Source organism: Nomascus leucogenys, chromosome 13 (genome assembly GCF_006542625.1).
Source record: "Nomascus leucogenys isolate Asia chromosome 13, Asia_NLE_v1, whole genome shotgun sequence".
Lineage (NCBI taxonomy): Eukaryota > Metazoa > Chordata > Mammalia > Primates > Hylobatidae > Nomascus > Nomascus leucogenys.
In genome coordinates, this window is record NC_044393.1 from 16,058,509 (window position 1) to 16,130,597 (window position 72,089).

The window sequence follows — 72,089 nt, forward strand, 5'->3', positions numbered from 1 at the left end:
AAGTGAATATATTAATCAAACTCAGCTCACAGACCTACTCCCTTCTTCAGTTAGAGCCTGTAATTTGGGTGCTGTGATTTTCGAAGTCAGTGAAATGCTAAATAGAAGCATGTCAGCTGGTATCAAATAGATCCTCAAAATAACATTGCTGGGAATGGATCCTTTGATAAAATACTCCTTAAAAGTTTCAAGATACATTTTTTTTTTACAAAAAAAATTGGCAGAATTTTCTTCTAGTTTCCAGCTTTACAAGGATGATTTTCATTCCAAAATGTTTTTAAGCTTGCAAAATATCTTACTTCTTTCACTCCCCCTATACTGAGTTGTCTCTTTTGCATTTTGCAGTTAATTTTAAATCTGAGATGGATGACTTCTTTGGTGCTGAGTCACTGGAACAGAAATGGCCTAATTTTCTATTACATGTGAGCAAAATGGGGAGTCTGAAGCTTGTATATGGGCAACATGAAATATCCCTTAAGAGACTGAAAACTACAAACTCTGCTAGCCAAAAGAATCTCTGATGTTCTCCAAGCATGATTTTTCTCTTGTAGGTTTTTCCTGGCAATAAAAAGGGAGGGTTTTTTTTAATTAAATACTTAACACAAAAATTAAGTACTTTTATCTTCCCAGCTAGACCATATGTCCTATGAATTTAGCATCTGATTTTTAATTGTCCTAGTGCCATTCACTATCCTTTGAATCTGAGAACAAGTCCTTGGTAAATTCTTACTGACAGCTTGATTAATGTCTCTGAGAATCAGGAGATGACAGATTTGGGTGTGAGCTGGGATCATTGAAAAAGAAGGAAAAGCCTTGCCTTCATTAAAAACAAAGTAGCTGTTATGGACCAGATTGGATTCCCCTCCAAATTCATATGTGAAGTCCTAACCCCCAGGACCTCAGAATGATGTATTTGGAGACAGGGTCTTCAAAGAGGTAATTAAGGTTAAGTGAGGTCATTTGTGCCAGCCCCAAATCCAACAGGACTAGTGATATGGTTTGGATCTTGCCCAAATTTCATGTTTAATTGTAGTCCCCAGTGTTGGAGGTGGGACTTGGTGGGAGGTGATTGGATTATGGAGGTGTTTCTCATGAATGGTTTAGCACAATCCCTGTGGTGCTGTTCTTGCGATAGTGAGCAAGTTCTTGTGAGATCTTGTCATTTAAAAGTGTGTAGCAACTGCCCCTTTTCTCTTGCTCCTGCTCCCATGTGAGGTGCCTGTTCTCCCTCTGCCTCCCACCATGACTGGAAGCTTCCTGAGGCCTCCCCAGAAGCCCAGCAGATGCCAGCATCGTGCTTCCTGTACAGCCTGCAGAACCGTGAGCCAATTAAACCTCTTTTCTTTATAAATTGCCCAGTCTTGGGTATTTCTTTACAGCAATGTGAGAACAGACTAATACAACCAGCGTCTCAAAGAAGAGAGGACACAGACACATGCAGAGGATGCAGGGAGCCGATGACCATCTCCAAGCCAAGGAGAAAGGCTTTGAAAGAAATCAACCCTTCTACCCTCCAGAATGCCAAGGAAATACGTTTCTTGTGTTTAAACCACCCAGTCTGTGGTAATTTGTTATGGCAACCCTTGAAAATGAACACAACCACTATCTTCCCTTCGCTGGGGTTCCATTCTCTGAGAGCTGATGTTGCTTATTCACATGCAATCCGCGAGTGAAATATGACATGTTTTTACATCAAAGTCAAGGATGAGAGACATTTGAACTTGAGCTTAAATGTTCAATTTGTACCTGGCCAGATAGAGTGTCTGTAAAATGCGTTGTCCCCAAAGAGTTTCAAATGATTTATAATCCCAACAGTGAAAAAAGGAAGTGGCCTTCTTATATTAGTATTTGAAATACTTTCCAACTCCCACCAAAAAGTAACAGGCAGTTAGATCATATCTCAAAAACTAATCTGAGCAGGAATGTCAAGCCCTGAACTGGCCAGCCTCTCTATTAGGAAGCAGATCTGGAGAGACCAGTGCTTGCCACCTGCTTCTCTCATGTTACCTAAACCTTATAATAAGAGTGTGGAACTTCGAAAAAAAAATGCATTAAAATAAGAAAAATAGAACAACCCATGTTGAGTTCATGCTGAGCACGGAGCCCACTCAATGCCCCTCAGTCATTGCTTCCCTCCCTCCACTTCAATGGTCACAAACCTTCAGCTCCCCTTAAAGCTCTTCCTCTCTGCTGGCTTTTCCAGATCTCCAAAGCTCCCTCTCTTCCCCTGGCTGGCACCCTGTGCTCCCAAAGCCTGGACTGGGCCTGGAAGGGACCTTCTCCTTTGTTCTCCTCCACTTTCCCCCTGCAGCCTGGGGCACAAGTGTCGGGAGAAGGTATAGATGCCTCAGTTTGTTGTTCCCCAACTCCTTCCCCAGTACTTGGATCCCTTCTCTGCCCGGGGCTCCCTGTTCCAGAACTGGCCCCTGAGAATCGCATCTCCAGGGCTCCCTGACCTCTGGCGTCCAGTTATGTTCAGCCAAGGGGACTCTCCCCTGGAGGTCAAGGGCAGGAGAGGAAAGGTCAGGGTGCCTCTTCCCTACTCTCCCTGTGGTGTGACCTTTCCTGCAGGGCTCTCCCTGGGCTACCCATGCACTGTCCTCCACCCACCCCTCCAGCCCTGGGCTCTGGGCAGCTCCCTCTCTTGCTGGTCCCCAGGTGCTTCCATCATTTAGCAGTTCCCTTAATTCTGCCCCAAACCCTCGCCGTGCATGCCTCTGTTTCCCATTGGAGCTGGGTCTGAAAAAAACTGCTAACCCAAGGCCAGGCACAGTGGCTCATGCCTTTAATCTCAGCACTTTGGGAGGCCGAGGAGGGCGAATCACTTGAGGTCAGGAGTTTGAGAACAGCCTGGCCAACATGGCGAAACCCTGTCTCTACTAAAAATACAAAATTAGCCAGACCTGGTGGTGCACGAGTGTAATCCCAGCTACTTGGGAGGCTGAGGTACGGAATCACTTGAACCTGACAGGCAGAGTTCGCACCGAGCTGAGATCATGCCACTGCACAAACCAGAGCCCAGGAAACAATCAGGAACCGAGTCCCTGACCCAAAGGAGGCTCAGCAGAGAGGAACCCGAGTCTGCAGCCCTGGGTGCCACAACTCTGGTTCCTGCCACAGAAACCAACGATGCCACACATGGCCACCCCCATCCCCAGTCCTGCACCTCATTGGCCCTGTGCACACAATGCCACAGGGTGCCCCAAACCACAACCTGCCCTGGGGCTTGGCTCCTGCAGCTGAGCCAGGCTAAGAGCAGCAGGGAGGGGTACAGGCTCTCCTTGGAACCCTGACTCGGCCCCTTCCAAGCTGTGTGACTGTGGGGAGGTTATTTGCCCTCTCTGGCCTCAGCCTCCTCCCCTGTAAAATGGGTGGCGTGATGGACCTGCCTCGTGGGGTGGGAGGAGCTTCAGTGAGATGCTGCATGCACAGTGTTCAGATCCAGGCCTGCACAGGACCGATTCAGTAAACCCGAGCTCTGGGGATTTTCCTGTGCCTGGGACGACCTGCCCGGCTTGCCTCCCGCAGCCCAGGCCTCTCTGTAGACTATGGACACTGCACAGGTTTCTTCCATGCATACATATTCCCCTCAACCCCCGCTCCAGCCCACATTCCTCCCTTTAAGGAAATTCTATGTCCTGCGGTCAGTGTCTACACCCCTGCCTCACCACCACTCACCCCGGCACTCCCACTGGGCTTCCCAACCCTGCTCCCCAAAGCCTCTCCTGTGGAGCTCCCTGTGCTCCCCCTAAGGACCCACCCAGTCCCTCCTGGGTGTCCACAGAGGGTGGTCCTGGGCCGTCGTTCCTCCTGGTCTACCCCTCTGCTACTGTCTGAAGGTGTCTCCCAAAATTCTTGTGTTAAAACCCAATTGCCAACGTGATAGTGTTAAGAGGCAGGGCCTTCAGGAGGTGATTCCAGCATGAGGCCAGAGCTCCTGGATGTGACTGGCACCCTTCTACCCATTTGGACGCAGACAGCAGCCTTCACCGGACACTGAACCTGTCAGTGCCTTTGTCTTGGACTTCCCAGCCTCCAGAACTGTGAGGAATAAAGTTCTATTATTTATAAACTACCCAGTCTGAGGTATTGTCATAGCGGCGAGAATGGATGAAGGCCCCCTTCTTGTTCCCATGCTCAGCCAGGCTTTCTCTGCTACCCTTGTCCTCTTCTTCTCCTGCCCCTAAATCCAAGGGTCCTTCCATTGAGTCTGCCTCTCGCTCACTCTGCTTCCCCTCCTGGGGGTCTCAGCCCCCCTTAGACCACAGACACATGGGGTCACAGACACACAGGGGACTCCTTAGCCACACCAGCCAACCACTCTCCTGGCTTCAGACCTTCAGGTCCACATGGGTGTCCCACGGCACCTTCAATTCAGCCCGATAAGTTCAACCCCAAATGTAGGCTCTTTGGGGGTCACCACCTCAGTGACTGGTGACCCCGTCCCTCCAGGCCCATCCAGAACCCTGGGCAGCTCTCTCATCCCCTGTCTCCTCCCTCTCCCTCTTGTCTCAAACCCAAGTCCTACTGAGTTGACTGCTAAATGGCTCTTGGCTCTGTTCTATTCCTTCCTCCTCTGCTAGCTTCCTCGTCACCCTGCCAGCTCAGGTGACTGTCCTTTCTCACCTACATGATGGCCTCACCCACCTCACAGACCACCCTGGCCCTGGGCAGCCCCTCCTCCTCATCCCCCATACCATGGACAGAGGGACCTTCTGTGGTCATGTCACATCCCTGCTAACCTCACTGAGGTCTCCCACTGCATTTAAAGGCACCCCCAGTGCCACATGTGGCTGGGAAGGCCCTACACTGTCTGCCCCTACAGCCCCAACCCCTGCCGTCTTCCCTTGTCATCCTCACCCAAACACTCTGCTTAAATCCCACTGAACTTCACTCAGGTTCTTCAACTTGCTGCACCATCTTGGCCTCCAGGCCTTTGCACATGCCATTCCCCTGCCTGGAACTCCTTTTCCTGCTCTTTTTGCCTGCCTGAGTCCTCATGATCATGAAGTCAGCACAGCCACAAGCCCTCCTGGAAGCCTGTCCTGGGTTTGCCGCTCCTGCCTGCTCCCATAACAGCTGAGATGCCCAAACACACAGACAAGTCACTCACTGCTGGGCACTTCTCATTTCCACAAGAAAAGGACAGTGACCTCATAGTAAACTACTGAAGGAGCAGCTGTTGTTTCTCCCTGCCCATCTTCCCATCTACCATCTACAACTTTTTTCCACGTAATTCTGTTTTTCCTTGAGAAAGCATCTCTTCCTTTGCCCAAATCCATGTGGCAGTTCCCAGGGCTGGTCCACTCCCGGTGGGCCTGTGACCCAGATCTGGCCCATCCGTGTACCACATCTTCCTAGCCACAACAATTGACTTAGGATGGAATGTGACCCAGCCTGGCCCAAGGATTACCCTGCCTCAGAACAGCTGGCAAGAAGACCCTCTTTCTGGTAGGGCTGAAAGGGCTGAAAGAAGATACACCTAGTGTTCCATTTACTGCATAACAAATTGTTCCAAAATCAAAGAGCTCAAAATAACTATTTCATTATTCCATGGGTCCTGTGGGTCAGGAATTCAGACAGAGCAGAGCAGAGTGGTTTGTCGCTACACCACAATGTCCAATGCCTCAGCTAGGAAAAATCAAACACAGGGAACCATCTAGAAGCCTCTTCACTCAATCTGGTAGTTGCTGCTGGCAATCAGCTAGGCCCTCAGTTGAGGCTGTCAACCTCAGCACCTCCATGTGGCCTCTTCACACAGTCTGGGTTTCCTCCCAGCATGGCGGCCTCAGGACTGTAGGACTTACATGCCAGCTCAGGCTTCCAAAGGCAAGTGTCCCCAAAAACAAAGCAAAAGCTGCACTGCTTTTTCTGACCTAGTCTCACAAGTTGTGCATCATTCTCACCTCTATATACTGGTTTCCAATGAGTCACAAGCCTGTCCAGCATGAAAGAGAGAGGACATAGACCGACTTCGCAGTAGGAGGAATGTCAAGGCCACATTGTAAATGAGTGCCTGAGACACGGGATATCATTGTAGCCATCTTTGAAAAATAGAAGCTATTGCCATAGCTGGTGCTTGCAAAAGGAAAGAGGCTTTCTCCTGATGAAGCCAACACAGAGGAAAGTAGAGGCATAAGAAGGGAGGGACCCAATGCTAATAATGTCATGTGAGCACCTGGATCCATCCATGCTTGAAGCCAGACATCCTGGATCTTGTACATGAACCAATAATTTATCTTTTTACCCTAAGAGCTATATTTCAATCATTCACAACCAAAGGAGTCCTGATTAGTAAAGAAGCAGCACAATGCAACAGGTAAGCGTGTGCTCTTTGGAACCAGAAAGCCCAGGTTTGAATCCCAGTGCTTCCTGTTCAAGCTGTTTAGCTTTGGAAACAGGTTCTCAGTGTTCTGGTTTGCACCACTTGCCTATCTTTTGAAACTAGCCCAAATTTCCCATAGAGCTGATGCTTATGGTTTTTCTGAATAAACATAAAAACTGATCCTCCCAGTCTGGTCTCAAAGCTTGAGAAAGTTACATTTGTGTTATCTGAGTTCCTTTCTCAGGAAACCAACCATCAGGACTCCCAGATAGTAACAAGGAATTGAAACTCACCAGATGACTATATTTAGACAATGAAACACCAGACCCCTCACCCATGTCTGCCTAAACCATCACTTGCTTCCTATTGAGAAACTCCTCTTCCTTACCCCTCCCTATTTCCTGTCTTCCCACACATGGTTACATTTTGTCCAAGCTATGTAAACCCCTAATTTTCCTCAGTCAAGGAGAGGGATTTGAGGCTGATCTCTCATCTCCTTGGCTGAAGCAGCTGATTAAAGTCTTCTTCTCTGACAATACTTCTGCAGCATCTGATTAAAGCCTTCTTCCCTGACAATACTTGTTGGATCAGCGCTTTCTGTGTAGCAAGCAGCAGGACCTAGCCTGAACCCCTGGTGTTTCAGCAACACTTTAACCACCTGATCTACAGAAATCATCAAACTGCATGCAGAGGCAGGCAAACAATTTCTTAATCTAATCATGAAAGAAAGGAATGATAAATCAAACTCACTAAAATTCAGAAGTTCTATTCATCAAAAGCATCATTAAGAAAGTGGAAGCGAGTAAAAAGGCAAATCTCAGATGGGAAGAAGACATTTGTAATATCATATGCTTGACAGTGACTTGTGTCTAGAAGATACAAAGAATTCCTAAAAATCAGTAAGAAAAAGGCAACCCAATTAGATAAGGAACAAAGGATTTCAACAAACCTTAACAAAAGAGGAGATCTGAACATCCAATAAACATGTAAAAATATTTTTCATATCATGACTCATAAGAAAAATGGAAATTAAAGCCATAATGAGATACTTCCACACGTCTCCCAAATAGCTACAATGTCAAAAGACAGACAATAACCAGTGTTAGCAAAGATGTAGGACAACTGTAACTCCCATGCTGTTGATGGGAATGCAAGTCACTGCAGCCACTGTGAAAAATGTCTGGAAACATCTATTAAAGCTAAATAAATATCCACCTCCCCTATTACCCAGTCCTTCCACCCTGGGAACTTATCTGAGAGTAATGAGTATGTATATTCACCAGAAGACATGTGTATGCATGTCCATGGCAGTTGTATGCCTAATAGAAAAAAATATTACGCCGGGCACGGTGGCTCACGCCTGTAATCCCAGCACTTTGGGGGGCCGAGGCAGGTGGATCACGAGGTCAGGAAATCGAGACCATCCTGGCTAACACAGTGAAACCCTGTCTCTACTAAAAATACAAAAAAATTAGCCGGGCATCGTGGTGGACGCCTGTAGTCCCAGCTACTCCGGAGGCTGAGGCAGGAAAATGGTGTGAGCCCAGGAGGCGGAGCTTGCAGTGAGCCAAGATCGCACCACTGCACTCCAGTCTGGGCGACAGAACGAGACTCCACCTCAAAAAATAAATAAATAAATATATTAAACAGATATCCATTAGCAATAGAATGGATAAGTAAATTGAGGTCTATGCATGCAGTGGAATGCTATGTAACAATGAAAAAAAAATGGACCACTGGTACAAGAAACAACATGGAGACATTTACTGATCCAGCAAGGAGCCAGGAAAGCCAGACACAGAGGACTAAATATGCTATGATGTTATTATACGAAGTCCAAGGACAAGCAGGGCGAATCTCAAGACTAACCTGTGGAAGTAGAAATCAGAGTAGTGGTTTATTGTGGGTGTGTGTATTAGTACTTTCTCACATGGCTATAAAGAAATACCTGAGTCTGGGCTGGGCGCTGCAGCTCATGCCTGTAATCCCATCACTTTGGGAGGCCAAGGTAGGCAGATCACCTGAGATCGGGAGTTCGAGACCACCCTGACCAATATGGAGAAACCCTGTCTCTATTAAAAATACAAAATTAGCCAGGTGTGGTAGCACATGCCTGTAATCCCAGCTACTCAGGAGGCTGAGGCAGGAGAATCGCTTGAACCCAGGAGGCAGAGATTGTGGTGAGCCAGAGATTGTGCCATTGCACTCCAGCCTGGGCAACAAGAGCAAAACTCCATCTCGAAAGAAAGAAGGAATGAAGGAAGGAGAGAGGGAGGGAGGGAAGGAAGGAAGGAAGGAAGGAGAGAGGGAGGGAGGGAGGGAAGGAAGGAAGGAAGGAAGGAGGGAGGGAGGGAGGGAAGGAAGGAAGGAGGGAGGAGAGAGGGAGGGAGGGGAGGAAGGAAGGAAGGAAAGGAGGGAGGGAGGGAGGGAGGAAGGAAGACCTGAAGCTGGGTAATTTATAAAGAAAAGAGGTTTAATTGGCTCATGGTTCTGCAGGCTATCCTGGAAACATAATAGCTTCTGCTTTTGGGGAGGCCTCAGGAATCTCACAATTATGGCAGAAGGCAAAGGGACAGCTGGCATGTCAAACAGCCGGAGCAGCAAGGGAGAGTGAGGGGAGCTGCCACACACTTTTAAACAACCAGATCTTGTGAGAACTCACTCAGGACCAAGGGGGGATGGTGCTAAACCATTCATAAAAACTCCACCCCATGATCCACTCATCTCCCACCAGGCCCCACCTCCAACACTGGGGATTACAATTCTACATGAGATTTGGTGGGGACACAGGTCCAAACCATATCAGTATGTGTTGAATCACAAGGGGTGTGAGGAAGCCTTCTGGCTGTTGGAAATGATCTGTATCTTCCCCTGAGGGTTGTCACATGTGTGTGTCCATAGAAAAGTGTACTGTGTTTACACTTAAGAAGTGATCGAACTTACCCTTAAATGCTCCCACTGAGATTCTTCTACTGAATCTGTGGTCTTTCAAGTTTAGCCATTTGGTGGATCTATATTTGTTCACAGTTACAGGTACTGTGACTCCTGTGACTATTACCATGTATAGTGTCAGTAGAATTGGCCTTAGGGCAGCATATTGATGATCTCCTCATAAAAAGACAATTATAGATGTCCCTCGGTATCCCTGGAGAATTGATTCTAGGACCCCCCCCCCCACAGATATCCACAGATGCTAAAGTCCTTTGTATAAAAAGACATAGTGTTTACATATAACCTATGCGTACCTTCCCATATACTTTAAATCATTTCTAGGTTACGATACCTAACACAATGTAAATACTATGTAAATAGTTTTTATACTATACTGACTTTTTGAATTTGTTTTTTTTTTTAACTTTTGTTTTTTTGTTTTAGTTTATTTACATCCAGATTCTGCACAACATATTGATTTTTTAATCTGTATTTTTAAATTGTTATTTTTTTCCAAATGTTTTTTATTCACAGTCAGTTGAATCCACAGATACAAAACCCATGGATAGAAACAGCTGACTATACATCTTACTCACATTCTATGGCTGAAGTCCAGCTACAGGGTGCCCTTCGATGGGGGTGAGAGAAAATTAGCAAAGATCATGTGACCCAAGGTGGGGAAATCCAGCCCTCTTTATTTGGCCTTCAGCAAGAGCTGACCAAATCATCTCTTTTTTCCAACAAGGGGCATTTTTAAGTTTCATGAAGCCAGAACAGAGGAACTGAACTAAATAATAATGTTGGGTGTTTTTTGTTTTTTGTTTTTTTAAATAAAGAATGCTTCCTAGTGAATGCCATGCTGCCAATTCATGCCAACATTGAGGCCTACAGCATGGATAATTTGGACCTGCTGCTGAGAGGAGTAAGACTTTGTGGTAGCTGCGGGCAAGATTGCATAGGCCTAGGATGCTCCTGGATCCTAAAAGGGAACTGCTGCAAACATGCGCCAGCCAGGCCAGACCCCACCCGTGGTGGTTGCCATGGTGACAACACCATGGATTCATCAGGGAGAATGTGGCAGCATTTCTGGTCTTAGGGATGTGCTTGTGGTAATGAATTCCACCCTGGTCTCTTCAAGGTCAAGCCTAAACACAGTTAGGCAGAGATATTGAAGCGTTTACTCTCCCTGCTCTGTCCCTTGGTCAAGTTGTTTCTTGGGTCAGCAGGAGGCCAGGAGCTTCCCTGTAGACCATGCATACCCTGTTCTGCAGAGAGAAGCCAAGCATCCTCCCTGGAAGTACTCAGACCCCACTCGGGCGCACAGAACCTTCAGTTCACAAAATGCGCCTGAGCTGCTCTTCCCACCAGCTTCGCCGAGGTTTGAAAGAGCCATATTAGCGTTCTTTCTTTATTGCTCTAAGACGTATTATTTTCCCACCTTTCACACACACACACACACACACACACACGCATGCATGTGTGCACATCTATTTTCCAGAGAACAAGTGTTATCTGTTATGTCATTCAGCTAGAAGGAAGTTCACACAGCTTTTCACAGATCTGTCTTCAACTCACAAAAAGAAATCCCTTTCGGAACATCCCTGACACCTTCTCAGCCCCCCTCTTCTTTTTTTTTAGAGGTTGCCCAGGCTGGAGTGCAGTGGCGCAATCTCGGCTCACTGCAAGCTCTGCCTCCCGGGTTCACGCCATTCTCCTGCCTCAGCCTCTCGAGTAGCTGGGACTGCAGGCACCTGCCACCACGCCCGGCTAACTTTCTGTATTTTTAGTAGAGATGGGGTTTCACTGTGTAAGCCAAGATGGTCTCGATTTCCTGACCTCGTGATCTGCCTGCCTTGGCCTCCCAAAGTGCTGGGATTGTAGGCGTGAGCCACCGTGCCCAGCCCCCCGCCGCCCTTCTTAAATACCTGAAGGGTAAGGCACATATCAGTTAGCATGTTTGGTATTGCAAACAACAACAACAAAAATCAAACTGAACTAAACATTAAAGGGAGCATTTAGGTTTCTCCAGTTGAGGTAGAGGGCCTCACATGGGTTTGATCAGTCTTGGCTCTGTTTCTTTGTGCATCTCTTGCTCTGACTCCAATGCCAGAGACTTCATTCCCTCGGAATTTCCTTGTGGTCACAGACTACTGTTTGCATCCTCACTTTCCAGAAAGGAAAAAGCTTCTGTTTCCCAGCTGCGAATCAAAAGTCTTATCTTCAAAATCAATTAATGTAATCCATCACATCAACAGGCTAAAGAAGAAAAATCACATGATTATATCAATAGCTACAGAAAAAGCACTTGACAAAATTCAACACTCATTCATGATAAAAACTCAGTGAACTAGGAATAGAGAGGAACTTCCTCAATTTAATAAATAGCTACAAAAATCCCATAGCTAACATCACACTTAATACCAAGAAACTCCACTTAGCTTCCCAATAAGATCAGGAACAAGAAAAGGATGTTCCTTCTCCCCACTGCTTTTCAACATTGCACTGGATGTCCTAAATAATGCAAGTCCTAGCTAAGAAAAGACAAGGAAATAAAATGCATATAGATTGGGAAGAAAGAAATAAAACTATCTTTGCCTATAGATGGTATGGATTGTCTATGCAGACAAACTGAAATAATCAACAAAATAACTCCTAGAACTAATAAATTATCATAGTGAGGTTGCAAGTACAAGGCTGATATACAAAAGTCAATCACTTTCCTATATAGCAGCAATGACCAAGTGGAATTTGAAATTAAAAATGCAATACTGTTCACATTAGCACTCTTCAAAATGAAATAGTTATAAAACTCACAAAATATGTACAAGTTCTATGTGATGAAAACTTCAAAACTCTGAGGCAAAGAATTTTTTAAACTAAATAAATGGAGAGATAGTCCATGTTCATGAATAGGAAGACTCAATATTGTCAAGATGTCAGCTCTTCCCAACTTGATCAATAGATTCAATGCAATCCCAATCAAAATTCCTGCAAGTTATATTGAGGATATTGACAAACTGATTCTAAAGTTTTTATGGAGAAGTAAAAGACCCAGAATAGCCCGGTGCAGTAGCTCATGCCTCTAATCCCAGCATTTTGGGAGGCCGAGGCATGCAAATCACAAGGTCAGGAGATTGAGACCATCCTCACCAACGTGGTGAAACCCCGTCTCTACTAAAAATACAAAAAAAATAGCTGGGTGTGGTGGTGTGTGCCTGTAGTCCCAGCTACTTGGGAGGCTGAGGCAGGAGAATTGCTTGAACCTGGGAGGCGGAGGTTACAGTAAGCCAAGATCACACCACCGCACTCCAGCCCGGGCAACAGACCGAGACTCCGTCTCAAAAAAAATAAAAAATAAATAAATAAATAAAAAATAAAAGACCCAGAATAGCCAACACATAGTAAAGGAGAACAAAATTGGAGGACTGACACTACTTGACCTCAAGACTTACTGTAAAGCTACAGTAATCAAGACAGTATGGTACTGGTCACACTGACAGATCAATGAAACAGAGTAGAGAGCCCAGAAATAGACCAACATAATAGAGTCAGCTAATCTTTGACAAAGGAGCAAAACCAATACAAATGAGGCAAAGACCTCTCAACAAATAGTGCTCCAAAAACTGGACATTTACCTGCAAAAACAAAAACAAAAAAACAAAAAAAAAAAAAACAATGAACCTAGTCACACAGTTTACATCCTTTACAAAAGTAACTCAAAAATGGAACACAGACCTAAACATAAAAGGCAGACTATAAAATTCCTAGAAGATAACATAGGAGAAAATCAAGATGACCTTGGGTTTGGTGATGACATTATAGATGCACCAAAGGCATAATCCATGAAAGAAAGAATTGATGAGCTGAACTCCATCACGATTGAAATGTAATGTTCTGCAAAAGATACTGTCAAGAGAATGAAAAGACAAGCCCCAGACTGGGAGAAAATATTTGCAAAAGACACACCTGATAAAGGACTGTTACCCAAAATATAAAAAGAACTCTTAAAACTAAACAATAAGAAAACAATCCGACTAAAAATGGTCAAAGATCTTAACCTACACCTCACCAAAGAAGACGTACAGATGGCAAATAAGCATATAAAAAGATGCCCGCTGTAGTATGCAATTAGGGAAATGCAAATTAAAACAATGAGACTGGCCCCGGTTGGCTCATACCTGTAATTCCAACACTTTGGGAGGCCGACATGGGAAGATCCCTCGAGCCCAGGAGTTTGAGACCAGACTGAGCAATGTAGGGAGGCCTCATCTCTATTAAAAAAAAAAAAAATTAGATACCAGTAACCACTTGTTAAAATAGAGAAAATCCAAAACTCTGACAACAAATGCTGATGAGGATGTGGAGTAATAAGAGCTCTAATTTATTGCTGGCAGGAATAAAAAATGGTACAGTTACTGTGGAAGACAATTTGTCAGTTTCTTGCAAAACTAAACCTACTCTTACCATACGATCCAGCAGCAATCATGCCCCTAGGTATTTACCCGAATGAGTTAAAAACTCATGTCCACCAAAAAAACCCTGCATATGGATATTTACAGCAGCTTCATTCATAGTTGTCAAAACTTAAAAGCAACCAAGATGTCCTACAGTAGGCAAATGGATAAATAAACTGTGATAAATCCAGATAATGGAATATTATTCAGCACTAAAAAGAAATGAGCAATCAAGACATGAAAAGACAAGAAGGAACCCTCAATGCCTGTGGCTAAATGAAAGAAGCCAGCCTGAAAGACTACGTACTATATGATTCCAACCATACGACATTATAGAAAAGGCAAAACTATGACAGAAGATCAGAAGATTAGTGGTTGCCAGGGACTGGGGAAAGGGAGCAATATACAGGTGGAGCACAAAGGGTTTTTAGAGCAGTGAAAATACTCTGTATAATATTATAAGGATGAACATATGTCACTGTACATTTATCCAAACCCATAGAAAGTACAAAGCCAAGAATGGACCTAATGTGAACCATAGTCTTTGGATGATAATGATGTGCCCATGTAGGTTCATCGATTTTAACAAATGTGTCACTCTGGTGTGAGAAGTTGATAGGGAAGATGTACAGATGAGGGGGCCAGGGATATGTGAAAAACCTCTGAAACTTTCTGCTCATTTTGCTGTTAATCCAAAACTGCTCTAAGAAATAGTCTATTACAATTGAAAAAGTTTTGTCTTCACTCTGATTGGATGAATTCTGAACCAATTCCAGTGGCTAAGGGGAATACTGTGCATTCATTGGCTTAGCCCTGGGTTATGTGATCACCTGTGAATGAATCACAGTGGCGAGGGGAATGTGACCCTGCTGTGGACCCATCTTCAGATCACCAAATGTTTTCATGATGAAATAGTTCACCTTTCTTTGTCAGTCTGGATGGTCTAGCCTTGAAAAAGTAATTGACTCTGCTTCCAGCTCTCTTCCCATACTCCTGAGTTAAACCAGACACTGTTAACTCCTAAGGATGGGGGCTGCAGGACTCACAGAGAAAATGGATGCAGAGAGCTGGCCTCCAGGGTCATCATGCTAACAGAAGAGGCAAAACACACATGCTCACACAAGCACACTGTTCCACAGCAGCCAGGCCTGTGCAAGCCTACCCTCAAAATTCCAAGGAAGCTGAAAGGTTGAACAGAGAGGCTGACAAATCCAGTTCCTTAGGAAGAAACATGTAATAGGGATGTGCAAACAAAAGCCATGTCTGTCTCCTGGTTGGAGGCGAGACAAGGTGGTGGATCCCCACACCATTACTCCCCAAACCCATAGGGAAAGGGTGATTCAGAACGGATGTGTAGAACTATTGAAGTAAGATAACATCAAGGTTGTTTGAACTAAGGGCAGGATTTACAATAAGTACCTCCTCTTACACAGGGAGCAATAAATAAACCGAAAATCTTAGAAGTCTTCCTGAAACTGGGAGTAATCAGAAGCCAACACGGTGGATTCCCTTCCAAAATGGAGCTGCTCTGGCCTCCACATATGTACACATGTGCACACACACACACACCCAGCACATGTGCTCACAAGCACACACCCCAGCGCACATAGACATATGCACACACATACACCATGCACTTCTCTGGAAGAGAGGGGTCTAGGGAATAATCCACTTCCTGGAGACCCCCATGGCTCCACCATCACAATGTGGGTTGACAATTTGAGGTATGGATTAGTCCACTTCTAAAAAGTAAAGTGTGTTTTTTTTTTTCTTAATGGGGCTTCTAAACTGTTGCACAAAAAAAGGAGGCTGAGATGATGTCCAGCAAGAAAGTCACCTGTATAAAAAGATCTCTGTCACGAGTGGGGCCCAGAAGTCAGGGTAATGCCCAGGAAGGACCCCAGACAGACCAGAGGAGTTGAGTCCTGATGCTGAGTACAGGGGCTCATAGCCCAGCCTTCCTGCAGGACCTCACTCACTGAGGTACCCACCCCAACAACAGGGCAACTCCAAGGGCCCCTTGCACCTCAGTATTCCATGAGGATCTCCAATGATGAGTTTCCAAGGGCAATTGGTGAGAAAGCAGAAAACAAGAAACCAGTCAGGCAGGCAGTTAGGGTGGGTTCTCAGTTGAATTCTTTCAAACAAAGGAACAGCCTGATAACTCGAGCTACAGGCACAGATAAGGGAACTTGCACAGGCGAGCTTGCCTGAGACATGCTCACAACCGCACAGGTAAGAAAGGCTACACAGGTGACTTACCCAGACATGCCCACAATGGAAAATTCCATCCCCTAACACATGCACAGTAAGAAGAACAAACAGTATGAAGTAACTCAAGCTAAGGGGCCACAGGTGCATTAAGAGGATGGGGTGGAGCTACCAGAAATTTGAGCCTTATACAAATGAGATGCCCAGCCCTCATCAGTTTCTTATAAAAGACTTTGCATTCAACTGTAAAAATGGCAACCCTCTTTCAGGCCCTGTCTCTGTGGCAGAGAACTTTCTTCTTTTACTTATTAAACTTTCACTCCAACCTCACCCTTTGTGTCCATGCTCCTTAATTCTCTTGGTCCTGAGACAAAGAACTCTGGATGAGATCAATTGGAAAGATTGTAACATTTGGAAATGACATGCGACCTAGGGAGGTCTTTACACTCCAAGCCTAAAGAAAATATTGTGCTTACCTCTCCAACCTCCCCTGCCACAGTTTTTGGCCAGGGATGGAGTGAGGTGGAGGGTTGTGCTTTGGGTGAATAGAGGCACAGAATGAAAAATAAACTACTTTTTGAAGCTTTGTATCTGTTTGTACCTACAGTCACTTTGTTTCTAAACTCAAAAATCCCTTTTACAAAGAAAAACACTAAGCCTTGTAATTAGGGCTTTTCAAAACAACTCAGCTCCCGGTTACAGGGCCAACTGCACACGAACTTGAGAATGGTTGTAGAGCGTAGCAGATACCTGGTGCCGAATGTGATGGTAACAAGAGTCCAAGTTGACTGATCTCTCTGGCGAAGAGATGGGACTGCTGAAAAAGGCATTTATCAGTGATGTGGGCGTGTCATTCAGTCCCATTTTCAAGGGTTTATTTTTGTGGTTTTGTTGCCTGCTTAAAGTGATTTGCTGGTGCCGTTCTTTTAGTCCTCTCCCTCCCTGCCTGGAAGGTGAGGTAGATTTATTTGCACTCCCAGCAGGAGACACAACCCTTTGCAAAAGAAACTCTCAGCATAGGATAAGCAGTTCCAAGCTCTGGCTCTGAAAGTCATGCAGGCTGCAGCATGAATCCCATGGCAGAGCACCAGAGAAGAATGTGCCTGCAGCTTTTGCAGCCCTGAGGCTTCCTCCTCCTCCAGAGAGGGGGATAGTTCCTGCACTCCCACTCTCCCATCTTGTAAGTCGCAGAGTCAGAGGCTGGTCCTAACTCTGGGCGGTGGACTGGGGGTGGGTCTGGATGGAGTCTGTGCCATTTATGGGGGCGGGTGAGCGAGCACACTTTCATGTAGATTCTTCACCCTGGACTCCAGTTGAGAGTCTCACATTCTGGCCACTTAAGCTGCACTTGCATATTTCAGAATGCTTCCTTTAAATTATTCTGATTATTGTCTTAATACTGCCCATGTCAACATATTATTGAAACAGATTATTGCAAAGCTATCACTTTAGGAGAATGTGCTTAGGGGTAAAAGCTACATCCCAGCTTCTCTTCCCCTGCCCCCAGCTCTATTTCCCATCACTGCCATGTTAGAGCCCTCAGGGGGACTTGGTTAAATATCCAAGGATCTCGCCGCTGATAAATCCTAAAACATTGCTTAGAAGCATATTATATAGAAGCCAAGAGGACAACTGTCTTATTCTCCGAGGGCTGCAACCAATCTTCTCCTTGTCCCATAACAGATTTCTAGTTAATAAATAACATTGCCAATTGTCAGAAAATAGGTGGACCCTCTGGGACAGGTCCACAGCCCTTTCCTGGCTTGGCTCCATTCATCAAGCTGAGTTTTGTCTCTCAGCGGTGTCACATCCAAGTTAGTGTCTCTGCTTGCTGCTTCCTCAGTTATCTCCTTGAAACAATTTCTTTAAATTGACTCTGCAGAATACCATTCCAGAACTTGCCATCATTTCTAATGAATATAAATTTCTGTAACAATTTTCAAAATTGGCCACCAGCATCATGGGTTCCCAGCATCCACATTATAAATTTCAAAGGCTTCCAGACCTGCATATCTCTTCACTGAATAGATCCGAGCTTAAAATCAGAAGAACTGAATCATCATGCACTCTGAGGCTTAAAGAAACATTTAATCCAGGTAACCAGCACACAGTCATAAAAACACTTTTATCGTCAGTTTATGATACTCACTTGTAAGGACACTCAATTAAAAACCTATTGATTGATCAAACATTTAGCCCTTTGAAAAGTATTTTTTAACAATTACTTTGTGCAAAACACTGTTAGGTGTGATGAAGTGTCCACAGAAACATAATACAATTCAATTAAATGAGGCAAATAATGATGAGTTCCTGCCATGCATCAAGAATTCTGCTAGATTGTGTGATCCAGAAGTGAGCAAAATGCAGATCTTATCACTGTCAAGATGACAGAGTAAAGTGATGTATCCACTAAATCAGTAACTCTAATTTAATAAAGGCTTCGTGCTAAATAGGAGATAAGCTCACATTGGACACAGGCAAAGGCTGGCAAACGCCTTCGTTTCCTACAAGTTACGTGCTGCATGGGGCACATGGGTGCTCAAGGAGACAGTGGGCCTGGGTAGCCTACGAAAATTGTGGCTACGAGCACTGACCCTAGACTCAGACCCCGCAGGCGGAAGCCAGCTCTGCACCTACTCACCGTGAATATGCTTAGGACATTAGAATGCTCTGGCCTCAGTTTCCGAATCTCTAAAAACCAGACACTGATACCTAATTCATTATGGATGAGACAGTGCCTGTAGAGAGCTCCTGTGAGGCGTGCCTGGGCCCAGAGGTGGAGCGGATGGCTGTTACTATTGGAGGGTTACAGCAGGCTTTGGTTTCCACAGGATCCTCTGAGAGCTCTGCCCTTCACCACAGCCAGCAAAACTGTCTTCAGTACACAAGCACCATCCTGCCTCAGGAACATGACGTTGCATCCAGACGTGGTACCAAGCTGTGTGCCTCCCAGTCTAGCAGAGGCTTCAAAGCCATCAAGCCCAAACCCCGCTATGCTCCATGTGTACCGAGCCATCCCTACACAGTGTGGGAGACAATTTAGTGTGGGGCCACGGTATGGGTTAACCTGGCTGCTCTCTGGCTGGCTACAGTCTGCCAAAGTAATAAGCAGCAGTGAGAAGTTAAGTAAACATCACGATGTAATTAAGTTGCTATGGCAGTAAATCTTAATGACTCAGGTTCAGAAAAGGAGTGGCTCTCAACCAGGGGCAGTTTTTCCCTCCAGGGACACTTGCTAATGTCTGGACACAGTTTTGGTTGTCACCACTAGGTAAGGGCGTAACTGGCATTTACTGAGTAGAGGCCAGAGATGCTGCTAAGCATCCCACAATGTGCAGGACAGTCCCACAACAGAGATTGCCCAGCCCTAAATGTCAATAACGCTGAGGTTCAGAAACCTCGACACAGCAGCAGCAATGGCTGGTGCTTGTTGGAGGAGGAGCGTGGCTTAATTAGAGTCTTGAAGGACCATGAAAGTTAGAAGAGCAGGCAGGAGAGGGAAGTTGTCCAGGAGGGGTCCCAGCACAAGCAAGGATGGGAGGGAAGAATGTCTGAGGGGCAGTGAGCAGGCTAGCTCGGCTGGAGGGGCGTTTGTGCAGGTGATGTGTGGAGGGCGTGTGGGGTTTGCTCTCCAGGCCTAAGCAAATCCTTGGGCTTCCACTGAGAAACTCCCCATCCCTGTCCTTGTGGTGAGGAGGGGCTTTCAGCCAAATGACAACACTGTCCCCGAGTCCAGGGGGTAACATATGGCCAAGACAGGACCATCCTGTCCTCCTGTGGGGACCTGAATCGTGAACAGTGACACATGAGTGGATTCACCCTGATGGCCACACAGAGGACCCAGGAGCTGCCCTGATGCCCCCAAGCCCCGTGAATCTGGCTCTTCACATTTAATTTTCCTACAAACTTACCCCATTTCTTCCCATAAATGTCTTCAAAAAATTAAATCAAGGAATCCAGAGTCGGTTTCCATTGCTTGCACTCAAAGTTGGATGGGGGTCTGTGGCTTGGGTCTTCCTCTGCTTCCTGCCACATACCTTCTAGTGCCTGGACCCTGACTGTGGGGACAGTGGAGTCTGCCGAGCAGATAAACACTCCACTGAATTATAGGACTGTGGTGTGTTGTGCACTGATGTCTGCAAGACACACACACACACACACACACACACACACAGAGGAGAGAGGACACATAGGGACAGCCAGGTTCACAGCAGACACTGAGCAACCACTCTCCTTTCTTCCTTGGTAACAGAGCCACACGTTTGTTCACCTCTCCAGTAGAAAACAATGTGCTGAAGGAAGGTGGCCCTGCCTCAGCCCTAAGCGGGAGCAACGTGATTGGTCAGTGGTTCAAGGCCAATCACAGTAATCCTCTCCCCTTCGCTTGTGATTGGTTTGAGAGTAGGCCTGTCATCCAGTTCTATTAATAGCTAATGGGACCTAAGGGCCATCTACTAGAGGCTTCTGGGTAAGATTTCCCAAGACACACGGGAGAAAAATCTCCCAGCTGTCCTTCCCTTCCTCTGTTCTGGACACAGGACACAGGCTGGTGATGCTGGAGCCATGACGGCCACCGGAAACCCCAAGGCGAAGACCAGAGGATCCCAAAGATGCAGACAGATCTCCCAGAGCTAGAGAGTAAGCCAAATTGGAGTTGCCTTTTCTGGACTTTTTGTTAAGTGAGTTTAAAAAAAATGCCTTTGTAATTTAAGCCTGTGCTTCTAGAACTTTAATATTCAATAGCCTTTTCAACAAATAGTGTCAGAAAAAAAATTGGACGTACATAGACAAAAAATTAATCACACCCTAGCTGTCATACGTGATACAAAAATTAACTCAAAAATGGATTTTGGACTCATAATGTAACATGTAAAACTATTAAACTTTTTTAAAAATTCTTAGGAGAAAATCTTCAGGACCCAGGGCTAGAAGGAGAGTTCTTAGACTTGACACAGAAAACACAATGCACAAAAGGAAAAATTGATCAATTGGGCCTCAGTAAAATTTAATACTTTTGCACTGCGAAAGGCCTTGTGAAGAGGATGAAAAGACAAGCTATGTACTAGGAGAAAATATTTTCAAACCACTTATCCTACAAAGGGTTTAATGCCTAGAATAATATAAAGAATTATTAAAACTCAACAGTAAAAAAAAAATCCATTTAGGAAGTGAGCAAAAGACATGAACAGCTATTTCACCAGTGGTGATATATGAATGGCAAGTAAATACACAAAAAGATGTTCAACATCATTATCCATAAGGAAAATGCAAATTAAAATCACTAAATACCCACATGAAAGTGGCTAAAATAAAAAATAGTGATAACAGTAAATGATGGCAAGGGTATAGAAAAATTGGATTGCTCATACAATACATTGCTGATACACAGAGGCTCTGGAAAACAGTTCAGCAGTTTCTTCCAAAAATTAGACATGTGCTTACCACATAACCCAGCATTTGCACTCTTGGGCATTTGTCCCACAGAAATGAAAACTTGTATTCAGACAAAAATTTATATACGAATAATCATAGCAACTTTGCTGATAATAGTGAAAAATTGGAAAACAACCCAAATGTCCTTCAATGAATGAGTTAAACAAACTGGTGCATCTCTGCTATGAAATACTATTCAGCCATGAAAAGGAGCAAGCTATTAATACCTGTGATGGCATGGATGAATCGCCAGGGAATTAAGCTCAGTGAAAAAAAGCCAATCTCAAAAGGTTATGCACTATATAATCTCACTTAGGTATCTTTTTTTTTTTTTTTTTGAGGCCGAGTCTTGCTCTATAGCCCAGGCTGGAGTGCAGTGGCGCAATCTCGGCTCACTGCAACCTCCACCTCCCAGGTTCAAGCGATTCTCCTGCGTCAGCCTCCCAAGTAGCTGGGATTACAGGCGCCCGCCATCACACCTGGATAATTTTTGTATTTTTAGTAGAGATGGGGTTTCGCCATGTTGGCCAGGCTGGTCTTGAACTCCTGACCTCAAGCGATCCACCCACCTCAGCCTCCCAAAGTGCTGGGATTACAGGCGCGAGCCACCACACCCAGCCACTATAGCATTCTTTAAATGACAAAATTATCAGCAGAATAGTGGTTTCCAGGCATTAGGAGTAAAGGAAGGAAGGAGAAGAGTATAGCTATGTAGGAAAACAACCTTTTGTGTGGCAAGAGTGACACCATCTTGAAGCAAAACCGCCATGATGACTGGTGTTTGACTCTTGCATACTAAGGTGCTCTCATAGTGTAGATAACCTCTCATAAAGGGAATTGAACAATGAGAAGACTTGGACACAGGGTGGGGAACATCACACACCAGGCCTGTCATGGGGTGGGGGGAGGGGGGAGGGATAGCATTGGGAGATATACCTGATGTAAATGACGAGTTAACAGGTGCAGCACACCAACATGGCACATGTATACATATGTAACAAACCTGCATGTTGTGCACGTGAACCTAGAACTTAAAGTATAATAAAAAGAAAAAGCAACAATGCCTATAGCATAGGTAACCCCTCATAAATATGTTTATCTAACCTCCTCAGTGGTCACAAGGGTCACAGTCTGAGGTGTGAGTAGTTGCACGTATTTTACAAAAACAAAAGCTTCCTATCTAAAGGATATTTTCTGGAGAGTGGGCGTAGGGCTCCACAGTCTGGCAGCCACCTGAGATATCGCTTTAGTAGGTCCCTACTAAATGTTTCTTTCACAGAAGCTGGATTGGTCAGCTTCTTTCTTCAGCCTCTCAGTTTGCTGGGCCTTTGGGGAAAGGTTTACATAGACCTGCTCTTCATGGAACAAGCTATAAAAGGACAGCATGAGGAATGGTTAGGAAGGAACTGTTTTGAATCTTAATGGTGGTGGTCACACGAATCCAAACATATAATAAACTTTAAAAGAACTAAATACACACTAATTAGTGCATATAAAACTGGTGAAACCTGGGTCAGACAGATGGATTGTATCAGAGTCAATATTCTGGTTGTGAAATTTCACTATAATTAGGAAGATGATATTATTGGGGGGAAATGAGTGAAGTGCATGTGAGATTTTTCGTATGTCTTACAATCACCTGTGAATCTAAAATTATTTAGCCAAATTGCACTAAATTTTTTGTGGCTCCATGAATTAATGTGGGGAACCCATTTCCTGAACTGCACGAAGGCAGCTAAATAATATATATTACATATCAGAAATCAATTCCTTTTGGTATTGTGATTTTTTTTTCAAACAGGAAAACGTAGCGGGGGCATTGGGGAAGCTTTGGAATTAATATATAATTAGATATTTAGCCAGGTACTTAAACAAAATAAACTTGACTCTAAGTAATTAAAAATTTTAATATGCATATGAATCACCTAGGTAATCTTGTTAAAAAAAAAAAGCAGATTCTGATTCAGTAAGTGTTGGGTATTACCTGAGATTCTGCATTTCTAATGAACTGATATTGCTGGTTCATGGACCCCAATTTAGGTAGCAAGAAAATAAGACACTTTTAGCTGCATATTCTGTTAGTTGCTGCCAAAAGCATCCTAACTCTTTTGACCATTTGCATATTAGCCCCGCCCACTGGAGGAGCCCAGCGGCTTATCTTCCCACCAATCAGATTCATCCTCCACCTGTGGGAGGAGCCAAGAGACAAGTGGTGGGGAGAAGGCCGTCCTTTTTCCAAAAGGCAAGAGCGCTTCCCTTTGTTGTGAGCCTGGGTGAGAGAGAGACCGAGGAGGATGGAGGTACAGCCAGATGACAGGGACAGATGCTGATTTGGGGATGTTCTGGGTCTTCGGTTGCCTCTTTATTGTCTGTTTATGAAACCCAGACGCCTTTTCAGTAAGAAACAATTCTGCCATGTTTATTTTTGCAGGGGAAAGAAGCCACAAAACCCAAATATTTACATCCATCGTGCAATCTTCTCCAGTTTCCAGGCACATCTTCCTTTTCTTTATTTTGGAGAGCATTTCAAGCCTCCTGGAATTTTTCTTCAAGGAGGGGCCTCAGGGCCACTGCTACAGGGTGACTCACTGAGCCGCCAGGAGGCCTGGGCTTCCTTCCTGGAATCAGGGATCCCATGTGGGCCTCGCAGACCCAGCTCTCCTGTGAAGTTGAGAGCTTCAAGCGGGTCTTCTAGGGAGGTCAAGAGGCAGCGGTAATATTGGAAATAGCTCTGCCACTTGCATGCTCTGTGTCCTTGGGTGAATGATTTGGCCTCTCTGAAAACTAGTTTCTTCCCCTGCGAATGGTAGGAGTTGCATCAGGTGATTTCTTAGGATCCTCCCTGCTCTAAGTGTTTCTTGGTCTCAAAATTCTCATTAAACAGAACTTAGCTTAGGTTAGTGCTCTCCATCTTGACTGCATATTTGAGTCACCTGAGGGACACTAAAGATACTAAACCCAGATGTTCTGATCTGATAGATCTGGGGTCCAATGTGGGCGTCAGAAATATTTAAAACTTCCCAGGTGTCACTAACATATAGCCAGGGTTGAAAGCCACTGGGCTACGCCTGATTTTACAGAAGAGGAAACTGGGCTTACATCTCTGGTCAGCAGGTCAGCCACCAGCAGAATCCAGTGACTCCTGCTTGCAGGTGTGGGACCTCACAGCCACCCTCTGCAGTGCAGCGCATCCCTAGGACCTGGGGAACATTGCACCTTTCCATTCTTCAGTAATCTTCTCCTCCATCTCTTTCCCTCTCCGCCCCACCCCTCGCTCCAATGAGCTAAATCTTTCTCAAGTAGCTCCTGCCTCTGTCCTGTGAAAGTCCCTGCCAGGAGGAGTCGCCACACCTGTTTACCTCCTTGAACTAGAAGGAAGGAGGGAAATACAGGCAGAGACATGCAGAACTCAGGGTGTCCCATGTTACTCTGCCTCCCACCCAAAGCACCTTGTCCAGGTTTGTCACAGGACAAGGGGAAGCTGTTGTGAGGACACTGAGGATGATGGAAAAGTTGAAAAAGAAAGAGGAGAGAAATAGCACATCTGTATTTAGACATTATCCCTGGATGCTTCTTTGCATGTTGGAAAAGGCTCACTACAATCTAGTCATGTTTAGCCCTTTAGGAGCCCTGGGGTACTGAGTCCAGAGCCAGCACTGGGGGCTTTTCTCCCAGCCCCTTTTCAAAGTCATGTTGACCTTTGATCATCTCCTGCCCCAGGAGAGCGCTGCAGCCACTGCAGACAGCATGAGATGCTTCTCTATGTGGGCCCAGCTTCACTCTTCTGTGCTCCTGATGATGGAGGACAGAAAGTGGTTCTTCCTTCCTGGCAAGCATTTCCAGTCTCTGAAGACTCTCTGCGGAAAGAACACGAAGGGGGAGAGGCTTCCTAAGTCCCTTCACTGGGGGCTTATCCGTGACCGACGTTCCTGGGGAGACATACATTTCATCAGTCACTTTCCATCTCACTCCACTCTCCCTCCTCCTCTCTGCAAGCTTACACTGCAGCCTGATGGAATTACATACAGTGCCTTGCATATGACAAGTTTCTTCCACCTCTAGTCATGCTGTTTCCTGTCCTGGAGCCCCCTTCCCAACTCGATCCTGCTGAGCAGCCTGCGATCTGTGTACGGGACGCCCCTCAGAGCCACCCAGACACAGGGGAAGCTGGGGTGTTTATTCCTCGTCCCTCAGTCACGGGTGCAGGCCTGCTCCTAGGTCACTCACCCCCCAGCATCTCCAGTGCCAGGCAGCCCAGAGAGCTACCTTCCTGTCCAAGGAACCCTTAGAGAACCTTCCCAGGAGAATGAATGTCCACCTTGTGTGGCATCATCATGGGGCACTCCTTCTGGGGGGGACCCCAGTCCCTCCTGCCCTTCCACCCAGAATCCTCCTGTCTCCTGGGTGAAAACTGGAGCCCGGGTTCCGGCTCTGCTGTGTTTCTCAGACTCTAGTGAGTGTCAGAATCTTCTGGAGGCCTTGTTAAAACTCCGATGGCTGGGCCCACCCTGAGGTTCCGATTCAGGAGGTCTCAGCAGAGCCCGAGAGCTGGCTTTCCCAGCAGGGCCCTGGGGTGCTGATGCTGCTGCCCCTAGGACCACCCCTGAGAGCCCTGGCTCTCCACCGGAGCCTGCCCACCTGGAGACAGTGACCACAGGCTACGGGTCACCCCTCACTGCTTCACTCCACGCCCTCTCCTGTGACCTCATCTCCTCCCACTTCCCCCTCGGTCACGTGGCTCCAGCCACACCCACCTCCCTGCTGTTCCTCACCCAGGATCACCAAGGTCTCTCCTGCCCCGGGGGCCTGTGCACCTGCTGTGCCTCTGCTTGGGGTGCTCTTCTCAGGGCTCGCTCACCTCCTCAGAGAGGCCTCCTGACCCCTGACACAGCCTTGCCCTTCACCTCTATCATCCTTTAAAACAACCCCCACCTCCTGCACATCATGCAGTTGCCAGTTCAATGGCTACTGCTTGTCCGCCAGACTCGAAAGTAACCCCGCAGTGGGCGGTGGGCGGTGGGCAGGGGGCAGGGGTGTGTTGTTTTGTTCCCTGCCCTGTCCCAGCACCCAGAGCAGTGCCTGGCAGGGGTGGGTACACACCTGTTAGCAAGTGACTCCGATGCAGGGACCGTTCTCTCTGATCTCTAAATCCACCTTTCTTATGTTGTAGTAACAATATTGAATGTTGTTCCATACATCATCCATTTTCTTTTTTGACTTTTAGATCTTAGCGCCTTAGAGAACAACTGGGCAAAAAATGGACTTTCAGACACGGCAGGTGCCCAGGTCCAGCCCCTACCCTGTGGCCCTTCAGGGACTGCACTCATTTATTTTTCTCTTTTCTAGCTCTCTGCAAGCCAACAGCTCTCTCCTGGCTTTAATTTTCATCCATTTAAGTTGAAAAAAAATCAAAACAAATGAAACGCACTTAAGAGAAAGCCTTGAGGAGTTAGTGGGCCACCTGAAGTGAACGGACTCCTTTCGAGGAGTTATCAATTATTTATTGGGCCATGATATGTTCCTGGCGCCACCAAGACGGAGAGGAGACAGGGTCCCTGCCCTGAGGCATCCCAAAGAAGAAGGGAGCATTTGTGAAACAAAAAAATGTCCCAGATGATAAGACAGTTACATGTCACACCTCAAGGCTGCTCTATGCTTTTATTATATTTTTACTCTTAAGGATGTTCATTTATTTTTTGATTTTAAAAAGTAATTGAAAAGTTTATAAAATATTCCTAGAAAATAGAGAAAAAATAAAATCTTACTCCAGTGTTTTTAATGCACATAAAAAATCTACTTGGTTTATAAAATTAGGATTTATTCTAAATGTTTAATTTAGTTAGTTTGGAAGTTTTGTTAATTTATTCATCAGATTCTGCCTCGAGTTTTCTTCACATTATACCATGTGCATTTCTTTAGGCCATGAAGCAGCCTTCAAAGACATAAATTTCATTAGTTACAATGTATTTCATATAGATATACGATAACTGCCTTCACCAATCTTGTATTTCTGGGCAATACAATTTTTATTTTTTTCTTGTTTTGCTTTTGGTTATTATAATCAATATTGCTGTGAATATGCTTAGTTTAGAAAGCCTTGACTCGCTGTTATTATAATTTCAGTTTATAATCAGGAAGAGGGAAAGCCTAACTCTAAGGTTGAAACTAAATTTTAAAGCTAGTTACACAGCCTCTCTGAGCTTTGCTGTCCTCTTCTGTCCTATGGTAAGAATGATACTGAGGTCCTAGGGAGCTGTGAACCATATGCTGAGCAGCCCAACACAGCTGAGCAGCCCAGCCAGAGCCCCCTAGGGAAGCCGTGAGAGGTCAGCAGCTCCCGTCTCCTTCCCTCTTGACTCCTAATAGGCTGGGACAGAACTTTGCCCTCCCTTCTTCCTGTCCAAAAGACGCACAATGATAATGATGCTGATGGTTATTTAGTAAGAAACTTCCCAATAGGAACAGTCATCAGGAGGGGGCACAGTTGGATTCTCTCCAGTGAAGATGTCAGGGTGGACAGAAATGTCAGCGTGATCCAAAGAGGACACAAACACTCTGGCTACTTTATTGTCACCATAGAAAGGCCAGGTCTAGATCTGACAAATGTTTAGTGAAAGAAAGTTTGCAAAAGTCAAAAAGAAACCGACATAATGATGGCCACACAGGCTTTCTCTGCATCAGAAGAACTCAATGGGTCCTTGCATGTCTGATTAGAGAAAAACAAAACAAACAAGCAAAAGCTCCTCCGATGCACAGAGTCAGCGCTCCACTGAACTAGACCAGAAGAGCTTGTCCTGCCCCTTGGGAACAGGGGCCAACATGATGTGGTGGGCAAGGACCCATCATCTGACATGAAGATGCCTCGGGGGCAATGGAAAGCATGGTGTGTCCGGAGAAGATGGCCCTGACGGCAGGTGCATTTGGGTGCTAGTGAGCACTGCAGCATGTTGGGTCTCTAGTTTTGTATCAGTCAGCTACTCTCACAATCACACTGTGTAACAAACCACCCCCAAACTCAGTTATAAACAATAGTATTTATTTCTCACTCTCATGTCCACAGGTCTGATGGGGTTCATCACATCTGAGCCAGGACTGGCTTTTCTTGGCTGCAAGCTGAGAACTGGGTCCAGGTCTGCTGTACTGAGGGTCTCCCATCTTCCTTGGACCAGGGACAACCAGAGGCATATTCATCTCATGATGGAAGGCAGGAGAACAAGCAGGCAAGACCCACTGTGCTAGCACATGCCACCTCTTTGCCCACGTCACACCTGCTGACGTCCCATTGGCCAATGCAAGTCACACAACCAAAGCCAACATCAACAGGACAAGGAAACAGACTCCGCCTCTAGATGCACAGACTACAGAGTCACGGACAGAGGACACGGATCCAGGGAAGGAAGATGGAGAATGAGAACAATGACCCTCAATAACACAACCTCTCACAGGTTTCCAAATCCCCAACCCAGGCATATATCCAAGGAAATGGAATCATGGGTTCAGGGTTTTAGAGCAAGCAATTTCTGCTCTCCCTGCCTAGTTTCCACGCCCTTAACGCAGGGGCAGTGATGTCACATCAAATCATATCTTATAAGTTTGTGATGATGTTTCAACAACTAAGCACCAGAAAAATGCTTAGGGCAGGGCCGGGTAGGAGGGGCAGAAGCCAGTAGTAACTTAACATCACTGCTAACCCGCAAAGTTCTGGGAATTTCTTTGAATGTCTAATTAGAGAACCATGTCCCCAACAATTAACATTTCTTTTGCTTTTTTTTTTGGAATCTGAGAAAATACTAATTGTCACAGGGTAGAAAATTTATCTGACGAGCATATAGAAGTTAAGGGCTCTTTGGAGTCACAGTGCTGGGTTTGGGTCTCATTCCTCCTCCTACCTCCCTCTCTGACCCTCGGTTTCTCATCTGTAGAATGGGTACAATCCCAACCTCATGTGTTTGTGGCAGTCAGGGTTAAATGGGCTAATGATTCTAAAGTGCTCCGCGCAGGCCTGGCAGGTGCTGAGCAACCTTGGGCCGTAGCGAGAGCACTGACTTGGGAGTCAGGAGCTGGGACCTCAGGTCCTATTCCCCGGGGATCTGGGAGAAGTCCCTTGGCTTCCCTGAGCCTCATCCGCCCCACATGCTAGTGAGGTGGCTGGACCAGTCAGGTCAAGGACGTCCCTGCGGCTGTCTAACTTCCCCTTACTCCCTGTTCAACAAAGAGCAGGTGCTGGGCCTGACCAGGCTCCCACAAAGCCCAGGCGTGGCCGTGCTCAGCTCACGGTGGGTGTGGTGGATGCGTTTCTGCCCTCAAAGGACTGAGCTCCAGTTTCTTTCTTCACTGAGTCCTTTACTCTCTGCCTGCGGGTGGTTATTTAAAACATCTCCCGCCTGCAGGGGCCTCTTAGAGAACAAACAGATCATTCCTTCAGCTGCAGTGCAGGCTTTACTGGGCTTGTTCCTGCGTCAAGTGGCCAGACCCTTCCTAAATGGAGTCGCCCCACACGCCCCACACCCAGAGAGGGGCAGCCAGGAGCCTCCGAGGCTCTGCCCAGCCCATCCTGAATGTGCTCCCTGCCCTGAGTGGAGCGCTCACAGCTCCCCGCGTCAAGGTTTCTGTCTCCCCAAAGATCTTCCTCATAAAAACCCTTCTCCTCCCAGATCCCACAAACCGACATTATAAAAAACACAAACATGCTATAAACACCATGTAAATTGATCACATACAAATAATATCCAAAAAGAAGAACTCGTATAACCATTTTAAACTATAGAACATGTCTGTTGGGATTTGTGGGAGATCATGGATCACAGCCTCTCCCTGCTCCTGGTTCAGCACTGTGTGAAATGGAAGTGAGGTTCACCCGGGGATGGGAAAGCGTCAGCTGCCATTCATGAGGCTGGCTGGCAGGGGAAGCCCCTCTTCCGTGGACACAAACAGGCGTCCTAACATGACTTCCATGAGCAGAAGCGGGCAGACAGGGCTGAAAAGCTGATCTCACAAGGCTGAGGACCTGTCTTGAGCTCTGCCTGACTGCAGAGAAGGAAAGTTCTCTTCTTGCAATCTCAAATCTTCCAGGTAAGAACCGAATGAAATCCGGCCTTTGCGTTCTCTCCACCAGCTCCCGGCTCACCCACCCAGCAGCTCAGCACCTACGAAATCCGTCTCCCGATGCACACTTGCTAACCGGGTGGGTGTGAGCACAACAGTGGGAAACAGCGGGAGTCCCCGGAGTGCAGACTCAGGAGTGAACCTGCCTAAAGAGTGGCGTCTAACGCACACGCTGTGGTCAGCTCCACCCCACTCTGGGTCCCGGGAATAGGAGCAAGTGCGTATTTTGCCTGCAGGGCAGGTGTTTCATCCACATTATTGCAGGAACAGATGAATTTAATTAAAAGAACACCACAGTGGGCACCTCTTCCAGGGGCCTCCCTCTAAGAACATGACACTGAGATGATCAGGGTTCTAAAAGGGCGATCAAATTACTCTCCGAAAATGAAACTGCTCAGACAGAATGACAATTAAATTAATAACAAGGAAGACAATGCCCAGATTTCATCTCAGCTCACAGCCCCTCCCGTGTGCCGTGTGATCGGGTTCTTGGGGGTGGCTCCAGATGCAGGGAAGAGTCAGGATTTATCCACAAGGGTGAGCTGACTGTCAGCATGACGGTCCCCTACAGTGGAGTTTGCCAGGGTCCGTGGCTCCCAGGGGACCCGTTCCAGGGCTAACGGATGAAGCATGGAAATGCTGTGTGGAGTAAGCTGAGCAGCCGTTCTCAGGAGAAAACAGACAAATCCTCCTGCACCCTGGTGAACCAGCTTTGTGGCCTGTTTTATGTCATCTTTGCTGAGCTCCACCGGGTCACCCCTCCTGCTGGCTTTGTGATACTGACATTTCAGGCACTGGCGCAGATACATTGCCCTTCCTGGCTGGGATTCCATGGATGGAGTGGGCAGTGCTGGCTTGGAGGAGCCGTGGCAGCATGGGGCCTGTGCTCTCAGCTGATCAACGCCTTGATAGCTAGGAAAGGCCTGTCCTGACCCCAAAGGGCCCTCGCAGCACTGTTTGAAATTGCTCTTGCCATCTTTGGAACGGATTCCTCAGTATGTTTCAGGCTTATTGTTGTGACTTTGGTTTCAATCCAGGGACACACCTTGGCCAATGGAGTGTCTCAACAGCATCTATGATTGCTCTTTCCCAGAGACAGCATCTCAGATATCGATGCTGAAAGAGAAACAGCAGCCTGTCCCCAGGTGGCAGGAAATAGTCCATTTTAACGGCAATTTCATAAGTGGCAGATGATTTTTCTTGTAATTTTCTGGTGAGCTGATTAAGTGGAGGCAGAGTCAGCTCTGAGGCGTCAATGTCTTTAATAACTCGGGGAGACCGAGGCCATGCTCAGCAGGAACACTGAGTCCATGGAAAGCAGGCCCTGGGCCTGCTGATGTGCATCATTCCACGTTTGCCCCACATGTAACCAGGATGGTAAATTACAGGTGTCAGATAATCACGCTCTGGAGTGGCTATTGAGGATGCGACCAACCAATTTAAGCTCCGTCTGACACATGATCAATAGCCTGTGATGCTGCATGGAATTGCAGGCACAGCGTCCAAACCTGTAGAGCAGTGGCTCCCAGCTGGGGCAACTTTGCCCCCCAGAGGACATTTGGCAATGTCTGGATATGTTTTCAGTTCTCACAACTAGGCGAGGGGGATGCTATTGGCATCTGGTGGGTGAGGCCAAGGATGCTGCTAAACCTCCCATGATGCACAAGAGAAGTCCCCACACAGACACATCCTGTGCAGACTGTCCATAAAGCTTAAATGAGATGCTCTGACTTAGAGCCACAGTAAACATTCCATTCCCTCGTCTGGGTATCTCCGGGGATGTACGTAGCTGGATGTCTACCTTTTCATCTGGGTATGACCAGCCTCACACAGAACCAAAACCGTGTGTAGGTCGAATCTCTTATTTGCTCTCCTGCTTCCTTTCATTGTAATTTTCTCCTTCTCATTAGTATTTTCTGTTACTGGAGGAATGGTAAGAAAACATAAAATGCTGGAGAGTTACGATTTTGTTTTTGTCAATACGTAATTTGCCAGTGACTCATAAAAAGCAGAAAATTAATTAGAGAAGACATGAGATCTATCAAAAAGCTGATCACGGTGGCTCAGGCCTGTAATCCCAGCACTTTGGGAGGCCGAGGCGGGTAGATCACCTGAGGTCAGCAGTTCAAGACCAGCCTGACCAACAAGGTGAAATCCCGTCTCTACTAAACATATGAAAAAAAAATTAGCCAGGCGTGGTAGCAGTTTCCTGTAGTCCCAGCTACTCCGGAGGCTGAGACAGGAGAATGGCTTGAACCTGGGAGGCAGAGGTTGCAGTGAGCTGAGATCGCGCCAGTGCACTCCAGCCTAGGTGATGGAGTGAGACTTCATCTCAAAAATGAAACAAACAAAAAAACTGATAAGCTCAGGAGAGCAGCAGAGAGAAGAGTCCAGATGGGAGCTGGTCAGTTTCAGGAGAGTGCACAGAGCAGGACCTCTCGGGACTGGCCCAGAGCTCCTCAAACTGACGTCAGTTCAGCGAGTGCAACTAGCATTTTAAAACATTAATCACAGAGTTGAGTAGAAAATATCAAAAGGTATCAGTATTCTTTTGTGAAACTTTGTATTCATATATATGGGGGGTGTGTGTGTGTGTGTGTGTGTACCAGGTTCCATTGTAAAATAATTTCTTATGATGGGTTGTGATCAAAACAGCTTGAAAAACACTGGAGTGGCTTCAATAACAGAGGATTGAGAAATAATTAAGTATCTGTAAGTAAATTTTGCAAATAAAAAGAACAAGAAGGCCGGGCACGGTGGCTCACAATACCAACACTTTGGGAGGCTGAGGTGGGTGGATCACGAGGTCAGGAGATCGAGACCATCCTGGCCAACATGGTGAAACCCCGTCTCTACTAAAAATACAAAAATTAGCCAGCACCACGCCTGTAATCCCAGCTACTTGGGAGGCTGAGGCTGAAGAATTGCTTGAACCTGGAAGACAGAGGTTGCAGTGAGCCAAGATCATGCCACTGCACTACAGCCTGGTGAAAGCGAGATTCTACCTCAAAAAAAAAAAAAAAAAAAGAACAAGAAAATTACGAACTCTAGGAAAAATGAAAGGTGTGTAAGAAAATACAACTATATTACAATACTTAGCTCTGCAGAGAATAGCATTTACCTGGTCACATGACATAAAGGCTGATTATGATGCAATTAAAAATAGTGATGTACCATACAGCGTGGCAGGAAAGGAGCTGGTGGGTGGTATAAGAGCTAACTCCTCATCTAGCTTAGCAGACATTAGATAACACTAGACCTTGAAAGCTCTATGAATAGCTTCCCTGGCTTCCTTTTTTCTTTTTTTCTTTGAGACAGGCCTCACTGTGGTTTCCCAGGCTGGAGTGCAGTGGTGCGATCTTGGCTCACTGTAGCCTTGACCTCCTGGGCTCAGGTGATTTTCCCACCTCAGCCTCCCAAGTAGCTGGGACTGCAGGCGCACACCACCACGTCTGACTAATTTTTTGTCTTTTTAGTAGAGACAGGGTTTTGCTATGTTGCCCAGGCTGGTCTTGAACTCCTGGAGTCAAACAATCCACCCGCCTCAGCCTGCCAGAGTGCTGGGATTACAGGCATGAGCCACAGCACCTGGCCAAGCTTCCTCTTTCAGGATTTGGAAATAATGTGCGGAAACAGCTAAAGGATTACTTGTGGATGTCTCTGAGAGAGGTGGGCAGGGAACAGACAGATTCAGTGGTGTTTGATTTGATGACCGTATATCTCTTTATTTAAAAATTGACCATTCAGGACCAGTGAGGTCATGGTGGTGTTCACTGGAAAGACCCCAGGGACCCAGGTGGCTCTGGGCTTCATCACCTACAGCCCTGTGACCTTGAACAAGTCCTTCTCCAGCTTTTGGCACCAGTTGACCAACCTCTAAAACAAAGAGGCTCGGCCAAATTATTTTGACTTGTCCTTGGAGCCCTGTGAGTCTGTCTCACCGTGGAGTGACATGGGAGTCTGGGCACCACCCACCCTGACTCTATGTCAAATACCGTGCACATCTCAAGCACAGTGCCTGGCTCAGCACAGGCAGCAGGAAAGCTGTGTGGGTGTGCATCAGGGTCGGTGGACACGGTAGACAGCCTTTGCTCTCCCAAGATGGGGGAGGCCCTGTACCATGACTTAGGGAACTGCTCGTGCCTAAGCCCCCACCCCCTCCACAGTAGTGCAGAAAGGATGCTCTCCTAATCAGCTAATTTTCAAAAAATGTGGGATGCCCTGGTAGGAGAGTAGATGACTTCCAGGAGCACACAGAGGGGGAAGAGGCTGCAGGCTGACCCTTGATACTCCTCATCCCCTACATTTAACATTGGAAATCCCAAAGTTTAGCTGCCCGGACCAAAACTGAATTTCCCATCCTGCCTTGCAGCTGGGGTGTACCTTCCCAGTGTACCCTTAAATGCATGGGTACGCGCCACTTGCCCTTCTCCTCTTCCCTGCTGTCTGATGTGACTTGCACCTCCTTGGACCAGGTGGACAAAAACAGCCTTTGTCAATGACAGAGCCCAAGCTGAGGCTCAGCCCTGGGAGCTGCCCAACCAGCCAGGGGGCCCCCATGCCGAGGCTGTCACATGGGAGAGAAGCAAACCTCTGGCTCATGAAGTCATGGGTATGTGGGGTCTCATGAATTTACTTACAAATAAATATAGGAAGTATATTTTTATATCAATAGTTATTTATTCACTTTAATATCCATTAGAGAAAAATATCGCGACTAGTGGAATCACCCCTGCAATTCCACTAGGTGAACCCACCAGCAATCCTGGGGACGCTGAGGACCCTCCTCAGCACACGGCCCTCCTGACTGTTGAGGGAGCCAGCATGAAGCCCCCGTCGCCGCCCGGCGGGCCGAGCTCCTGGACTCAGCCTTGACCGACACTGACTGTTCCCACAGCAGCCGCTTTGTTCGTCTCCTTTGTGGACACTTAGCTCAGCGCCTGTGCTGCTCGGCTGTGACCTGACCTTGGAGGGTCACCCCCTGAATTCACTTGCTGTGACCTGTGCTGCAGACCCCGTCAGGAAGCGCCTGGTCTCCCCCCGCTCCTCCCCCGCCTCATTCGCACAAAAGACCTCATTGTTCTGCAGGGTCTGATTCGGACGGACTTGCCCTGGTTTCAGTTTCCGCAAACACCCAGCACTGGCTTTGGGTCAGGGGTCACTCTGGAGGGAACGGGGCGCCCTGAGCAATCCCACATCGCTGTGTGATCCCGGCTCATCCACAGGAAGCCCCGGCCCAGGGACCCAGATGGGTCCCAGAAGTGGACCAGATGCAGCGCAGACCGTGATGTGGGGACGCCGGCATCTCCAACAGTGGGAAAGAGGAAACTTTCTACTTTTCATTAAGCCCGTCCTCTTCTCCCCCAGGGTTAGGGGGACACAGTGTCTTCACTGGCCATGTTGGAACGTTCTGGGGAGTGAAGGGAACGTCCCCAAGACGCAGTGACTTGACCTTTGCTTTGGCTGAGATTTGAAATTCTCTTCTTACCGATCTTTAAATCTGTACACGTAGGAGTCTGTTTTACATCCAGCCGTCCCTGTGACCTCGGGCGAGTTCCTTACCTTGTGTTTCCTCATCTGTAAAGTGGGAATAACGACCGCACGGCCTCGCGTGCTTGTCAGAACCAAATCAGACAGTGCACGAAGACCCACTGGCCTGGAAAGCTGCAGCTGGGCCCTGACGACGCCACGCTGTCCATCTGGGGCGGGGAAGTTCATTGCTAATTCGACTCAAAGGAGGAAAAATGCACGTCCCCCTGAGCTGAAAGAAGGAATGAAGCCAAGTCCACCAGGCCACAGGGTCTCCTTAGGTTGAGGAAATGGACAATGAGGGCGACATCGCAACTGCAGACAGCAGCAAAGCCCTTCACTACTGCTGCCCGGACCCCGCAGCGCTGCTACAGCCACCACAGGTCACTGGGCCAGGAGCAAGTTAGGGAACAGCCACATCACCATCCAGGGAAGCCGCTCCCAGGCGCTGATCCCCGGAATGGTGGATTTGCTAACAGCAGTCACACAGACACCTCACCTCACGCCAGGCTGCTGAGCTCAGCGGGGGGCACGATTGCCCAAGCAGGGGTGGGGCAGGGCAAGGCAGACCCGGTCACATGGTGGGAAAAGCCAAAAAAAAAAACTGCCTGATTTGGTAAAATGCCAGAAAACTGCCTGAATTGGGCATTTTAAAGTTAGTTTTTAAGGCGTAGCCATTTGTTGGGGTTTTTTTGCCTTGTGCTCTCCTGTCTCCCTCCTCGTCACACAATAAACTGTCTCCAAGGCAGCCGCCCTCCCCCTGCCAGGAGGTGCGAGGCAGGGAGGTCAGGAGCTCTGCTGTGAGGGCACCACCCGGCTTTCGGTTTGTGCATGAAAACCCGGCTCAGCTTTTCCATTCCGTAAAGACTGGGCTTCTCCAGGCTGCTCGGTAACTAATCACGGATTCCACTGGGAAGAGGAAACGTCCCCACAGCCCCTTCTCCATTGTGCACCCAACCTCCAGGTGTTTTCAATCTCTCAAAGAGCCCCGACTCCTGAAATCTAACAGCTAAAATCTTATTTTTCATTTCCTGAGATTCTCTTGGTGGAATCAGGCAGCCTGGCAGTGTGCAGCACCTAGGGTGGCTCATGACGAAAAATCCAGAGGGGACTTTGCCTTCCTGCGTGTCCTTTTGTCACCAGAACCCGGGGACCAGCAGGACCCAAAGCTCCCCGCGGGATCAGCTGGGTCTGGGAATCACTGCCCTGGGCCCAGCTGGACTTTTCGGATGAGGCCGGTGTTTGGCACCTGGGCTGGGCAGGTGGGAAGGACAGAGGCGCTGTTGGAGAGAGGAAGGGGAAGGGGATTCACGGCGGTCCTGGGGGAGTACCACGGGTGCCTTTGGCCTCTCCCTGGTCTGCCTGCCCCTCAGGCTGGTTAAGTTCACCCCTGAAAGTTCTGCATTGGGCAAGTCCAGCAAGCCCGGGCCAGGCCTGTGACCTCAAGGCGGGTGGAGCTCTAGAAGGCCTGGCCCTCGCTCCTGGAGTCCACATTCACTATCAAGGCAGTGAACGGCGCCCCACTGCGCATCTACTCACTAACCAGGCACGGGATGGTTTCCATGGTTCCTGTGTCTTAGACCAGCTCGCTCACGGTGACATGAGATGCCCTGAGACCCCGCCATGGTGCAGATTGACATTAATGCATTAAATTAGCAGCCTCTGCAACACAAACACATTTCCATGTGGAGCCTGTGACGTTCTTTGGTAAAAGGGATCATTACAGGTTTGCAAACATTCCATACAGCTGAGGAAGGGCCTCGGGTTCTGACAAGTGATAAATGGGAAAATTAGAGCCTTCAGGAAAATGTAAATATCATCGTTTGTAAGTCTGTCCCTTGGCAGGAAATAAAAAAAGGTTTCCCCAAAGCACCGAGGCATTCCTTCTATTAAGCGCCAGGAAGAATGGCTGTGACTCTTTTAGGCACTTGCACGGATCTTGACTTGTCTTCCACAGTCTCCCCAACGCCCTGGCGATGTGTGGGAGAGAAGCCTGTGATTTCAGCAGACTGTCCTCTAATTCAGCCTTTCTCACCTTTAATTCATGATCACCCCCTAAGGAACCTTTATGGAGGTTTTTTTCTTACTTGCCCCCACCATGAATTTAATACTACAGAAATACTGCAAAATGGTTTATGCACTGTGCATACATCTGTATTTTTACATAATGAGAGAAAAATCTTTTCACCTCCGGGAACCAGCTCTGGCCCCCTTGGGAGCAGTATTCCCCACCGAGAAAGCATGTGCTCATTCCTTCTTTTGTTCATTCGTTCAAATGTGCAGAAAATGTGTGTATCTAGTGTAAACTCTGGGCCCTGGAAGGAGGTGTGGGAGCTGCCTGGGGCCTGGGGGCAGAGCGATGAAGGAGAGGGGACAGTGAGGACAGAGTCCAGAGACACGAGGGGAGGGATGAGGCTGAGGAGCAGCCAGGAGCCCCGTGTGGCTGGGGCCAAGGGGTGTTAGAAGATGAGGCCAGAGGGGTGATGAGTCACAGTGGGGCAGAGAGAGAGATGGGTCCTCTCAGGCCTTAGGCGACCCTGTGAAGACTTCAGCTTTTACTCTGAGGGAAGTGGGAGCCATTGGAGGGTTTGAGCAGAAACAGCATGTGGTCTGGTTTACTTTTTATTGGAATTCTGTGTCTGAGGACAGGTTGGGGGTGTGGGACAACAGCTGGAGCAGCAAGACCAGCAGGGAGGCCAGGTGAAGGTGATGGTGACTGGAGCCATGCAGTCAAAGTGGAGGAGGTGAGGGAGTCCAGTACTGCAGATCCCTTGCAGGTAGAGCTGCCAGGACTTGCTGATGGGTGAGAAGCGGAGTGTGGAAGGCAGGGAAGAGTGGAGGATGACTCCCAGGTGTTGGCCTGAGAGCTGGGAGGGTGGGGCTGCGATTTACAGAGATGAGGAAGACTGCGGGAGGACTGTGATCTGACAAGGCCCTCTGCTGACTCTGAGAGACACAGGAGAGTGGGACAGAGTGGATGAGGGTGACTCTTAGTAGATTTATTACATTCTCCCAGCAGATCCAAGTACATAATTTTCAGAGCCTGTGCAAAATGAAAATGTAGGCCACATGCTCAAAAGCAGGAACAGAATGTCATTATAGGTACTAAAATAAGAAAGCTTTTGCTTTCTTTCTGCAGTCTCTCTCTTGACCTGTCATGGTGTTTATTATTTGCTACTCAATGTTGCGTTCCCTCGGATATGAGGATGTTCGTAGGGTAGCTCAGACCCCCCACAGTCAAGCCCTTTCAGGGGCAGAAGTGAAAGCAGTCGCCAGCACGGTTATTCTCCTGAGTAGCATCTCCAGGGTGGCACCTTTTCCGTAGCCTTTTCCAAAGGAGTTAGTATGACAGTTGTCACAACTTCAATGAAAAGCAGCCAATGCAGTGGGAGATGGGAGAATGAACCATCAGTGATGGGAACATGAGACACCTGGGGAAGGTCAAGGGCTAGCAGATCCTTTATGTGCGCTCAGCCCTTCTACAACCTGCAGCAAGGCTCAGCCCCCGCCATGGCCCCACCCCCACCATGGCCCCTCTCCACAGTGGCCCCGCCTTCATTCTGGCCACACCCCCATCCTGGCCATGCCCCTGCATGACCCTGCCCCCTGCCTTGCTTTGGCCCTGCCCCTAACAAAACCATGTCCCTCTCCGTGGTGAGTGGTCACATGGGTGACCACTCCGCAGAGTAGCCCACCCCAGTCGTAAGCTCCTGGAGCAGCTCCCGGCTTTCTGGGTGGTTTCTACCCCTGTGGGGTGATTTATAACCGGAGTCCAGAGAGCGAGAGGTTGATGGGGGGCCTGTCCCGTCCCTGTCTCATGCAGGCAGGAACCGCTTAGAGCTCCGTGCGCGTGGAACCAGTGGCTCCGACAAAGCCTTGGCCAAACTCTGCTTCCCGATCCTTCTCCTCACCCAGTCGCCTCCTTCCTACAGCATCTGTGGACGATCAGCCCCAGGAGATGCGAGCTGCTCGGGGACCGCCCTGAGTTTCTGAGAGTCCTGGGAGCGATGGCACCTGGGTCCTGTGCAGATGGCACTGGGGAGCCTCGAAGGCCCAGACTCGGGCTGAGCGTGGGGGTGGGCACGGGGGATGCTCAGTCCTGACCCCACCACCGCGGCCCAGGGAACATATGACGGGGGTTGTGTCCCCTCAGAAAGAGACAGCAGGTCCCGCTGTGCGCACAAGCTGAGAAGAGACAGTCCAGCCTCCACCAAGTGGAACCCTGAGCCCGGAGGGATGGCCCTGCCCCTTCCGCTCTGCCTGGCCAGTCCTGTCTGCGGGTTTCCATTGTCAGCCGTGAAGGGGACTTGAGACACACAGGTGGAGTTAAGCAGAATGAGGAAGGGCTTGTTAAGTTGGTTAATTCTGGACGCCCCGGGAATCTGAAGATGGAATTGTGATACATTCATGGATTTGCCCCAGTATTCCAGCCAACCACGCCTGTGTGGGTCTGTGTGTGTGTGTCTGTGTGGCGGGGGAGCAGTGGGGGTATGAGTGTATGTATGTGTTGGTACTGGTGTTGATGGTGTATAGTTTGCTGACTTGGGACTGTTGCCCCCCAACCTGATTTAACACAGGTTGAGCCCACATAGCCTAGTGCTTAAGAACATGGTCTCTGGAGCTAAACTGCCCAGGCTCAAGTCCCAGCTCTGCCCCCTGAGCACGTGCTTTGACCACTCTGCCTCAGCTTCCCCATCTGTAGCATGGGGAGCTTAGTAATAATGCCGTATTTCATGGGGTTGGTGTGAGGACTAAGTGAGATCATAGATACAGGGCACGGGGAACAGTGCCCGGCATGTGCCAGCTCCCGCCACTCTGCAAAGAGGACACGTCCTGCCTCCCCACGGCCAACTCGCACCCAACAGCTCCTGCATGGACATGGATAGAATGAATCTGCTATTCTCTGGGGACCTCCATGCACCTGACTTCAGCCTGGCCTTCAGGGGTCATTCTCAGGATGAACTCAACTCCATTCAGACCTAAAGGAATTCGAGCACTGACTGGGGATCTGCTGGGTCTTCACTGATGAGCACTCCAGAGGAGGCGATCTCAGGTCAAATGTCCCTTTCTGAGAATTTAGGGGGGTGGTAGACTGGGGAAGGTAACTGGGGACTTGAGTTTATCTTTAATGTCTTGGTTTTCTTACAGGGAAATACATTTATGTATTATTGTGTCGTGAAAATTAATTTTAATTTAAAAATCAATTTCATGCAATATAGATTTCACCATAAAGTAACATAATTTTTAATTTTTTTGATTGAGATATTTGACAGCAGGCGCTGCATCATCCTGAAAGAACCAACTTTACAGTAAACAAATTTTGGTCCCTTAATAACGAGATCAGAAATAGCTACAATGCCTGCCCCTCCTGCTAACTGTTATGCAGAGCTTTGCTCATACCAAAGCTTTGCCTCTCATGACCTGTTTCCGTCCTTATGACAAGGCAGCAAGGTTGGAAGAAGAGGAGTATGATTGTTTCTCTTTTGCCAAAGAAGATGGAGTGAGTTTCTCCCTGCAATGGGTTCCTATTGAAGGATTACAGCAACAATTCACCAGGCCCTTCTTCACCTGACCCCAAATCTCCCAGCACGGTAGCCCATGGCCCTGTCCCTGCCCCCGGCCCCAGCAGTGGGCTGTGATTGGCCTGATGCAGTCAGCTCTTCCCACTCTCTGACCTTGACTGATTCAAGAATGGGTACCTGGCCCAAGTGGGCCAGTTGAAGGTAAGATGTTGCCTGGGCTCCTTGGCTTTTCCATGGTTTGCTCTGGACAAGGTGGATGGGATGCAGCTCTTAGAACAACTGCAGCCTTCTCTGCTACCACAAGAAAAGGCAGTCTGAAATCATGACCCATGAGAGAGGAAGGAACAAAGAGAACTTGAGGGAAACTGAACCACAGCCTGATCCAGTCATTCCTGATGCTGTTTATCTCTGGGATTTTTGAAGGCTTGAGCCCACAAATCTCCCTCCTGCTCACACCTGTTTGCACTGAGTTTTCCATTCCCTGCCGCCATAGCCCTCTATCTGATTCTGGCTCTCGTGTCGCACGATAGTAAGGGGTAGATTATTAAACCAAGACCTTCCCTGGCTGGCTGTTTGTGTGCAATACACACCTTCTCACAGCCAACCTGGTTCTTTACATCTAAACTTCAGAGTCAGACAAGAGACGCTAGAGGTCATCTAGTGCAGCCCCTTAGTGTAACCCCTGAGCAAAGTGAGGCCTGGGAAGAAGTCGTGAGCCCGGATCACAGGGCTGGACTTTCTATCCCGATTGCTCCTGTTTTTAGGTTAACATGATCTAAGAGACCACCTGTGACAAGACAACCTGAGCTTCATGTGTCAATGCAAAGTCTGTATCTGTACGCCCAAAATGAAGCGGCAAACATCAACCATTGCAGACCACTCAGCGAGAAAACCTCCTCTGTTCCAAATATCTGGATACAGTCCCGATTGTAAATTGGAGAGTGACTTTACCATTTTGAGTATCTGGTATTTTTGCTTTTCTCTGCTAAATTCGATGACTTTTTTGAAAATTATTTTTATTTGATCATATCACTTGGGTACAGATCTGCAGTGTTTTTCTAAGCATATATTTCCATACCAACAAAAGATCTTAAAAAGGAGCAGAAATGGAGAATGGATTAACTTACCTTTTATTCTATCCCTACTCCCTACAGAGTCTCTCACGAGGCTGGGGGTTTTGTTTTTCTTCTCTTCTAATTTCTATTGAGACAAGGACACATGGACTGGCATGCAATCTCCATGTTACTTGAAGCATGGCTGTGACAGATGCATCCCAAATTGGGATTTTTCTGTGCATGGCTACGTTTAAGAGTGCAAAAGGCAGGAGCCACTCAGAGATTGTAGCTTGGGAGGGCTTTGTGTCACTGTCCAGGTGAGATTTCTCACTCTCGGAGTCTCACCTGGTTGAAAATGTTCATCACGGTAACAGCAGATCCTTCAAGTCTGTGTCACTCTTACAGCAAAGATGCTGTGTTGAATTTTCATGGCAAAAACAACTGCAATGTTAGGCCACTGTAAAACATCTTTTGTTTTGTGCTGAGCCATGGAGAGTGAGAACTTAAGCGATAAACACTCGGCATCTGCCGTCCTTCCAAAGCCTCTTTCACATTCACTTACTTCCCTCAATCCATTCAGAACAGTGTCATACAAAAGTGATTTTCAGGCTGGGCACGGTGGTTCACACCTGTAATCTCAGCACTTTGGGAGGCCGAGGCGGGCGGATCACTTGAAGTCAGGAGTTCAAGACCAGTTTGCCCAACATGGTGAAACCCCATCTCTACAAAAATACAAAAATTAGCCCAGTGTGGTAGTGGGTGCCTGTAATCCCAGTTACTTGGGAAGCTGAGGTGAAAGAATTGCTTTAACCCAAGAGGTGGAGGTTGCAGTGAGCCAAGATCATGCCACTGCACATTGCACTCCAGCCTAGGTGACAGAGCGAGACTCCGTCTAAAAAAAAAAAAAAAAAAAAAATGCCGGGCACAGTGGCTCATGCCTGTAATCCCACTTTGGGAGGCCGAGGTGGGCATATCACAAGGTCAGGAGTTCCAGACCAGCCTGACCAACGGGGTGAAACCCCGTCTCTACTAAAAATACAAAAATTAGCTGGGCGTGGTGGCAAACACCTGTAATCCCAGCTACTCAGGAGGCTGAGACAGGAGAATCGCTTGAACCTAGGAGGCGGAGGTTGCAGTGAGCTGAGATCGCGCCACTGCACTCCAGCCTGGGCGACAGAGCAAGACTCTGTCTCAAAAAAAGTGATTTTCATCGTCCCCCTCAGAGATTTTTGGAGGGGATAACATCTCATCAATTTTTTACAATCTTATAATCAATTTTTAATTAATGAGACTGATGAAAAACAGACTTTACAGAAAAAGAAAAATCACTCACGTGGTTGCAGCTACAGCCAATGTGTTCGAGACTAGGAGCTTTGGAATTGGGTATCTGTGTTCAAATCCTGACTCCACCATGTCCCTGCCATGTGAGTCCGGGGACATCACTCACCTGAGGACATCACTCACATGACAGTGTCACTTACTGAGAGGCCACTATCTGGGGAGGTCACTGACCTTCTCTGAACCAGTTTTACTCAGTTTTAAGGATTATTATGAAAGTTCAAAGTCAAAATATATTATTAAGGTCTTGCTTCTTGAAGTGTGGTCTGCAAACCAGCAGCCATCACCTAGATGATTGTTAAAAAATACGGAATTTCGGGGCCCATCCAGGTCCTACTGAATAGAAATCTCAATTTTAACAAGCCCCCAGGTGGTCTGTGAGCACATTAACCTGTGAGAAGCATTGTCTTCAAGCACGTGCATGCCATTAGGTGCACAGCAGGGCCTCAACTTAGCCTCCTGATTGGTGTACATCTTATCACATTATACTATTTCTTACTTAATAAAATGCATTTCACGCTGTTTTACAGTTTTCACTTGAGTTCATACTACTTCCCGGTCTACATGGAGCTATTTTGAATGTGTGTGTAATAGTCTACTGAATCCTTGCATCATGCTTTCTTCTCCCATTTCCCCGTCTTGATCGTTCCCAGCATTTTGCTGTTAGAAAATAGCACCTTACTGAGGCAGGAGACTCTCTTGAACCCGGGAGGCAGAGGTCGCAGTGAGCCAAGGTTGCACCATTACACTCTAGCCTGGGCAACAAGAGTGAAACTCCGTCTCAAAAAGAAAAAAAAAAAGAAGAAAACAAAAAAGAAAAAGAAAAAGGAAATAGCACCTTCATGAACATCCTTTTATGTAGAGATTTCCAGAGACAGGGAAGGAGGAGGGACAGGAAAAGAGAAAAAAAGAGAAAAAGAAAAAGAAAAGCATATATCTGTCTCTTTAAAGTCAGGAGTGTTGAACGTCCCCTTTAATCTCACTGTAAACTAAGGGAGAAAACCATGCCCCTGGCTGCATGCACTGGGCAGTGATGGGGGCACAGAGACAATTACCTCACTGAGGCACAGCACAGAGCTTCAGGGATGCAGGATGCAACCAGGGCTGAGGTATCAGCCACACCTCCACGGCACCGATGCCTCATAATCACCTTATGGAAAAATTATTCTGAAATTGGCTTACCTGCTCAGGAACTGAAACTGGAGAGAAACCCAGATTATGGGGGGACACTTGTATTGAAGGGCCTCCTCGTGAGCGGTCTCTGCACATACAAATCACCTTGCTGCTCAGGAGTTCAAAGCCCTGGCCTGGCACTTATTTCACAGGCTTGCAGGGAGCTGACATCATTATGCATTAATGGGTGGCTCAATTGCGTCGAACCCTGGTGACAAGTGACTTCCTCGCCACACTTGCAAACGGAGCCCCGCCTAGCCTCTCCCATGGCCTGTCCAGAAAGTTAAAGGCAGGCAGCACTTGAGCTCTGGTCTTCCGTCCCCACAGCCTTCACTGTCCTCCCAACACAGGTGCCTCTGGCCCTGAGCCACTTCTCCAGTGGCCAGCTGTGGCACTTCTCCCTCTCCAGAGCCATGGCCTGTTTTACATGAGATAAAAATCTGCAGACAGAAGCTCTTGCTGCCCAGAGCATGCGTTCTAGAACTCAGATAAATAAATGAGCAAGAAACTGAGTGTGTGCAAGGGTAGCCATGCTGTGGGGAAAAGAAGGTGGAGGGAGGATAGTAAGGGGACCCCAGGCTCAGAGAGTAGGAGGGGGGCAAGGGTATCAGGAAGAGTTGGGGGGTCCTCATGCCTCAGAGCTGGGGGAGATTGGAGTGGGGATGAGGGAGGACTTGGGTCCTGGGCTTCTTGGCTGCTGACATGACCAGGGATAGAGGGGAGGTAAGAACAGCCTGCCAGGTTCCAGGTAGGTGATGGCAGAGCCACGGCTGTAAGCGGACGAGGGAGCTGGGTCTTGTAGGGGCCCAGAGCTCTGGGCATCTCTTCTGTCCCACCTCTAGGGCTGAGCCTGGAGGAGCCTGGTCCGCAGCATGTTCCTTGTTGTCACTGACCCTGTGGAGTTTCAGGAACCCCAAGGGCTGCCAGGGGCCAAAGCATCTCCTGTGACCTCCCCCCACCCAACAGAGGGAGAATCTGGGACCCCCCATCTTTTGGAACACTCCTTCCAGAGGCAGCTGCAGGTGGATTCTCATCTGACAAGAGACAGCATCACTCAGAACCCCTAGAAAGGCCATTGATTAAATGCCACAGAGGACAGCAGTGATGAGGTCTGCAGAAGGCAGCACATAGCCAGAGGCAGGGCCAGGTGAGGGATGGCCCCTGCTTTCAGAAATCCCCCAGGCCCCACTGCTCCCTGCCCTTGGGCAGTTCACTCTGGAGTTTAACAGTCATTAAGAGAAGCAGTTCCTTTTTATAACCAGTTCTCTTTTCTCTCTCAGGTGGTTCTGGAATAAAAACATCATAAATGCGATGTCAGGTCACAAGGAAGAAGTCGCCTCAGGTGAATGTGGCTTCAGAGATGGGGACCCCTGAAGTGAAGCAAGAAGTGAAGGCTGCCTTTAGCTGGATTGAAATGCAGGAGAGGAAAATACTGCACAAGCTGGTCTCCCTGTGCCTGGGGATGAAGAGGTCTCCTTCCCATCCAGGGCCACTCAGGGCCCTCATCAGTGTCCCTCAGTGACTCCATCAGGCCTGAGAACATCCCCTGGGATAGAGAGAGGAGAAAAAAACAGAGATTCATCCAAAGCTCTTTGGAATTTAATAATAAAGGAGATAATAAACAGGCAGGGGGGCAGGCGCGGTGGCTCATGCCTGTAATCCCAGCACTTTGGGAGGCCGAGGCAGGAGGATCACTTGAGGCCAGGAGTTTGAGACCAGTCTAAGGAACATGGTGAAACCCCATCTCTACTAAAAACACAAAAATTAGCCAGGTATGGTGGTGCAGGCCTGTAATCCCAGCTACTTGGAAGTCTGCGCCATGAGAATCACTTGAACCCAGGAATTGGAGGTTGCCGTGAGCTGAGATCATGCCACTGCATTCCAGTCTGGGCAAAAGAGTGAGTGAAACTCTATCTCAAAAATAAATAAATAAATAAATAAATAAATTAAATTAAATAAACAGCCAAGGGTTCCCATGCCTTGAGAGGGCCAGTGTGTGGTCGTCATGCTCCCAGAAGGGCAGGCAACACCGTGCCAGCCATAACATGGGGCACTGCTCCATCGACCAGACATGGAAACAGTGTCCGGCCATGCCACTGTCCGGTGGAAATCCTTGGAGTCTGTTTTCACTTCTTCCTGCTGGAATGGAAGTCCAGGGACACAGCCCAGCTTCCCCAGCTTCCCCCAGGCAGGCGTTCTATTCTCCCCCCATTCCTTTTTTGTTGTTGTTGTTCACATCATGATATGACTACTTGGGAAAGATGACTCACATTTGCTTTGTATTTAATTCATTTATTCAGACCTATTTCACTTACGTATCCACAATTTTCTGAGCAAAGTATTTGTTTATTTATGGAGTGACTTCTCTGAGCACTAGAGCTGTGAATAGACAGACCTGGCCCAGGGCCTCAGAGGGTGAACGTTCTGGTAAAGGAGGCACAATAAACAAGGAAATAAAAAACAAGATTGGTGAAGAGGGTGAAACTGCTCTACAGGAAATAAACTGGGAATTGAAAGAGCAAAGGGAAGAAAGGCCACATTGGATGGGGAGGTGAGGATGGCCTCTCTGAAGAGGTGAGCTTTGAGCTCAAGCTGAGGACTGAGAAGATTCCAGCCCAGTAACGGCCATCAGGAGATCACGCCAGGTCAAGGGCACAGCAGGTGCCAAGGTCTGGAGGCAGGACTGGGCTGGACAAGTCTAGGGAACAGAGAGGACGCCAGGACTGAGGATGTAGGGAGAGCAGGTTGCAGGGATGCAGGAAGGGGTGGGGGGGGTGTGGATCAGGCAGAGCCTCCTGGGACAGGGTAAGCTCTCCTGGGGTTCAGGAGCAGTGGGAAGTGATTGGAGGAGTTTGTATGGTGGGGGTGCAGTACAGCTGGTGTGCATGTCTGGACAGCCACTGATTGGCTGCTGGGAGGGAATGGAGGGAATGAAGGGTCAGGGCAAGCGTGGAAACCGTGGGTCCAGGCTGAACCCAGACCTACAAGATGTGAGACCTTGTGCAAATGTATCTTTCCTGAGCCTCGCGTCCTTGTCTGTGAATGAGGGAATCATGAGCCATCCTGAGGCTCTTCTGAGGATGTAATAAGAAGGCACCCATGGCAGAGCCCAGCACACAGGGTCAGTGTCTTTCCATAACGATAACAAGCGAACCTTGACCTTCCCAGACTCACGTCCATGACTCAGGAGTTAACTCGGACCAAAATAACGTGCCCTTGGGTTACCATATGGGTGTGCCTATATAGACCCAGCCCACTGATCCGTCCTTCATTCATTCTGTCTCGACTGTTAGGGTTTCTTCAGGTGGTGAGAACGTGGCCCTGTTATTGGGACTGCAAATTCTAATTGACATCTCACCTGGGAACGGCAGGGCAGCTCATTAAAGTGACTCAACCCAGAACACAGCCGTTAGGGAATTTGATGGTGAAGCCTGGGAGCAAACACCTGCCTTGAGTTCAACAGGAATCCAGGAAATCATCTTAAAACACAGGCTGGGCACAGTGGCTCACACCTGCAATCCCAGCACTTTGGGAGGCCAAGGCAGGCAAATCACGAGGTCAGGAGTTTGAGACCAGCCTGGCCAACATGGTGAAACCCCATCTCTACTAAAAAAATACAAAAATTAGCTGAGCATGGTGGCATGCGCCTGTAATCCCAGCTACTCAAAAGGCTAAGGCAGGAGAATCGCTTGAACCTGGGAGGCAGAGGTTGCAGTGAGCCGAGATCATACCACTGCACTCCAGCCTGGGCAACAGGAAGAAAATAAAAACAAACAAAAAGAAACCACACACCTTCCTTTGCTCAAGCAATGGCTTGACAATGGGTCCTTTGAGCTCCAACACCCCATTCTGGGTTTAATTGAAACTGATACACCTTGGCAAGGATGTCCAGTGGCATCCACCTGTGGAAGGAATTAAAATGACACCTTGAGGTAGCAGACGGACAAATCCTGGATGTGGGGCATCCCACAGAGCAACTGCTCCCAGGAATTCAACAAGCAGTGGCATTAAAGGTAAAATGAAGGAGAGGGGATCACTGTCAACCAAAGGGAAGTTAGAAACTTAACAACCAAATGCCGTGTGGTCCTCATGGAATTTCTGGAAAAGCAACCAGAAAAAAATATCTGTGCCACACCTGGGGAAATTTGAACATTGGAGATGATTAGGATATTGCAACTTTGTTAGAAAATGTCCACTTGAGGTCTGGGATTTGCTTTAAAATAATTTGGCAGAAAGAGGGGAAAGAGCTGGAAGGAAGGGGGCAAACCCTGAGAGCTGTTGAACCTGCGTGATGGGTAGATGATGATTCACTATATTCCTCTGGTTGAAATATCTATAGTGGGCCGGGTGCGGTGGCTCATGCCTGTAATCCCAGCACTTTGGGAGGCCAAGGTGGGAGGATCATGAGGTCAGGAGATCCAGACCATCCTGGCTAACACGGTGAAACCCTGTCTCTACTAAAAATACAAAAAAATTAGCCGGGCGTGGTGGCAGGCACCTGTAGTCCCAGCTACTCAGGAGGCTGAGGCAGGAGAATGGCGTGAACCAGGGAGGCGGAGCTTGCAATGAGCGGAGATCATGCCACAGCACTCCAGCCTGGGCAACAGAGTGAGACTCCGTCTCAAAAAAAAAAAAAACTATAGTGATTGTTTAATTGTGCTCAGTCTATTTTTAAAGATTGGAGTTTTCTTGATGAAGCGTTGCAGAATATTGCAGAACACAGCCCAGGAATTGTCACTGTATCATTTTTGCTCCTGCCCCTGTAGCCCAGTATGAACAGGGCATTTCACAAGGACATGAGGCTGGGACTAAAATATTACCAACTCTTCTGCAGATGTGGTTCTCTCTGCAACCCCCAGCCAAGTCCTGGATGCCAGGACAGGATTTTATTTGCACGCCATCTGAAGCTACCAGCTTGCTCACTACACAAGTCGACAGACTGACGTGACTCTATGCAGCGCTGAGCGCAACAGCCGGGGCCTGTCAACCAGCTCGCCAGCAGAGAGCCAGGGGTATTTTCAAGCAGAAATAATGGGCCACCATGGCTTTTTAAAGAGATATGATTTATCTCTGGGACCGCATCCAGGCTAGAGCTGCTGGAGGACAATGACAGGCTCCTGGGCCAGTGAGGAGGCTTTCATACCTCGGCTTGTCTGCAGACGGAGGACAGCTGGGGCTTCGCAGGCCGAGGCACCCAGGGGTTGCGGTGATCAGCGGGGAGCACAGAAAAGCAGCCAACTCTGCACCCTGAGGAGGGTGGAGATTTAGAGAATTTCTGTTGGATTTGAACCACATGACGGTTCCTTGGAGGAACCGGGAGTCCAGGTGGAATCTTTGCAGGCAGGGTCATGTGGTTTGGTTGCCTTCATTACTCAAAAGCAGGAATCTGTGTTTGGGAAGATGTGAATTACGTACTTTTGATTGAAAGCAGCTGCACACCCACAAATCCCTTTAGCCAGTTAATTGGACCATGACAGGCACTCCAGATGTCTACCCACATGCCCTTTTCTTACCAACAGGACCCTGACGATCACACGATCCCTGGATGGTGCCCAGCTTCCTGGCCGCTGAGCCTGTGTGACACAGCTCTAGCCCAGTGGAGGGGGAGAACAGGCAGCTGCTGGGGATTCTGGGAAAATGTGGTCTCTTATGTAAGCTCTTTCCTGCTCTCACCTCCTCCTTCCTCCTCTCCCATCTGGAGGCAGACAGGAGGCTGAGCGTGGCAGCACCAGCAACCACAGGAGGCCTCGAGGTAAAGGCACCAGCTGAGGATGGTGGCAGAAAGGCGGGAGGAGCCAGGCCCAGGGTGATATCCTGCGGCCCCACACCTGCCCTGGCCCCTTTGCCCCTGGACCTGTGAATCTGGAATAAGGCAACTTCCCCCCGGAGATGCCACCGTGCCTGGGCTTCTGTGGCTTTGAGCTGAGCACCACCCTGGGTGATGGAGAGAGACAGTAGTGGTCACCTACCCAGCAACCACCTGCACAGGTATAAATCTCAGGTAGGCTGAAGCCCTCAAAGCTAAATCCAGAATTTATGAACCTTGCTCCACACCAACCACACCAACCATCCTATTCCTTCAATATTCTTTGAATGTGTGGCTGGGCTGTCCTACGAGTGCCGTTAGAAGAGGGAACAGGTCTTGTTGCATCCTCCTGCCTCCGCTTCCCCTTCTGTATGACGGAACCTGATTAGCATTTAAGGATCCACCCTCCCCACTCAATCCATGTGTCTAGGGTGAGCTGACCCTGAACCTCAGGTCCCAGGGTGGACACGGGAGCTGGACCTGGCCCAGCCAGCACCACTTGCCCTGGACAGCGATGGGCTCAGTGAAGGCAGGACCTTAGCTGACCGTTTAGGGTGACTCTCATGGCCTTTGTGGGATCCACTCTTGTCCCTGGATTTGAACCTGAGAGTGTGAGGCTAGAGCTTTGGTGGGCAGCTAGCACCAGGCAGGGGCACCTGGAGGCTGCTGGGCCTCCTCCTGCCAAGGAGCCATGACCATGGCAGTGGGTGGACATGTGGAGGCCGGGGGCTCCAGGGGACGGTGTCCAGGGGTCAGATCCAGCTTGCCTGAAGATCGAGCACAAGTGGTCAAGCCTATTAATGCACTCTCAGCTAAGCCACTGGAGTCATCAGGTCTTCTGTCACTTTCCCTGAGAGAATCCTGCAGCTATTAGGGCTGAAACTTCCCCGGCCCTTGGGAAACCTCCAGCCTGCTCAGAAACCAAGACATTTCCGCCTGTTGAGTTTCCCACCACAATCGTCCTCCCTGGGCCTCACCCACCTCCATGTGGGGCCATTTCCTTTGGCTGAATTCACTGGACTGTCAGGGAACCGCAGCTGGGCTTGGCTTTGCTTGCTTCCGGGCGGCAGAACACATTTTGGTCTGTTTTAACACCTAAATGACACACATATGCCCTGCGTAATGCAGAAATGGAAAGTTCCTACGTGCAGAGGTCATCATAGGCATCTTTGTTTCTGAGGTTTTGCTCAAAGAAAACAAACCTGCAGCCAGAGCTCCTTGCTGGGAGGTCAGACTCTGCTGTTGCAGCTGCTCCGAGGGCTGAAGTGCCTCATCCCTGGCCCAGGTTCCCTCGATGGCCTGGTGGCTCAGTCTCTCCTAAGGGCCTCTCCCCTCCCCCTGCTGACTCCGCTCCCCACCATCAAAGGCTCTGGCCTCCTGCGAACTTTGTTTCTGGGGATTAAAAAGGCCTCCAGGATCTTGCAGCTCTGTCTGTGGAGGCTGAAGGAGCAGCGATGTCACTGGCTGTTTTGCTGAACTACAACCAGCTACCTCCCTGAAGGGGGTAAAATACTGTGAGCCCCAAGAGAAAAGTCCACTCATGGAGGTTCCAAAAGCAGAGAGGCGAAATGCCTCTGAAACACGAAGTCACCAAACAACCTTCAAAAACCACGAGTGTCAGGTCACAATCACAGGCGGGGCTGGCCGGGGGTGGCTGTTCCTAACAGCCCCTTTGTGTTTCTGTCCATGAAACAGACTCCACGATGGCCCCATGGCCACTTCTGCGCTTCGTTTCTTCTCTGCTTCCTGGAAGCCCCTGTCCACTTCCTGTCCTTGTGGTCGGATCCCCTTCCCAACTCCTAGAACTCCGTGCTTTCCCTGGACCAGGGCTTCCCAGCCTTCCAGGGAGTGGGCTATAGAGCAGCGCATTCCTCTCCTTTCTGTATGTCTGAGGTTTTCTGAGCCCTGTAGTTTTTAGCTGCCCAAAGATGACACGTCTCCCCAAACTTGAGGCCTGATCCTCCCACTAATGACGCTCTGTACTATTACCTGCTCTCTTTTCATGTTGGCATTTATTATTTTCTGGAATTGTCTTATTTAGTGACTTATTTACCTCCTTTAGTGTCTGACTCCTCAGACTAAACGTGAGCTCTGCATGGTCTGAGGCTACATCTGTGTAATTCTCTTGTGTTTCCCTGGAGCCCACAGCCATAGAGGGTGCCTGATGGGAGCTCAATCAATGTGAGGTGAAGAGACGAATGAAGGAAGGATGGAATGAATGAGTGGGGGCCTCTTGGTCACAGTCCCCCTTATTGTTGCTCTTTTTTTTCTTGCTACTACCTCTCTTCAACTTGATGTTTTCTGGACTCAAAATCTTATATGTCTGTCTCGTTTCTGCACATGGTGAAAATGTTCTGTGTCTGCACTGTCCAATATGGCAGCTGCTAGCCACATGTGACTATGGGGCACTCAACATGTGGCTAGCGTGACTGAGGAACTGAATTTTTAAAGCTATTTGGTTTTCATTGATATAAACTGAAATAACTCCAGGTGCCCAATGACTGCAATGGAGGACAGCACAGGTCTTGATCTTCAATGTCATTCTTAGTGGTGGCCTTCGAATCTCATCCTGTTGTCTGCCTACATCTGCTCCATCCAGACTCCCAGCTCTCACCCCACCATCAGCCTGGGGGTTACAACCTCCTGCTAGGCAGGCACCTTATTCACCTTTGGTTTAGGGGCCCACAGGGATTGGACCAGGTCTCAATTTGATTAGAGCACCTGAGGCCATTTCAGTCCAATCTTAGCTCAAAGGTTTCCCAAGAATACAGGACAAATATGAATCTCCTCGCTACAGCCTAGGGGGTGGGAGGATCGCTTGACCCTGGGAGGTCGAGGCTGCAGTGAGCCCTGATCAAGCCACTGCACTCCAACCTGAGTGACAGAGTGAGACCCTGGCGCAAAAAAAAAAAAAAACCCTGTCGTGGAGGAAGGTTGTTTCCCACAAAGGGAAGCCCAGTAAGAACTAACAAAACAGAGAGAAACCGTCCAGGTAGGTGAAACCCAGAGATGCCCCTTCAGGGTGTTCAGAAGATCCCAGCCCCAGCCCCATGTGACACGTGCTGCTCTCTTCTGCCTACAGTGTCACGGGAACTGGGTCTGTTCAAGTGGAGCCCTGAAACCCCAGAAGGAGTTGACATGTCCCCACCACAGGTGAACTCAGCCCCATGCACCACATCCATGTCCCAAGATAACCTGCAAATTGATGGTCTGTGCCGGGGTTGAAGGTCTCATCTGATTAAAGACTGCTGTCCACTCCTCCACACGTTCTAGATTGATCAATATCATATTCCCAGTCCCCCCAGCCTCCCTACCAAAATAGATTTAACCTAGAAAGAGAAGTGAGCTGCAGAAAATTAATCACTTTTTTATCCTCAACGGACACCAGCGTGATGAATTTAAGCTTTGACTGGGGAACTTGAAGTCACAGAAATGGCCAAGTGGAGCCTGGAAACGTGAGTTCAGGTGGCGTGTTGTCCACAATGGCATCGAGAGGGTCCAGGAGATTGTGTCATTTCTTCTCCCTTGCCTCAGTTCCCTTATCTGTGGAATGGGGATGATGTGGTAACAGCAGTGCCTGCCACGCAGGGCTGTTGCAAGAATTAAGTGAGTGTATATGCTTGGCACATAGGAAGAATTAGCTACTATTTATGGAGCCTGAATGGCAATTAAACAGCATTAATAACACGCATGCACAAACACATCTGCACACACACACCCACACACTGCAGACTTCCGCCAGGCGGGCCATCACCATGCTCTTCCTTAGCCCACTCCCTGACTTCTACCCAGGCGTGGGCCAGCAACTTAACATGGTCACTTCTCTTTGCACAACTCTCTGAGTTGGCCAAGCACCTTGACATATGTCACCTTGGTCTTTGAGCCCCAGCAGTCGTGACTGATGGATATTGGAGTATTGGTTCACGCCACAAAGGATAAAACCTTGACCCAGAGAGGAGGCATCTCTCCCAAAGTCAGGTGCCTGGGAACAGCTGTATCAGGACTTGAGCCCAGGACTTGGACGCCAGGCTCACCCTCGGAGTCATCAGTATCATGTGCACCAGCACCTCTGGGCTGGGTACCGCTATAGGCGCTGGGGACACAGGTCCGTAAGTCAGGTCGGTCACTGATTTTCCTTGGAGTTCACACACAGGTAAGAAGAGGGAGAGATGTTCCCCAAGTCAATACATGCTCAAATTCATTTCAGATGGTGATGAGGGGTCCTGAGAAGAGGAAACGGGGTGACATGCTAGGAACTGCCTTGGTGGAGGGGGGTCCTGGGGACAGGGTGGTCAGGGAGGTGCTCACCTAGAAGGTGACACCTGGCAGAGCCCTGAAAGGTGAGAAGGGGCAGCCATGCACAGAGCTGGGGACAGCATCCGGGAGGAGCATGGTCGGTCACACAGGGTCCCTGGGTCAGGAAAGAACCTGGCTGTTTGTGGCACAGAAGGAAGGTCAGTAAGTCCAGGAGAAGGGGGAGGAGGAGTGGACAGGCCCCCGGCGCCTGCACGTCTGGAAGCAACGCCAAGTTTCCAAGCATCTTCCAGGGCAGAGGAAGCTCCCTTATGAGCAGGAGGGGCTTGCTTCACCAGCAGGAGGGGTGGGAGAGTAGGAGAGAGAGCCCTCATGTCCCGGCTGCAAGTCCAGGGCTGGAAAACCAGGCGGGCCTCCACGGAGGCTGCTCCTTCCCCATCGGGCCTCTGCAATCTGGTTGGGGCATCTCAGACTGAGGAGGAGGGAGTGTGACTGTCGCAGGCCAATGCCTGCTGACGAATCTCCCAGCCCAGGTGGTGGCCTGTGGTGGGCTTCCCAGTGCAATTGGAGGCGGCTTTGGCAAGGGGCTTCTCTCCCCTTTCAATTTCCTGCTGGTTCTGCCCACGTGAAAATGAGCTGGTTGGCTGGGCTTCCTTTACTCTATTTGGTTTTCTTCCTCTCTGAATTAAAGATGAAAAGTCAAAACATATGCATAATGCAGAATTATAACACTTGGATTTGTTTAACTGTATCTTTTTTTTTTTTTTTGATGGAGTCTTGCTCTTTCGCCCAGGCCAGAGTGCAATGGTGCTATCTCGGCTGACTGCAAGCTCCACCTCCCAGGTTCACGCCATTCTCCTGCCTCAGCCTCCCTAGTAGCTGGGACTACAGGCGCCCGCCACCGTGCCCGGCTAATTTTTTGTATTTTTAGTAGAGATGGGGTTTCACCGTATTAGCCAGGATGGTCTTGATCTCCTGACCTCGTGACCCGCCTGCCTCGGCCTCCCAAAGTGCTGGGATTACAGGTGTTTAACTTTATCTTTGCCATTTCTCAAGTGTTCTTGCACCTAAAGCACACCATTGTATAGAAAAAGGCATGCTTTGGAGAAAGTGATACGACTCCTGCTTCCAGGAATGGAAGGCATTTTTAACTCAGCTGCTCACATGTGTGAGTCTGCGTATGTGTGTATATGTGTGTGTCATGTCTACGTATGAGTACTGACCGTGTCTTTTATTTTCAGTATTCTGATGCGCTGACATTTCCAGGCCTTGCCGACCCTGGACAGTGTGCTCTTCCCATGCTTGCCAATTCCTAAGAGACAGGAAACAACTCATCTGGAGCATGTCTTGCAAATGAAAAACAAATCAAGAGCCCACATGCCCCAACCACCTCTTTTTTTTTTTTTTTTTTTTTTTGAGACGGAGTCTGGCTCTGTCACCCAGGCTGGAGTGCAGTGGCGCGATCTCGGCTCACTGCAAGCTCCGCCTCCCGGGTTCACGCCATTCTCCTGCCTCAGCCTCCCGAGTAGCTGGAACTACAGGCGCCCGCCACCACGCCTGGCTAATTTTTTGTATTTTTAGTAGAAACGGGGTTTCACCGTGGTCTCGATCTCCTGACCTTGTGATCCGCCTGCTTCGGCCTCCCAAAGTGCTGGGATTACAAGCGTGAGCCACCGCGCCCAGCCCCAACCACCTCTTTTATTGGGCTCTCCCTCTCCAGGGCCAGGTACCAGACAACTAGGAACAGCTCCTGTGTCCCAGAGCCTGCCGAAATGACTCAAACTAACAACCCTAAGCCTGGTGACTCTGCCTACCCATTCATTCCTCAATAAAGTCTCCTGCTCATGTCTCACTTCCTCCCTCTTCCTCTTGAAAGGAAGTGTTCACTATGTGGCCCTGCAGAGCACAGTTCCCGGGTTCCCAGGGTTCCCCGTGTGGCCCTGCAGAGCATGCCATGTCTCCCGTTTCTCGGGACCTAGAGTGTAGCGAATGTCTTCCCGGATGACAGTCCTTTCTGTGTCTGGGGGTCTTACCATACCTGATTAAAACAAATCCCTGATGAGCAGAGTGAGTCTCTGTGTCCCATTCTGCGGGCATGCACACAACAAATACACACGTATTCACGGAGTCCCTTATGTGTGCTCAGACATGTGAACTTTGCATCACAAAACCACTGAGTGATGTCAGAGGCGCCATGAATCATAATGACAGCTCCTGGCCTGGTATCCAAGAGACCTCAACACGCTGCTAAGTCACTGTTCCCCGCTATGAGAACCGGTCACTCTCTTTGAGCCTTCAGTTGAAGGGAACTAAATTAATCTAGGATGACCCATATTGTGCCGCAGCTAATGACCTAGTTCACCTCTGGTTAATTTTCTGCTTCTGGGTGTCCTGGGAACGGGTGGTGTTTACTCCACTTGGGACAAACCTTTATTAATGAGCCGGAGTGTTGGCTGCTCTAGGCTGAGTGTTTTAATAGAAATCGGCCCATGGGCCAGGGCGTGCTGAAGTTGCAGAATATGAATAAGGCCCTTTTCTTTACCCACTCTCCTCTGCCTTGATTTGCATGACTAAGCTTTTATGCCTTTTTTTAAAAAAAAATGTGTTTGTTTGTTTCTTGATTGTCGCTCCATCTCCTATGGAGGAAACAAATTACTTACTCACCAGGCAGGGACCTCAATTTGGCAGAAGTCCAGGTCTGTTCCTCCAGCAAAGGGGAGTGAGACAGCCACACTCACGCTAGCAGGGACAATTCCAGGAGAGCTGACATGGCCCAGGATGTGGGCTAAATGATTACACAGGTCCCCAGCAGACTGCTTAAGAGGGAAAATACTCCCTCTTAAGGAGTCCTAGCAAAGGACAGTGGTTGGGAGAGGACAGAAAAGAGTCCTTCCTTGTAAAATGTGGCTCAAATTAATAATGAGCTCCAAGGTATCTCTCAGTGAGACTGTGGGCTCCCTATACAAAGAGAAGATGTTGCTAATTCTTTGTAGATGTGTGATTCTCAACTCTATCAGAGTCAATGCCAGGCTTTTAACACAAATATTTTATCACTTCCCCTTTACTCAACTGAAATGAAATTCATAGAAAGTATAACCTAGCTACAGGCATATTTCTTAATCAACATAATTTCCCCAGAGGGATATAAAGAGAAAAAGAAAGGAATTTATAATAAAATAAAACATAGTTCAACATGTAAGTGCCCTGATGATATGGTTTGGCTGTGTCCTCACCTAAATCTCATGTTGAACTGTAGCTCCCGTAATATCCATGTGTCATGGAAGGGACGTGAGGGGAGGTCACTGAATCACGGGGGTGGTTACCTCCATACTTTTCTCGTGACAGTAAATGAGTTCTCAGGATAATCTCATGGTTTTATAAGGGGCTTTTCCCCCACTTCACTCTGCACTTCTCCTTGCTGCCACCATGTGAAGGAGGACAAGCCTGCTTCCCCTTCCGCCTTGATCGAAAGTATCCTGAGGCGTCGCCAGCCCTGCAGAGCCGTGAGTCAGTTAAGCCTCATTCCTTTATAAATTACCCAGTCTTGGGTGTTTCTTCATAGCAGCCTGAGAACAGACTAATACACCTGGCATGACTAAGGTAGAACATGTAATAACGTCATCAGATGCTGGAACTTGGATGCAGAATCATAGTGAACGAAGTCACAGATGCGGACTGACTACAGCTGTACTGTTTTGGGCAACTCAGACACCGCAAGAGGCTCTGCCATTGGTAAGGTGATTTTTTTCAAACTGGTGAGCAACATTCAATAAATCTTGAAAAAAACAAAGTAGAGTCTTCCAGTAGTTTACACCATGGGAACAGTGTGGTAAAACTCAGTTTAAAACAGTTAAAAAAAAAAAATTATTTCTATGTAAAATGGAAAACAGTTCTGGGCTCAGATCATTTCAAGCAGCTTTTTAACCTATGTGAACATCCAACAAGGCATTCAAAATTAGTGCCAATGCATGAAGCAGCAGCAGCGGTGGTGGGCTTCAGAGGATGATACCAGAACTAGTTCCTCAGGCAGGTGTGGGTGTCCCATTTTTAGGTGATGAAATGCATCCAGAGAGAGAAGACACTCACCCAAGACCTCACAGCCAGAAAGGGCCAGAGCTGAAATAAAATTCTGTGGGACTCTAACCCCAGTGTGGTTTCCTGCCTTTCTTCTAATGTCCCTTGGCAGATCCTACAGCAGCCCAGCAAATCTCACCATCCCCGTTACAAGACTGACCCATTCTCTCTTTGAACCTGAACTTGAACTTAAAGAGGAGGACCACCTTGACCACTGTCTATTAATAGACTGTTGGAGTGGGAGTGGATGCTATCAGACCCTTGTGTGGATCCCCCTCACTGAGCATGTGCCACTATGTTTGTTTTTTGTTTTTTGTTTTGAGATGGAGTCTCGCTCTTGTTGCCCAGGCTGGAGTGCAATGGCACAATCTCGGCTCACTGCAACCTCCGCCCCTGCAGGTTCAAGTGATTCTCCTGCCTCGGCCTCCCAAGTAACTGGGATTACAAGTGCCCGCCACCACGCCCAGCTAATTTTTTGAATTTTTAATAGAGACAGGGTTTCACCATGTTGGCCAGGCTGGTCTTGAACTTCTGACTTCAGGTGATCCGCCCGCCTTGGCCTCCCAAAGTGCTGGGATTACAGGGATGAGCCACCGCGCCCAGCCGTTTTGAGTGGTGTCTGAAAATGGCTCACAGGTGTCTCCTTCCCCAGAGTACTGCCCTAGGCCACATGAGAACTTCCTTGTCCAATAAGCTGCAACCCCCATACTCATCCTAGGGCAGCCCATAGCCAATGACTAGCATGGAGATGCAAATGCCAGCCGCCTGCCTCAGACTGGGACCAACTCTGGGGTACAATTGATGCCCCCGGCTTTCCGTGGGACCAGGCTGAAATTACTCTCCTTCCTTGCTTAGCTTTTTTTTCCTGACCTGTTCTGCACCCTCACTCCCTTCTCTCAGGAGCAGCTTCTCAATAAGTCACATGCATAAGCCCTCCGTCATAGGCTCTGCTTCTAGGAAACCTGACCTAATACAGGGTTAAGACAAAAACCAAGAGCCTAGTCAGGAGACTACTGCAATAGTCAGTTGAGAGATGATGATGGCTTGGACCAAAATGGTAACAGTGGAGATGGAGAGAAGGGATTGATGACTTTAGAATATTAGTGACTGCATTAGGTGCTCTTCCTGTATACCAACAAGCTAAGCCAGGGGTCAGCAAATGACCTTCTTCAAGGAGCTCTAAACCCCATCCATAGGAAGGGGCCCTTTTCCAAGTTTGTCCTTCCTTGGATTCATTCTCTTAGCCCTAGGGAGCCATATATACTTTTTAAAATATTCTACAGTTATTCTTTTATCGTAGTTTAATACTTACTTATGTAACATTTTCTCTGTTTAAATCGCTGTGTGGTTTCTATCCCCTGATTGGGCTCAGGCTGCTATCCCAAGTGGATAGAACCCAGTAAGAAACGAACTTGATAAAGAATAAATGTAAAGTCTCAGGTTCAGCATTATAGAATGCAATTTAGAAGGTTGAGTTTGGGGATGAGAAACAGTAGCTTAAGAACCAGCACAAGATCCTTTCCAGCTTTAACATTCTATTGTTTATAATCTTTCCAATCCTCTCATAAAAAATGGCATATTGAAAGATCACTTACTTGGAAATCAAAGAATGCAGATTCCAAGATGGTGTCTGCAATGAACTCTCTGTCTAATCTTGAAAAAAAGACTTCCCCTCCCTGAGTCTCGGTTTCCTCACCTGTCAAAGTACACAGTTACACTAGATGTCCCCTAAGATCCTTTCTACTGTGAATTGCCCATGGTTAAGCGAGAGAGGATACGTACAAAGCAGCATTTCTTGAACTCTAAAGTGCTTAATGATGGTAATGGATTCTCCGATGATAATCTGTGTCCATTTGGCTAAGTCTGGCACTCACTTTCTCCACACCCCACACCTAATCCATCAGCATTTTCTGACAGTGCTACCTCCAAAGTAGATTCTTAATCCACTCACTTTTCTCTTCTCTATCACCCCCACCTTCATCCAAGCCCTCATTATCACTTAGTTGGAAAATTACAATAGCCTCCTGTTGCAAACAATGTGGTTTAGGCTGGGCATCCATGTATCTGGAATCCTGGTGTGTGCTAAGCAGAGGGAGCCTATGGGACCCGCCCCAGTAAAAACCCTGGGTGCTAGGTCTCTAAACAGCTCCTGTTTTAGTCTGTTTTGTGTTGCTATAAAGGCATACCTGAGTCTGCATAATTTATAAAGAAACAATATTTGGCTCATGATTCTGATGGCTGGAAGGTTCAAGATTGGATGTCTGCATCTGATGAGGGCCTCGAGCTGCTTCCACTCATGGTGGAAGGTGAAGGGGAGCTGGTGTATGCAGACATCACATAGCGAGAGAGGAACAAAGAGCAAGATGGGGAGGTTCCAGGCTCTTTTTAACAACCACGTCTCATGGGAACTAACAGAGTGAGAACTCCCTCACCCACAAGGGAGCACATTAATCTATTTATGAGGGATCTGCCACCATGAATCAAACACCCCTCATTAGGCCTCATTTCCAACATTGGGAATCAAATTGCAGCACGAGGTTTGGAGGGGACAAACATCCACTCCACAGCAGCTCTCCACTTGTGTTAGGTGCCCCTGCTCCCTGCCACCCCCACAGGCTCAAGCTCTACTTTCACAAATTCACATCATGATGTCACTCCATTGCTTAAATTTCACCAATGACCTCCTACTGTAGTGAAATAAAACCCAAACTCCTTACTGCGCCCGAGAGGCCCTGCACAATCTGGCCCTTAGTGTTCCTTTGGCATGGAGACCTTTTTTGCTCCGGGCTGTTGCTTCTCCCACCGGGACACGTGCTCCCCAGCACCTGGCATGGCTGGCTCCTCCACCTCCCCAAGGGTGGCTTCCTCAGAACACTTCCCTGACCACCCAGGCTAAAGCAGCCTTCCACAGTCATCACTTTTTATCAAACCATTCTTCACAGCACTTAACACAATCTGGAAATGTCTTATTTATTCATTTTCCATCTCTTGCTATCTCTCCAACCAGAATGGAAGCTCAGTGAGAACAGGACCTTTGTCTTGCTCAGTACTTTACCCCCAGCACCTAGCACGGCACCTGGGATAGTTTGTGCACAATAGATATTTGCTCAATGACTAAATCAAAGGAAATGTGTATCATCAATTGCAGGTAGCCCACCTCGTGTGCCAGCTTCCCGGTTCCAGGGTCCCAGTTTAGTCCAAGTACATGTGCCCCCTTTCATTCCCATCTTCCTCTCTGGTACTCTGTAGGCAGCTTCACACACCTGTACCATGTATGAGTCAGGGCTTTAGTTGCAAACAACAGAACTCTATCCAGTAAATTTAAGCAGAAACTTGCTAAAACATAACAGGTAACTGGGAGATCTACCCAGAAGGGCTAGATAATTAGACTTAAAGTTACATAGCCAGGAACTTGGTCCAAATCTTACCACAGAGCTGTTCACATGAAAATACCTCTGGGTACCAATACTATAGCCTCTACTACCCAAAATACCAATATGGGACTCTCACGTCTGATACATATCCCCTGTCAGTATGTCCTGTGGACCTGGATGCAGCTCCTCCCACTAATGGGCCATCCTGAGAAATGATTGAATGAGGCTACTGTTTCTTAAAGTTACAAGATTCCACTTCAAAATGTATGTCTATGGGTACATAGGATTAGAACAACCAAAGCCATTGGACCTGGCCCTTCCAGAGTAAGCCAGAGGGTCGGATAACTGAGTAATTGAAGTCTACAGAAGATGTAAAGTTTGCTGAACACAAGAAAGTAGTTCCAAGTTTCTACATGGCTGAAAAGAAGAACAAATACTCACAGAACTCTTTAAGCAAGCGGCCATGGATGATCTGTTTTCCCCCTTTAAGCAACTGGCTCTTATCACACCAGAAAAGGTTACAATAAATCATCCTCTAGTTACCTCTCTCCTCGGTGATGACAAATGTTGCCAAACCCACATGCCTGAAGGCCCCTGTCTTTTTAGATGGTTGAATCGCAGTCAACGTGACTCCCATCGTTACTTATTCTTGCTCAACATACAGTCAACCTGAGCATCGATGTGGAAGAGTTTTGCGTGCTACAAATCTGGGAAAGACACAGCCTTGGAGACCATGGGGTTGCTCCCAATTTACATGTATAAAAGGGGAAATCAGTGAAGAAAGGGTTGCCCTGCTCAAGACTCACCTTTCCTCTCCTCCCTTCTCTCCTTTATAAATACTCACTGAGTATCAGCCACAGGCCAAGCAATGTGCTAGAAGCAAGACATACACAGATACATACAGAAGCTGAGAAAAACATAGATGTGGTTCCTATAGCCATAGACAGTTCATTTGGGGTAGAGGTTGGGGAGGAAAGATATTAACCTAATAGTCATTGAGACAAATGTAATATGGAGACTAAGACAAGTATACCTTTTTAAAGACAATAAAATCATGCGGCTCCCCTGCTCAAAATCCTCCTGTGACTTCATCCCACACACACAGAGTGCAATCCAGCCTCCTACCAGCCCCCTGAGATGCAGCTCCTGCCTACCTCTCTGACTGTCCCCTTGACACTCAGCCCTGATGACTGGTCCCAGGTACGGGGGCCTTTTCTCTGTTTCTTATACTTTATTTGGGCCTCTATTATTCTAGGTCTCTGCTGCTCACAATCAAACCCAATTCCACCGACACAGCACATTTAGGAGCTTCCGTCTTTATTTTTAGGGCCAGGTGATGCCATAGAAGCATTTAGACAGCAGGAGTGATGCTTAGGTTTGATGCATTGAATGATCGCTCTGGCTGCATGGAGGAGATGGGGTGGGTGTTGGATGTGGGGTGGGTGTTGGATGTTGGGTGGGGTTGGGGGGAGATCCTCTGTCCTCACACAGCATAGAGGATGCTGAGGCTTCCCAGACACTGAGCCTGCAGGCAGAAAGATTATGTCAAGTGAAGCTGAGTCTTAGAGCCCAGGTAGACTCTGACTGTTCCATGGGTGGGTCACTTTTCCAAACCCCAACATCCCTGTCTGAAAATTTGAAGATTTGAGACTCTTGGACTCAGATAAGGGCCCTTCTGCCTCTAAAGTCTTATGTGTCTACCCAAGCTCCCACAACCCATGAGGGGCAAATCTTGAACCAGCTGTTGCTGTCTGAGTTTCTTGCTCAATGTGTTGGCTCATTCACTATCCCAGGCAAGGTCACTGTGCCTGGTCAGAAATGAACAGAAGGAGGTTGGGCAGGATGGCCCACACCTGTAATCCCAGCACTTTGGAAGGCTGAGGCAGATGAATTGCTTGAGTTCAGGAGTTCAAGACTAGCCTGGGTAACATGGCTCTAAAAAAAAAAATACAAAAAATTAGCTGGGTGTGGTGGCATGTACCTGTAGTCCCAGCTACTCAAGAGGCTGAGGTAGGAGGATCGCTTGAGCCCAAGAAGCAGAGATTGCAGTGAGGTGAGATTGCACCACTGCACTCCAGCCTGGGTGACAGAGCACGACTCCATCTCAAAAAAAATAAAAAAGAAGAAGAAGAAGGATCCCAGAGGAATCATTCAATGCATTCAGCTTTCTGGGCTGAATGTGGCTGTGCCTGGAAGAGTTTTGTGTGCTACAAATCTGGGACAGACACAGCCTTGGAGACCATGGGGTCGCTCCCAATTTGCACATATAAAAGGGGAAATCGGTGAAGAAAAGGTTGTCTCTGTCGCAACTACTCAACTAAAAAGAACCAGAAATGAACAGAAGGAGTGGTAGAATCATGACATCTGGTCCTGCTTATAAGATCAGATATAAGCAGGGGCAGGGGCAGCATGGAATCCTGTGAAGGCAGAGAGACTGAAGGAGAGAAACACTCCTGCTGCCCTCAGCCAGTGTTCGTCGATGCCCACCCTCCATGAAGGCCCAGGTGATGAGGCCCCAATCAGACAGGGGAATAGGCGTAGACACGCAATTCACTTAACTAAATGCCTTTGGAAAGTGATCGTTGCTGTGATGGTGTGAGAGCTGCTGGTGCAGCCCACATGCCCTTGATACATGGCCAGTCCTTGCTGGGCAGGTATCTGACCACAAGCCCCAGGCTCTAGCTGAGGGCTTCTCTTGGCCCCTGGGAAGTGCTGGGAGCTGACACCCCAGATGCATCCCTCTGCCAACGATGGATGGGAAGCAGGGGACTTGCGTGATAGCACACCCCCCACCCCATCTCACTGCCCCACTCCCCTGTAGGGTTTTCTGGAATCACCTCCCAAATAAACTTCTTACTCTCAAATCCTCATCCCAGAGTCGGGTTCTGGGAACCCAACTCAGGGTTGATGGAAATCAAATGGGATAGCAGAATAGAACAGGAGCCGACGAACTTTCTGTGAAGTCATGGGCAGAACGACCTTGGGCAGACACGCAAGGCTTTAGAGGCAGAAGGGCCCTTATCTGAGTCCCAGAGTCTTAAATCTTCCATTTCTCAGACAACAATGCTGGGGGACAGAAATGTGACCCACCCTTGGAACAGTCAGGGCCTACCTGGCCTCTAAGACTCAGCTTCGCTCAACATAATCTCTCTGCCTGCAGGCCCAGTGTCTGGGAACCCTCAGCATTCTCTATGCTGTGCAAGGACAGAAGGTCTCACCCCAACCTCACCCAACATCCAACACCCACCCCATCTCCTCCATGCAGCAAGAGAGATCAGACAGAAAATGCTTTGGGCTTTCTGGTCTATATAGTCTCTGTCACAAGTAGTCAACCAAGCCCTTGAAGCAAGAAGGCAGCCATAGGTGATACGCAGGCAGATCCATGTGGTTGTATCCCAATAAAACTTTACTGACAAAAACAGGCAGCAGACTGGATTTGCTCCCCAGCTGTAGTTGGCTGGAGAGTGGCCAGTGGTGGACGAAGAGCTCCATTGGGTGGCCTGGCTGGGAGGCCTCCCAAGGGAGCAATGTGTGACCAGAAGTCACTAAATGAAGATCCAGGGGAGGTGAGGGCCATGCAGAGGAATTGGCAGGACCACCAGGCAGGAACGCATCTAGATCGCTGGAGGAACAGTGAAGCGGCCAAGGGCAGAGAACAAACAGAGACATGACAATGATAGGAATGGCAACTCATAGCTAAGCAGCTCTAGCTGGGCTCCTGGCGCTTGTTGAATCCTCTCAATGTCATCCTCGGGTAAGTGTGACTATTGTCCCCACTTTCCAGAGGCGAATGAAGGCACAGGGAGGTGAAGAAGCTGGCCCAGGCCACCCAGCTAGTTAGCAGTGGGGCTGGAACACTCCCCCTCCACCCAGGCTGGCACAGCCTGAGGGGAAGGGGTCTACGTGGCATTCACCCCAGGGTCCTGCGTACGGCTGATGTGCAGTAGACACCTGGGGATCATGGGTGGTAATGACATGTGTCCAGCACCAGTCTTGTGCCAGGCCCCCTTCTAAGAGCTTCATACAGACTAATTCATCTAATCTTCACATCAACCCTATAGGTCAGGGCTATGATTGTCACCATGGCATGAAGGAGGACACAGAAGCACCACGGGGTTAAGTCATTTGCCATAAGTTGTGGGCTAATGAGTAGCTGATGAGTGGAGTTAAATCTCAGGCCATCTGACCCGAGAGCCCCTTCTGTAACCCGGGTACACACACATGCACAAACACAATCACACACACGTACACACCCATACATACACACATACACACACACATGTACACATACAAGCACACAAATATATGCACACACCAGCAACTCCAGAGAAGCCGCAAGTGAAGCACTTACTAGGAGAGTGTTAACACCCCACGGAGAACAGCCTACGTGATATCTGGGAGGCTGATCTTGGTGAACTAACTGTGACTGTTGGAGCTACAGCCTCGGGTATAGGCAGAGGTGGGGGGCATCTTGGAATCCTGATTTTTGTGGCTCCCACAGAAGATCGTCTGCCTTATTTTTCCAATGGCGGGTTTTCAGATGCAATGACAGCTCATAGTTACGCAGCCCTTGCCAGGCTCCTGGCGCCCATCTGATCCTCTCAACAGCCTCATCAGGAAAGTGTGACTATTGTCCTCACTTTCCAGAGAAGAAACCCGAGATACAGGGAAGTGAAACACCTGGGCCAAGGTAGCCCAGCTGCATCAGTCAACCAGGTGGACCGACCAGCACAGGCTGTGAAACAGACTGCTGTTAATCCAGGTGCCATCTCTTACTCTGTGGTGAACAGGAAACACTTCACCATTCCAGGCCTCGGTTTTCCTATCTGTGAAATGGGGCTAATAATATCACTTCTCCAAGGGCTGTCAGGCAGATTGAACGAGATCACGCCTGTGAAGTGCTTAGAGCCAGGCTCGGTACACACCAAGTGCTCACTAAGTGCCTGCTGAGACAAAGAATGTCCTGTGCAGAAGCAGTTCCTTCCCTGACCCCTCAGCACCAGACAGCCTCTATGAGCCCTCCATAAACAAAAGCCATGGGTGGTATCATTGTTTTGAAGCGTCATTGTTCCAAGAATGAAATCTCACACATCAACCAGAAAATTTCCCCAGCCTTTGTTCAGCTGTGCCGAGCTGATATGGATCCAAGGTCACGTGATTTTTTTTTCCCTTTTCTTGGCTGTTTCTTTTCTGTATGGATCAATAAAAGAGATAACAACTGTACCTGGATTTTGTGTTTTAACAATTTTAATAATGCGCAGGAAATTGGATGGCTTAGGGACTCTGCGTCACAAGGCGAGTCGTCCCTGTCAAAGGACCAAGTGAAGATGAGATTCAAGGGCAGGAAAGAGAAGGGCCCAGGGGGTAGGAATGGAATAATTTGATGGGCTTCAACAATCTAAATTAAATAGAACCTTGTCAGTGCTTTCTACGTATCACAATCTTCCAGTTAGGGAAAGAATGGGCCCCTGCAAGCAGTGAGTTGAAAATGAGGAATTTAGTTCATTGCATCTCCAGTTAGAATAAAGCCATGTCCCTTGCCCCACAGTTTCTCTGGCCCTTCTATTCCCCAAAATACACCCATGTGGCTGTCCCACCTCCCAGCCTTGAACTCGCTGTGCCCTCTGGCAGACCTTTACATGCCCACCTTGTCCTCCACATCCAAGTCTCAGCCCTAACAGGGGTCAGAGGGGCTTCTCCCCAGATACTGCATTGAAAGGGGGGCCCATCCTACTGCCCCCACAACCCACTAGTCCACTGCCCCGCTGTACTTTCTTCACAGCACAGTCACTCTCTGAAAAGGTCTTATTTACTCAGCTGTTCACCTATATTTTGGTGAATTTTCAGGGTAAGCCCCATGAGAGCAAGGGTCTCATCGTTCCTGTTTACCTCACTCTCCCAGACACCTAGAATGCACCAAGTACGTGGTGTAGGTGCTCAATACATCCTTGTCAGGTGAGTGAGTGAATGAATGAATGAATGAATGGATGGATGACTTGGCCACTATCTAATAAGGTTTGTTACTTTTCCCTTACCAAGTGAATTGGGCACAAATCTCCAAGCCGTGTGTGTTTCCCCATCGTCCTGTGATGCCTTAAGCACAAGTAAGATTCTTTCCTCTTATTTGCCTGTAAATACCAGCCTTCCTGGAAAGACCCAGAATGCTTTGAGGGCAAGGGGCATGCTCTGTGCCTCTCTGCATCCTCCACAATGCTTTGCACTTGGCCGGCTCTCAAAAGATACTCCAGGATTGGATTGGATGGATCAAATCAGATTGGATTGAATCAGATTGGGTCAGTTTGGGTTGGATCAGGTCAGGTTGCATTGCACTGGGACATGAGAAGCTGAGTTATCCTCTAGAAAGTTTTGTCACTTTTAGGGTATTTCAAATGACGCTCTCTTCCATCAGTAGCAGCTCTTTGGCCTCTACACCTTTACATAGACCACTCCCTCCGCCCAGGTGCCTCTCCCTCTCAGTCCCACTTCTGGTGAACTCCTACTCATCCTTCTATTTCTGTCACTTCTTCTGTGAAGCCTTCTCTGATTTCTCCCTTGTTGTCCCACTCCCATCCTCAGCCCAAACATGGATCCCTCCGTCTCTATTATAGTTCAGTTTCCCTAGTGCCTCACCAAGTTTTTTCAAATGGTAAGAGAAACACACATAGAGAAATTGCTTTTTGAACAAATGATCAAAGTAAATATAAAATGAGGTAGAAGGAAATTTAAAAACTAGATGGAGATACAAGCTACATGTTTAATACCCATTTTCCCCTGGGAGAATGTTGGCTCCGGGAGGTAGGAATTCTGTTGTCTTCCTGGATCTAGCCCCCGCCTAGAGTAAAACCTCCCAGCCAGAGGCCTCAAAAAGCATGTGTTGGTCACAAACATACGATGAGGCCACTAAGGGAAGAGGAATTGAGTCTGATGGGCATCCTAAGGGGATCAAGAAGGAGGCGGGTCTACGCTGGTGCTTCAAAGAAAAGCAGACTCACGTTCAGTCAGTAAGTCACTGAGGTCCTACTATGCACCATCTTCTGTCCCAAGCACTGGAGCAAAACAGCGTTGTGAACAAAACACAATCCCTACCCTCTTGGACTTGACCTTCTAATGGGAAGAAAGACAATAACCAACTTTAAAAAATAGATGTGCAATACAGATGATCCCCAGGTTAGGATGGCTTGACTTGATTTTTCGACTTTACAATGGTGTGAAAGTGTTCTGAACATGTTTAAGGTAGGCTAGGAGAAGTAAGCTACAATGTTTGGCAGACTAGGTGTATTAAATGCATTTTCAAATTAACAATATTTTCTGCTTATGATGGGTTTATCAGGACGTAATCCCATCATAACCCAAGGAGCGGCTGGAGTTAACAACTATTTGATTTAATACATTTTCAACTTACAGTGGTTTTGTCAGGACGTGGCCTCATCGTATCTTGAGAAGCACCTGCAACATCAAATGAAAAGTGCTATGAAAAAAATAAGGTGGGATAATAGGATCAAGAGGGATGGAGGAGTTATTTATCTATCTACTTACTTACTTACCTATTTATTTTGAGATGGATTCTCACTATGTTGCCCAGGCTGGAGAGCAGTGGTGTGATCTCAGCTCACTGTAACCTCCGCCTCCCGGGCTCAAGCGATTCTCCTGCCTCAGCCTCCTGGGTTGCTGGGATTACAGGTGCCCGCCACCACGCCTGGCTAATTCTTGTATTTTTAGTAGAGACGGGGTTTCACCATGTTGGCCAGGCTGGTCTTGAACTCCTGACCTCAAGTGATCCACCTACCTCAGCCTCCGAAAGTGCTGCGATTCCAGGCATGAGCCACTGCACCTGGCCAAGGAGTTACTTTAGACAGGTGGTCAGGAAGGCCTCCTGAGAGACAGCACATTGGAGAAGAAACCTGAATTCATCATGGGGAGGGAAAGTATGCCATTTGGCTCCCAGGGACAGAGCATTGCAGAGGTGTAAACAGAGAATAGAAACAACCCAAGATGGGCATGAGTTTGGCCTCTTAGAGGAAGAATAAGGGGCCGGGATGGTTGGCTGGAGGGAAGGAGGCCAGGAGCGGAAGCAGGTGGTCCAAGAGGCATACCAGGGAGCACGGGAGGTGCACACCCACAACACATGGGAGCTGATGCGTGGGTCATACACCATCGTGCATTCGCACCACACTTTGGGGGATTTTTTGGTATTTTTGAGTATTTGCTAGCAATTATTAGTATTCTAATATCATAAAACCCTTCAGAAAAAATGCTTTAGAAGCTGTTCTCAGTATTGGAAATATGTCCTACATTGATCAGGGTATAAGTATTTTAGGAAGGAGATCTCATCCTCCCTACCGTGACCCCCTGATCTATTAGCAAGACCTTTCTTTGTCAGGATGCTAATTTCATCCAACAGAGCACAAAAAACATTCAAACCTCTTTCGTGTTCTGCTGCCTACCTTGAGTGATGATCTCTGCCCCTTCCTTGTAAAAGGACCGGAGCTATGAAAACGAGCACTAAACCCAAAGATCAAAGAATGGTTCTTTCCATTGCAAGTAGCCAACCAGAATACCTGGAAAATAGGAAACCAGCCCTGTCCCCTATTGTCCAGATGGGAGGAATTGAGCTTATGAAGGACCGCACAGGATCTCACCCCTAAGACTGTGGTCTGTTCGTTTATGAGCTTATTCTGTCAAGGTCTGTTGGCTTTGGTTTTGTGTGAGGTTTAACAAGATCTCAGGCTTGGGGGTGGTCTCTGGATTTTTTCCTTCTTCTTCCTTTTGATGCTTAAAAATACCCCACAACACTAAAGAAACAACCGTGGCTGAGAAGATTAGAATTATACAAAATGTAATTCCATTTCATATAAGTGTTGAAAGGTGTCCGGTCATCTCTGGAATTGTGATTTTCCTCTCCTCGTACAAAAGCCAAAAAGCTGAGGATTTTGGTTAAAGAAAAATGGCTGTGAATAAAGTGTGATCTGCGGGTGCCCATCTTGAGCTTCCAGTTTCAAACCCTAAAATTCCAAAGCAGAACATTTGTAAAACAGGAGCGATATAGCATTCAGTCAACTACCAGGTCACACGATACAGAGAAGAGAAAATAAATTTGGTATCTGTAGGTTTATCATTTCTCTCTGTGTGTGTGTGTGTGTGTGTGTGTGTGTGTGTGTGTGTATTTGTGTGTGTGATGCAGTGACTCACAGCAGGTATAGTATTGTTTTCTAGGGAGTTTTGAAATTATGAGGGGTGAATTTTTGGTTCCACAATGATTGAAATTATCAAAGGCTAATTTTTTAAGATAAAATCATGACTCTCAAACAAATATTAAAAGAATATGTGTCAACAGTTTTATTTAACTCAGTAATGGATGAGGGAAGTAGAAAAGTTTTAAAACCAATTCAAAAAGAAATTCAAAGAGCAGACACATTTGCAGGCTATTAGGAATGCTGAAATGCATTTGATTAATAGATGCAAAATGGGATTATTTCATAATGGAGGAAGGGAGTGCATTGAACCT

The 72,089-nt window shown here is 47.9% G+C and overlaps 2 long non-coding RNA genes across 2 annotated transcripts; one reads left to right on the forward strand and one right to left on the reverse strand.

Moving 5' to 3' along the window:
- The first annotated feature begins 19,092 nt into the window (after positions 1 to 19,092).
- On the forward strand, positions 19,093 to 29,099 carry LOC105740681. The gene is made up of 3 exons (XR_001116750.1): positions 19,093 to 19,192; positions 20,467 to 20,600; positions 28,415 to 29,099. It is a non-coding gene; the product is annotated as an uncharacterized LOC105740681 (long non-coding RNA).
- On the reverse strand, positions 24,880 to 25,968 carry LOC100587980. Its single transcript, XR_179204.2, has 2 exons — positions 25,673 to 25,968; positions 24,880 to 25,211 (listed from the first exon to the last, which is right to left on the reverse strand). It is a non-coding gene; the product is annotated as an uncharacterized LOC100587980 (long non-coding RNA).
- Positions 29,100 to 72,089: the final 42,990 nt, after the last annotated feature.